General features: G+C 36.3%; 1 long non-coding RNA gene across 1 annotated transcript; it reads left to right on the top strand.

Annotated features, from left to right (window-relative positions):
- Positions 1-37,629: 37,629 nt before the first annotated feature.
- Positions 37,630-42,410, top strand: LOC134481479 (uncharacterized). Its single transcript, XR_010056980.1, has 2 exons — positions 37,630-38,578; positions 40,507-42,410. It is a non-coding gene; the product is annotated as an uncharacterized LOC134481479 (long non-coding RNA).
- Positions 42,411-72,089: the final 29,679 nt, after the last annotated feature.

The raw sequence follows: 72,089 nt of genomic DNA, 5'->3' as shown, positions 1-72,089 counted from the left end.
GTTCTTATGAGTGGTGCAAAGGAAAACTATATTTTTGCTTTGTTTTAAGGAGAAACTGTTCTTATTCATCATTTAAAGAGTATAAATGTGCTTCTGGTTACCTGGAGATGACCCTGTGCCACAGTTCTCTGAGACCATATGCTGCCCAGAGAAAGCTAGACTCCTGGCAGTGTGACATGCACAGTTAAGACCACCACTTCTTCTCAGAGGCACATACCTGGAGTCCACAGGATATAGGAACTTTGGAGCATTCTGGTGTAGGATCCTACCAGTTTACATGTGTACCATAGCTAAACCTGTGCCACATCTCTCTGAATTCAAACTCCCATGGAAGAGAGATGGTCTCCCAGGAGTACTGACACGTAGGCCCATAGGAGGGACAAGTTACAGTAAGAGGCATCAGGAACAAATAACATAACAGATAACCAGATGGTGAGAGGCAAATTTAAGAACCTAAGCAACAGAAAACAAGGCAACTTGCCATCATCTGGACACAGTTCTCAATCTATAGCAAGTCCTGGATACACCAACAAACTGGAAAAGAAAGAGGTGGATTTAAAAACACATCTCATGATAATGATAGAAGACTTTAAAAAGGCTATAAATAACTCATTTAAAGAAATACAGGACAACATAGGTAAAGAGGTAGAAGCCCTTTAAGTGGAAACAAAAAACAAAACAAAACAAAACAAAACCTTTAAAGAGAGACTGGAAAAGAGAAACAAACAGGAGAATGATTTGAACAAAACAATCAAATATCTAAAATGGAAAATAGAAACAATAAAGAAATCACAAAGAGAGACAACCCTAGAGATTAGAAAAGCTAGGAAAGAGATCAGGAGCAATAGATGCAAGAATTACCAACAAAATACAAGAGATAGAAGAGAAAATCTCAAGGACAGAAGATACTATAGAAAACATTGTCACAACTCTCAAAGAACTGCAAACACAAAATGATCCTAACCCCAAATTTCCAAGAAATTTAGGACACAAAGAGAAGATCAAACTTAATGATAAAAGTTATAGAAGAGAGTCAAGATTCTTACCTCAAAAGGCCATTAAATATATTAAAAAAATTACAGAAGAAAATGTCCCTAACCTAAAGAAAGAGATGTCCAGGGGTTGGGGATTTAGTTCAGTGGTAGAGCGCTTGCCTAGCAAGCACAAGGTCCTGGGTTTGGTCCCCAGCTCCGAAAAAAAGAAAAGAAAAAAAAAAGAAAGAAAGAAAGAGATGTCCATAAACATACCAGATTCCTAGAGAACTCCAAATAGATTGGACCAAAAAAGAAATTTCTTCTGTCACATAATAATCAAAACACCAAATGTACAAAATAAAGAAAGAATATTAAAAGCAATAATGGACAACGTTCAAGTAACATACAAAGACAGACCTATCAGTATTATATCATACTTTTCAGCAAAAATATGAAATCTAGAATATCCTGAATAGATGTCAGACAGACCCATTTGTGTTCTCTTAACACAAATGCCAGCCAAGGTTACTATATCCAGAAAAACTCTCAATAACCATACATGGAGTAGTCAAGATTTTCCATGACAAAACCAAATTAAACAATGTCTTTCCACAAATGCTGCCAAACAAATAATAATAGTTGGAAAACTCCAATACAAAATGAGAAACTACATTCTAGAAAAAGCAAGAAAGTCATCTTCTTTGATCTACTCGAAAAGAAAATTTTCACACAAACATAATTCCAGCTCTAACAACAAAATAATAAGATACAACAATAATTTTCCCTAATATCGCTCAGTATTACTGGACTCAATCTCCCAATAAAAAGACATTGACTAACGAACTCTATACAGAAACTGGATCCAATATTTCACTGAATACTGCAAATATACCACAGTAGCAAAGACAGGCAGTTCCTGAGGGTAAAGGACAAGGAAAAGAGAAAGAGTCTAGAGTATGCATTTTAATATCAAATAAATTAACTCTTAGCCAAAATTTCTCAAAATAGATATTGAAGGACACTACATACTCATCGAAGGAAAAAATCCAATTAGATGAACTCACAATTGTGAATATCTATGCTCCAAATGAAAACACGCCCACAGTCATAACAAAAACTTTACTAAAGCTGAAAGACCCCATTGCACATCAAACAATAATAATGAGAAATTTCAACATGCCACTCTCATCAACCAACAGATCATGGAAACAGAAACTAAACAGAGACAGAAAAACTAACAGAAGCTATGAACCAAATGTATTTAACCAATATTTATAGAACATTTTATTCTAAAACAAAGGAAAATAACTTCTACTCAGCACCTCATGGTACCTTCTCAAAAGTTGACCATATAAACAGTCAACACAGGCCTTAATAGATACAAGAATATAGCAATAATCACATGTATCCTACCAGATCACCACAAACTAAGGCTGGTCTTCAATAAAAACAAAAATAACAGAAAGGCCACATTCACATGTAATTTGAACAACACTGTAGTCAATGATAACTTGACCAAGAAAGAAATAAAGGAAGAAACTAAAGAATTTTTAGAATTTAATGAAAATGAAGACATGGCACACTCATGAGACACAATGAAATCAGTGCTAAGAGGAAAAATCATAGCTCTGAGTGCCTTCAAAAAGAAACTTGAGAGAGCATAAAATAGCAGCTTGACAACACATCTAAAAGATATAAATCGACAGAAGTAAATACACCCAAGAAGATGGCAGAAAATAATCATACTCAGGGCAGAAATCAACCAAGTAGAAACAAAAAGGACTATACAAAGAATCAACAAAACCATGAGATGGTTTTCTGAGATAATCAACGAGATAGATAGACCCTTAGGCAGACTAAGAAAGGGTAAAGGGACAGTATCCAAATCAACAAAGACAGGGGCTGGGGATTTAGCTCAGTGGTAGAGCGCTTACCTAGAAAGCGCAAGGCCCTGGGTTCGGTCCCCAGCTCCGAAAAAAAAAAAAAAAAAAAAAAAGACAGAAATGAAAAGGGAGGAAAAAAACAGAAATTGAGGAAATTCAGAAAATCATCAGCTCCTACTACAAGAGCCTATATTCAATAAAACTGGAAAACCTGGATGAAATGGACAATTTCCTAGACACATACCAGGTACCAAAGTTAAATCAGGATCAGATAAACCATCTAAACAGTCCTATAACTCCTAAAGAAACAGAAGCAGTCAATAAAATATCCTAATCAAGAAAAGCCCAGGATCAGATGGGTTTCCTTTACAGAAGACCTAATACCAATACTCTCCAAATTCTTCTACCAAATAGAAAAAGAAGGAACAATACCAAATTTGTTCTATGAAGCTACAATTACACTTATACCTAAACCACAAAAAGGCACAATAACAAAATAAATCTTCAGCCAAATATCCATATGAATATCAATGCTAATTATTCAATAATATACTCACGAACCAAATCCAAGAAAATAAACACACACACACACACACACACACACACACACACACAAACACACACACACACACCCCAAAAAAGATCATTCATAATGAGGAAGTAGGCTTCGTGACAGGAATACAGGGAAGGTTCAAAATATAGCAATCCACCAAAGTTATTCACTATATAAACAATTTCAAAAAAATTCACATGATAATCTTATTAGATGTTGAGATGGTTTTGACAAAATTTAATAACCCTTCATGTCAGAAGCCTTGGAAAAATTAGGAATTCAAGACCTATACATAAATATAATAAAAGCATTTTACAACAAACCTGTAGCTAACATCAAACTAAGTGGAGAGAAACTTGAAGCAAACTGATGAAAATCTGGGACTCGACAAGGCTTTCCACTCTCTCCCTACCTTTTCAATATAGTCCTAGAAGTCATACTCTGAGCAATTAGACAACCAAAGGATGTGAAAGTGATTCAAATAGGAAAGGAATAAATCAAAATAACACCATTTGTAGATGATATGATGTATGCATAAGCGACCCCCAAAATTCTGCCACAGAACTCCTACAGCAGATAAAGTTTCAGCAAAGTGGCTGGTTATAAAATTAACTAAAGCAAATCAGTAGCCTTCCTCTACTCAAAGGATAAACAGGCTAAGAAAGAAGTTAGGTAACAACACCCTTCAGAATAATCACAAATAGTATAAAATACTTGGTGTGATTCTAACCAGTCAAGTAAAAATCTGTATAACAAGAAATTCAAGTCTCTGAAGAAAGAAATTAAAGAAGATCTCAAAATATGGAAATATCTCCTGTGCTCATGGATTAGCAAGATTAATATAGTAAAAATGTCCATCTTGCCAAAGCAATATATAGATTCAATGCAATCACAATCAAAATTCCAATTCAATTCTTCACAGAGTTAGAAGAAACAATTTGCATACTAATTTGGAAAAACAAAAAACAAAGTCTAGCAAAACCCATCTTCAACAATTTAATAACTTCTGGGGGAATTAGCATCCCTGACCTCAAGCTGTATTACAAAGCAAAGTGAAAGAAGCTGCATGGTATTGATACAGACCTAGGCATGTTGATCAATGGATTCCAAATGAAGATCCATAAATAAAACCCACAAACCTATGACCATATGATCTTTGACAAAGTAGCTAAAACCATCCAGTGGAAAATAGACAGCATTTTCAACAAATTGTGCTGGTTCAACTTGAGATCAATACTTAGAAAAATGCAAATAGATTCATTCTTATCTCCATGCAAAAAACTCAAGTCCAAATGGACGAACAACCTCCTCATAAAACCAGATACACTGAAGCTAATAGGAGAGGAAGTGGAGAAGTGTATCCAACACATGGCCAGAGTGTAAATTTTCCTGAACAGAACAGCAATTGCTTACACTCTAAGATCAAAAATCAATAAATGGGACCTCATGAAATAGCAAAATATTTGTAAGGCAAAGGACAATGTTATTAGGACAAAATGGCAACCAAAAAATTGGAAAAAAAATTTTAACAATCCTACATGTGATAGTTGGCTACTATCCAATATATACAAAGAACTCAAGAAGTTAAACTACTTAGAATCAAATAATCTTAGGAAAATTGAGTACAGAGCTAAACAAAGTATTTTAAATGTGGAATCTCAAATGGCCAAGTAGTACCTAAAGAAATGCTCAACTTTCTTAGTAATCAGTAAAATGCCAAACAAAACAATTATGAGCTTCCACCTCACACTAGTCAGAATGTATAAGAACAAAAACTCAGGTCACAGCAGATGCTGGCAAGGAAATTCAGAAGGAGGAACACTTCTCAATTGTTGGTGAGATTGCTAGCTGGTGCAACCACTCTGGAAAGCTGTCTGGTGGTTCCTCAGAAAGTTAGACATAACACTACTTGAGGACCCAGTTACACCACTCCTGGGCACATACCCAAAAGATGATCCATTATATTCATAGTAGACTTATTTACAATAACCAGAAGCTGGAAAGAACGCAGATATCCCTCAACAGAGGAATTTTTACACAGAAAATCAGGTACATTTACACAATGAAATACTGAGTAAAAGCTGAGTAGCCTTTGAAAACAGTGACTTGAAATTCATAGGTAAATGGATAGAATTAGAAAATATCATCCTGTGTGAGGTAAACCAATCACAAAAGAAGACACATTGTATGCACTCACTGTTAAGTGGATATTAGCCCAAAACCTTGGATTACCTAAGATAAAATTCACAGACCACATGAAGCTGAAAAAGAAGGAAGACCAGTGTATGGATGTTTCAGATCTTCTTAGAAGGGAAACAAAAATACTCATAGAGAAAATATCGAGACAACATGTAGAGCAGAGACTGAAGGAAGGGCTCTCCAGACACTGCCCTACCTGCAGATCCATCCCATATACACCCACTACAACTAGGCAATATGGTGTATGCCAAGAATTGCATACTAACAGGAGCCTGAAAGACTTTGCCTGAGCTTAACAAATACAGATGATTATGCTTTCAGCTAAGAATTTAACTGAGAAAAGGATGTCCAATGGGGGAGTTAGTAAAACGACTGAAGAATCTCAAGGGGTTTGCAACCCCATAAAAGGAAGAACAATATCAAACATGCGAACCCATCAGAGCTCCCAGGACTAAAGCACCATTTCCAAAATACACAGGGAGGGACCTATGGCTCCAGCCACAAATGTTGCAGAGGATTGACTTGTCAGGTGACAGTGGTGGAGATGCCAGAGGTCCTGTCAAGGCTCAATGTCTCTGTGTAGGGGAATGCTAGGGCCTGGAGGTAGGTGGGAGAATATGATATTGTGTATGTGATTACCTGTATTAATAAACAATAATCAGTGTGTGTATGTGCAGAAGTCATATTAGATTAATATTCGAATATATTCCACAATCATATCCCTACCTTAGCTTGTGAGAAAAAAGAGTCATTTAATGAATCTGAAGCTCACCAATTTTCTAGCATAGATGATCATGGATCTGTCCTAAACTCCTCCACCACTTTCTCCTCTAGTCTCCATACACCCAGGTGCCAGCATTAGCAATATACATGATTACATTTCTATACATGTATACATGTAGTTCTGTACATGACTACATTTATGTAGAGTCTGGGTAATATGATTTTAGCTACTGCAACTTGCATACTAAGCACAGTCACAGTGACTAATTAATTTATTTAACTAATCAGAACTATTATTTGTCTGTAACATCATTAGTGCCTTAAAAATATAAAGACATATTTTGAATAAATATTTTGTACAGAAACAGTTTGAATAAAGTACTACTAAAAATATCATTAGAAACATGTTCGACTATACCAAAGGTTTAATACAAGTGTTTCCCAATTATAAAATAATTTTCTAGGCAATACTGTAAGTATGAAGTCTCTGTCTACTCCCACATTTGATTGCATGTAATTTTAATTAAAATTTAAATAAAACCAATTCCTTGGACAACAAGGAGCAAGCACAAAATTAAGTTTATAATCATTATTATCTTCACTATTCAACATTATGTACCAAATTTCTTGTTATTTTTATGACTTAATTCTAATATATGACCAATGCAATCATTTTAAACTGACAGCCATAATTTTATTCACTGGTTATAATTTTTAAAGTTATCTATACACAATAAGAATTCATTTCTATTTCTGATATAAATTTGCAATAGCCACAACATCCTGCATTGTTACATTGACTTTTAAATGCCTTAAATAGGTATCTTCTCATTTCTTCATTATTCGATTAATATTTAATATTTAATTAATAAATTTTTACTTAATATTTCTTAACTTAAATCTATATGATCTTCTAGCGCTATCCATGTCGAAGGCTATAGTTTCACCAATGCAATCAAATACTTCATAATGTTCTGCCATACCATTTTTTGATAATGTTCTTGACAATGTGATAAATTTTCAACATGTGTAATATTAGATATTCTGAATAAGCAGAAATGAATGTTCTGAGCACACTGCTATAGAGCATCTCTTACCTAGTATACTTTTTTGTCCAACTGCAATATTCAGTCTATATATTTAGAGAGTGATTGAACTGATCTAGTTCCAAAATAGATCATGTATTTGGTCAGAAAGGAAGCTTTGACACACAAAAGATGACTGAAATAAGATATTATATCTTATGAGATTGCCATGGATTGAAGCTAAGCTTCAACAACAAAAGAAACCACAGAAAGATGAGAAATTCATGGAAAATGAACAACTTTGTACTCAATGACCACAAAAAAAAATCAAAGAATTTCTAGAATTCAATGAAAATGAAAGATCAATGTAAACAAATTTATAAGACAGGATGAAATTTATGTTAAGAGAAAAGTCCCTAGCATTAACTACCTTCATAAAGAAATTTCAAAGACCGCATATTACCAAATTTACAGCACAACTGAAAGCTCTAGAAAAAAAGAAGAAAAATGAAAAACACACCCAATGAAAGTTGCAGGAAATAACCAAACCCAAGAATGAAATTAATTAGAAGCAAACAGAACAATACAAAAATGAACAGATAAAATTTGGTTCCTTGAAAAAAATCTAAACCAACAAATACTTAGCCAAACTAAAAAACAGAGAGAAATGTCAAAATTAGCAAAATCAGTAATGAAAAAGGGAACATATAACAGATACTCAGGAAATTCAAAGAATCATTAGGTTTTACTTCAAAAATGTGTATTCCAGAAATTTGAAAAACTGTATGTAATGAATGATGTTTCTTGTAAATTCCACGTACCAAAAATAAATCAACACCAGGTAGACAATCTAAATAATTGTATAACACCTAAGTAAATAGAAGCAGTGATAGAATCATGAACAGTCTCCCCCCACCAGACACACAAAACAAAAAGGGTAGAAAGAGGTTATTTTGTAGCAGAATTAGTACAGACTTGAGAAAAGCTGATACCAATACTCCCTAAACAAGGCCACAAAATAGAAGCAGAACAGATATGACTCATTCTATGAGACCTTAGTCACCTTAATACATAAAATACACGAAGACTGAAGAAAAAAAAGAATTTCAAAGCAATTTTTCTGAACATTTATGCAAAAGTACGCAAAATAATACTGGTAAACTGAACAAAAGAACATAGCAAAACATCATCCATCATGATCAAGTAGGTTTCATTCTAAGAATACAGGGATGGTTCAATATGTGAAAATCCATGAATGTAATCCACCACATAAACAAACTGAAGTAAAAACCGGATAATTAGACACTGAAAAAAATCCAACACCAGTTCATGTTAAGTCTTACAGCTATCAGGGAAACAGAGGACATGCCTAAACTATAATAAAAAACAGCATCCAGTAATCCAATACCAATATCAAATTAAGTGGATAAAATCTTAATGCAATTCCACTAAAATCAGAGACAGAACAAGACTTTCTACTTTCTTTCTATCTCTTTAATAATGTGTTTGAAATCCTACGTATAGCAATAAGACAACTGCGGCAGATCAGGTGATTACAAATTGGAAAGGAAGACATCAAAGAATCAATTTCCACAGATGACATGAGAGTGTACATATGTGACTATAAAATTTCTACCAGGGAACTTTTCGAGTTGAAAAACACCTTCAACAAAATGGCTGGATAAAAAAAAAAACAACAACTGAAAGAAATCCTGAACCCTCCTTTATAAAAATTTTATACAGGCTAAGAAAGAAATAGGTGAATAATACCCTTCCGAATAGCCAAAAATGCTATAAAATACCTTGGTGTGACTATAGCCAAGTAGGTCAGCAATCTGTAAGATAAGAACTTCAAGTGTCTGAAGCAGAAATTTGAGCAAGGTGTCAGAAGATGAAAAGATCCCCCATGCTTGTAGATTAGTAGAATTAACATAATAAAAATGGTCACCTTACCAGTAGCATTCTACAGATTCAATGCAATTCCCACCAAAATACTAACATAATTATTTACAGACATTGAAAGAAAAATTTTCAACATAATGTGGAAAAACTAAAATCCCAGCATAGTTAAAGCAACACTGTATTAAAGTTATTACTGGAGGTATCACCATCCCTGATTTAGGTTGTACTACAGAGCAATAGTAGTAAACACTGCATGGTCATGTCATAAAAATAGACCAGATGATCAATGGAATAAAATTGAAGACTCAGAAATTAACTGAAAGATGTCTGGATTCTTCATATTTAACAAAGAATTCAAAACTATAAAATGGAAAAATGAAAGCATCTTCGAATGCTGGAGTTACTGCATATCAGCATGAAAAATAAATGAAAATACGTCCAATTTATAATCACCCTGCAAAAAACACAAATTCCAGTGGATTAAAAACCTCAACATAAAAAAAAAGTTGCATTTAATTGATTGGAAAGTGTGTAATAGCTTGAAAGCATTGGTTCAAGAGAAAAGAGAAAAGTAAACCAATAGTTCATGCATTAAAATAAACAATTAATACATGGAACCTCATGAACTTGAAAATGTTGTATAAGGCAAAGAACACTAAAGTAGAAAAAAAAAGCATAGCCTACAGAATGGGAAACTGTTTTCATCAATCCTACATCCAACAGTGCACTAATATCCAAATATGAGGAAAATAGGTACCAACAGACAAATAATCAAGTATTTAATAATGAGGTACTAAAATAAACAGTTATCAAGAGAGGCATCTCTATTGGCTGAGAACTAATTTAAAATGTCTGCAATGTCCTTAGTCATCACGTTAATGTAAATTGAATCAACTCTGAGATTCTAACTACACCCATCAGAATAGATAAGATAAAAAACAAAAAACAAAAAACAAACAAACAAACAAACAAAAAATAAAACTCAAAGACAGAAAACGTTGATAAGCATGTACAGCAATGGAAATACTTCTACATTGCTGGTGGGAGTGCAAATTTTTACAATGACTCTGGAAATCAATTTCTCTTTTCTCAGGAAATTAGGACATGAAGATCCATCTATATCAATCCTGGACATATACTCAAAAATATTTCACCATACAGCAAGTATACTTGCTTCACTCCAATCATAGCATCTTTATTTGTAATAGCCAGAAACTGAAAACAACTCAGATTTTATCTTGTAAACCGGGAATGTATAAAGAAAACATGATTCCTTCCCACAGTGGAAATGTCGTAATATTACTCAAATATTTCAGAAAACGACATAGTGGAATATGAAGGTAAATAGGTAGAACTAGAAAATTTCATCCTGAGTGATACCACTGAGACTCAAAATGACATACATGGTATACACTCACTTAGAAATAGATACTAGCCATAAAGTACATGATGCCCCCACCACAAGCCACGTACACAAAGAAGCTAAATAATGAGAAAAATTCAAAGGAGGGTACTTGAAACTCATTCAGAAAGGGAAAAGGCAGTCAGAAGTGAATTAAAGGGGATGACTGGGTGAACGAGAAGGTGGGAAGGGGAATAGAATGGGACTGGAATCAGGTTTAAGGAGAGGTAGTGAGAGAGGCCAGGGAATTGTTTAATATTGGAGGTAAAGGGATATACTACTAAAGGCCTTTTAAATTCTTATTCTTAACCTTAGCTCAACTTTCACCCCTCATCTGAAAACATACTTTATACAGAGATTTAACTTCTCTGATTGCAGAGAATAAGCGAGTCTCTGGCAGGTTCAATAATTTATAGTATTGCTTTCCATGGAGATAAATAGAAATATAGTGACTAATATCAACTATACTCAATACTCTTTGGGGATTGCATTATTATTTTCAGTGATTTCAATGTAAAACTACCTCATATATATAAATATGATTTATCATTTTGTGTATTTGAGTACACTTTTACTTTCTTCAGACACACCATAAGATGGTATCATATCCCATTTCAGATGGTTACAATCTATCATGTAGTGGCTGGGAATTGAACTCAGGATGTCTGGAAGAGCAGTTAGTGTTCTTAACCACTGAGCCATCACTCTAATAAGAAGATATCTTTCTCAACAAAGTCCTTTCATTGAAGACAGTGGTTCTCTAAACAGTATATTTGAAAGAGTGTGACAATTTTATTGCTAAGAATATACTTTATAAAAGGTGTCGTTTATAAATCCAAATTAGAAATACTAATGTAAGTTAATATAATAGTGAATTAGATTATTTATCTTAATTTTTTTCCTTTCATAAATCTTGGTTTGGATTCACAAATGCCATATTAAGTATTTTGTTCTGTAGGCCTTATCTCTTTCTGTAGAAGTAATAAACGTGACAGTATTCATGTTAGCAAAGTAGTTTTTTAATATATGAAGTAAATTCTTGGAGATGTTGAAAAGAGCAAAGCATAGAGTAATCACAAAATGCAGAGAAGGAAAATTACTTGCCTAGAAGTTTTCAAAGCAATTTTGTAAATGGAAAATCACCACAACTTCAAAAACAGTTTTACCATAATTTTTATAGTTTTAACCTGATAAATGACTAAACAATAAAGTAGGAAAATTTACAAAAATATTAATTGTATGCCAATATTTTTCAGAAGTGATTTGGTGAAGATATCGCCACTTTGTTAGAGCCTAAATATTCCTTGGGAACAATGTTAAATATTGCCTGTTTTGTCTATTATTCCAGAGAATAACATTTTTCTAGTTAAATTTTACTGCTTTTTGTATTTATATTTTTCAAGTACATTTTGAGGATAAATATAATTCATAGAAGAGGGTATAAGCTGTTAGTCAATAGAGAATTATAAAAACTATTCTCAAGAATTAGTGTTGGCAACCATGCTATCATATATTAACAATACTTCAGTGGAGCATTAGATAGGCTTCTATTGTTTTAATATGACTTCATCTACTCTTTGAGCATGGATCGTTAGATATTTATTCTGTTTACTAAACTTCATATCTGATGAAATACTCTGAAAATTCAGACTTCGTTCTAAATTCTTTTCATGAAGTTTAAACTGAACATGTGACTGCCTTTCAACACTTACTGGAATGATAAAGAATTAAGCTGAAGCACTAAGAAGGAAAGAAAAAGTTGTAGAAGTCAGGAAAACCATGTCAATTAATCATGTATTTCTATGATAGTTGATTTTCTTGGTGACAGTAAATTACTTGATTCAATGACATCCAGATAATAATTATCACTCTAATTTGAAAAATTTAAATGCCTCCAATTGCTCTTCATCTTTCAGGATTACTAAGCTTAACATTAAAGTGAAAATGAGAAAATATGATGAAGAATAACTGACCACTTTTAATGTAACTTAAGTAAATTTTCTAAATAGTTTTTTGAAAAAATAAAATGAAACATGTAAAAAACTATCTAAAAATGTCACATGTCAACATCCTCACCTTTTATTTTACAATAATGCATTGTAAAGAAAGAAAATGAAACATTTAAAAAACTACATGAAGTAAAAAATTTAGACAATCACATGTAAATATCATCATCACATTTTATTTTCTTCACATTTTAATTTTCTAAATTATTTCATGTAATTTAGGAATAGACTACATGACGGTACGTTACTGCAAACACACTTAATTTTCCTTAGAGGACATTTCCAGTGATAGTATATTTAATGTAACATAGTTTTCAATATTTCTCTAGAATCACCTAAAACTCCAGAGAAACCATTTTCTTTATGGATCCCATAAATGGTGTCATTTTTAAGAGCAACGTTTCAAAAGTCATATGTGCCGATATAGTGATATAATAACACCTGTCTAGGATTTTCAAACAGATACCTAAATCTCTAAGGGGATGCATAGAGGTCAACATTTATACAACATTTATAACAAAAATACGTAGAAATATCTTTTCACTATCACATTTCACAAACATCACTAGGTTATCCACCATTAGGCTGACACATTTATTGGCAGAGGCATTACGGCTTCAGCATCAAATTAGGAATTAAAGTTTTTCGGATTTTTTTTCTCATTTTATTATTCCTTGTCTCCAGAGGGAAGATGATAGTCTGGCTAAACAGAGAATATACTAGAAAGACTATCATACATTCAGGGTTGTTTCAAGTTAGATGTTTTCTTCATAGACTAATAAATGTTCAGTTGATGTAAGTTAGATATTTTCTTCATAGATAATAAATGTTCAGTTGATGTAAGAGAATTTTCTAAAAAACAGTTTCTGCATTTTTGAATTGGTGTACAAATTTTTTCCATAGAATAAATTTTTTCCTTACAAATGATTTGAAATTATATAGTATGGTGCTTTTTTATTGATTTTTTGGCAAATATAGAAAATTCTACTGATATTATCTAAAATTTTATTTACAGGACTAGAAATTAGCTAATTAGCATGATCTCATTTTAAGGCATTAATATCACTTAAACCATTTTACAGCATTTTATCACTTAGATACACAGGAAAGTTCTCTCCAAAGATTGAGATTCATCTTATGTGTGTGTATGTGTTTGTGTGTTTTTGTGTGTGGGGGGCTGGAATGTGCACACATAGTTTAGTAATACCATAGACTTTTAATAACCAAAAGATGTGTTTTAAACTTAACTTTGTCAAGTTTCTTTCCCAATGTTCTGATGAAGAATATGTAATCATATACATATTTTATTCTTGTCATCCATACTAAGCATTTTACTGAAAATAATTTGAAACTGTTGTCTTACATTAAATTTGATATAAAGGAGTAAACTATTTTCAATTGTTAATGAAATTATTTAATATTTTAAATATCTAAACATGAAAAACTACATTTTGTGGCAATTAGAAAATTGAATAAATTACCTCAATTACTTTATCATGATAAAAGAATTTAGGAGATAAAACATTTAAAATCAATAACTGAAGAGAAATTGGCATAGAAATGTACATTCTTTCGGGATCTGGTATGTCTTAAAACATTAAAGATGACTTATAGGTAACTTTGATGTAAGATCTAAGGAAATGAATGGTCATGTGTGCACACTTAACTTTCCAAAAAGTCTTATTCTGTATTATAGACAATGGCACAAAAAATTATGATCCTCTTCAATGCCTCAAAATGGAAGAGAAATACATGAGGACATTGATCTCTAAACATAGCAACCAGAAGCCTGCTACATTACATAAAGCTGGTAAAATTAATATTAGATTAAACAGAAAAATGTAGGAATCATCCTAAGGAATAGAGTTTCCAAATGTCATACCCAGAAAACAAAAATGAAAAAAAATAGTTAACTTAAAAATGTTGTAATTGCATTTACTGTTATCTTTGTGACTCAGCCATTTCTAATGCAATCATTTCTGAGAAATGTACACAAACACACACACACACACACAAATACACACAAACACACATTAAACTTACTTGAGCAACTCTAGTTGTTATTACAAAAGATTAATGAACATATTTAGAATGATTAGAATTTTCTTTTTTCAACTTCAACTTTTTTCAAATTCAAAGTCCTGTAATTAATTTATTTAAGACTAAAATAAAATCCTCGCTGATCCCGGCCCACAGCTCACTGCACCCAAACACCTTGAGAGAGAGAACTCACCGCCTGGACAGGTGGGCACTCCTGAGACTGCAGAGTGGGAGAACCACAAATATTGCCCACCCCTGCCCATCCCTGGCCCAAGAGGAAACTGTATAGGGCCTCTGGGAACCAGAAGATAGGGGCATTCAAGCGGCAGGTCCCCTGAAGTTCAAACACCACCCAGTTCTGAAGCAAGCCAGTCAACAGTTCTCAGCAACCAAATCCAATGGAAGGGAGAGCTAAACATGCAGAGGGGCAGACACACCTGGGAAGCCAGAAGAGACAACACACTGCACACATTTCTGACTCCAGAGGAAAACAATTAACACCATCTGGGAACCCGGTGCATGGGGTCTCCAAGAAAAGGCTGCACAGGCCCTCCTGGTTGCCAGCCTCATGGACAGCTCAAAAGAAGCCCCCCATGAACAATTTGAGCCATGGGACCACAGATAAGACCAACATTTCTGCTCCAAGTGACCTGCCAGGTGGACTAAGGACACAGGTCCACAGGAACAGCCATAGACAGGAAAGACTACAGGCTCGAAAGCAGAACACTCTGTTCATATAACTCGCTGAAGAAAACAGGAAAACAGGTCTACAGCACTCCTGACACACAGGCCTATAAGACGGTCAAGCCACTGTAAGAAATAGCAGTACAAGGTAACACCAGAGACAACCTGATGGCAAGAGGCAAGCACAGGAACCCAAGCAACAAAAACCAAGACTACATGGCATCATCGGAGCCCAATTCTCCCACCAAAGCAAACACTGAATATTCAAACACCCCTGAAAAGAAAGATATAGATTTAAAATCACATTTGATTATGATGCTGGAGGACTTCAAGAAAGACATGAAGAACTCCCTTAGAGAGACGCAGGAAAACATAAGTAAACAAGTAGAAGCCTATTCAGAGGAATCACAAAAATCCATGAAAGAATTCTAGGAAAACACAATCAAACAGGTGAAGGAATTAAAAATGGAAATAGAAGCAATAAAGAAAGCACAAAATGGGGCTGGAGAAATGGCTCAGCGGTTAAGAGCACCCAACTGCTCTTCCAGAGGTCAGGGGTTCAATTCCCAGCAACCACATGTTGGCTCACAACCATCTGTAAAGATATCCGATGCCCTCTTCTGGTGTATCTGAAGACAGCTGCAGTGTACTTATATATAATAAATAAATAAATGTTAAAAAAAGCACAAAAGGAAATAACCCTGGATATAGAAAACACAAGGAACCGTAGATACAAACATTACTAGCAGAATACAAGAGGTAAAAGAGAGAATCTCAGGAGCAGAGGATTTCATAGAAATCATCAACACAACTGTCAAAGACAATGGAAAATGGAAAAAAAAAATTACTGGCCCAAAATATACAGGAAATCCAGGACACAATGAGAATATCAAACCAAAGTATAATAAGTATAGAAAAGAGTGAAGACTCCCAACTCCAAGGAAAAGTAAATAACTTCAACAAAACCATAGAAGAAAACTTCCATAACCTGAAGAAAGAGATCCCCATAAACATACAAGAAGTCTTCAGAACTCCGAATAGATTGGACCAGAAAAGAAACTCCTCCTATCACATAATACTAAAAATACCAAATGCACAAAACAAAGAAAGAATATTAAAAGCAGTAAGGGGAAAAGGTCAAATAACATATTGGTCAAGCAGACCGATAAGAATCACACCAGACTTCTCACCAGAGAATATGAAAGACAGAAGATCCTGGACAGATGTCATACAGAACCTCAAAGAACATAAAAGTTCTAGAACAAAAAGAAGCAAATACACCTAGGAGGAGTAAAAAACAGGAAATAATCAAACTCAGAGCTGAAATCAACCAAGTAGAAACAAAAAGGACAAAAGAAAAAACCAACAGAACCAAAAGTTGGTTCTTTGCGAAAATCAACAAGATAGATAAACCCTTAGCCAGACTAATGAGAGAATACAGAGAGTGTGTCCAAATTAACAAAATCAGAAATGAAAAGGGAGACATAACTAGAGAATCAGAGGAAATTCAAAATTCATCAGATACTACTACAAAAGCCTATATTCAACACAACTTGAAAATATGCAGGAAATGGACAATTTCCTAGACAGATATCAGGTATCCAAGTTAAATCAGGAACACATAAACCATTTAAACAACCCCACAACTCCTAACGAAATAGAAACAGTCATTAAAGGTCTCCCAACCAAAAAGAGCCCAGGTCCAGAAAGGTTCAGTGCAGAATTCTATCCGACGTTCATAGAAGACCTCATAACAATACTATCCAAACTATTCCATGGAATTGAAACAGATGGAGCACTACCAAATTCCTTCTATGAAGCCACAATTACTTTTATACCTAAAACACAAAGACCCAACAAAGAAATAGAACTTCAGACCAATTTCCCTTATGAATAGCGACGCAATAATACTCAATAAAATTCTGGCAAACCGAATCCAAGAGCACATCAAAACAATCATCCACCATGATCAAGTAGTCTGCATTCCAGGCATGCAGGGAGGGTTTAATATACAGAAAAGCCATCAATGTAGTCTACTATATAAAAAAACTGAAAGATAAAAACCACATGATCATTTCATTAGATGCTGAGAAAGCATTGGATAAAATTCAACACCCCTTCATGATAAAAGTCCTGGAAAGAATAGGAAATCAAGGCCCATAACTACACATAGTAAAAGCAATATACAAATCCATTAGCTAACATTAAACTAAATGGAGAGAAACTTACACCAATACCACTAAAGTAAGAGACTAGACAAGGCTGCCCACTCTCTCCTTACTCATTCAATATAGTTCTTGAAGTTCTAGCAAGAGAAATCAGACAACAAAAGGAGATCAAGGGGATACAGATTGGAAAAGAAGAAGTAAAAATATCACTATTTGCAGATGATATGATAGTATGTTTAGGTGATCCAAAAAGTTCCACCAGAGAACTACTAAACCTGATAAACATCTTCAGCAAAGTGGCTGGATATAAAATTAACTCAAATAACTCAGTAGCCTTCCTCTACACATAAAAGAAAAAAGCCGAGAAAAAATTAGGGAAACGACACCCTTCATAATAGTCTCAAATAATATAAAAAAACCTCAGTGTGACTTTAACCAAATGAAAAAAGATCTGTATGAAAAGAACTTCAAGCCTCTGAAGGAAGAAATTAAAGAAGACCTCAGAAGATGGAAAGATCTCCCATGCTCATGGAATGGCAGGATAAATATAGGAAAAATGGCCATTTTACCAAAAGCGGTCTACATACTAAATGCAATCTCCAACAAATACCAATCCAATTTTTCAGAGAGTTAGACAGAACAATTTGTAAATTCATCTGGAATACAAAATACCCAGGATAGCTAAAACTATCCTCAACAATAAAAGGACGTCAGGGGGAATCACTTTCCCTGAACTCAAGCAGTATTACAGAGCAATAGTGATAAAACCTGCATGGCATTGGTAAAGAGACAGACAGATAGACCAATGGAATAGAATTGAAGACCCAGAAATGAAGCCACACACCTATTATCACTTGTTTTTTTCAAATATGATCAAAAAACCATCCAATGGAAAAAAGATAGCATTTTCAGCAAATGGTGCTGGGTCAACTGGAGGTCAGTATGTAGAAGAATGCATATTGATGCATGCTTATCACCCTGTACAAAGCTTAAATCCAAGTGGATCAAGGACCTCCACATCAAATCAGATAAACTCAAACTATTAGAAGAAAAGTGGGAAAGATTCTCAAACACATAGGCACTGGAGAAAATTTCCTGAATAAAACACCAATGGCTTATGTTCTACGGTCAAGAGTCAACAAATGGATTCTCATAAAACTGCAAAACTTCTGTAAGGCAAAGGACACTGTTCTAAGGACAAAACGACAACCAACAGATTCGGAAAACATCTGTACCAATTCTACAACAGATAGAGGGCTCATATCCAAAATATACAAAGAACTCAAGAAGTCATTCCACAGGGAGACAAATAACCGTATTAAAAAATGGGGTTCAGAGCTAAACAAAGTATTCACAGCTGAGGAATGCCAAATGGCTGAGAAACACCTAAAGAAATGTTCAACATCTTTAGTCATAATGGAAATGCAAATCAAAACAACCCTGAGATTTCACCTCACACCAGTGAGAATGGCTAAGACCAAAAATTCAGGTGACAACAAATGCTCCCCTATTGTTGGTGGGATTGCAGACTGGTACAACCATTCTGGAAATCAGTCTGGAGGTTCCTCAGAAGATTGGACATTGACCTACCTAAAGACCCAGCTATACCTCTCTTGGGCATATACCCACAAGATGCCCCAACATATAAAAAAGACATGTGCTCCACTATGTTCATAGCAGCCTTATTTATAATAGCTAGAAGCTGGAAAGAACCCAGATGCCCTTCAACAGAGGAATGGATATAGAAAATGTGGTACATCTACACAATAGAATATTACTCAGCTATCAAAAACAATGACTTTATGAAATTTATAGGCAAATGGATGGAAGTGGAAAATATCATCCTAAGTGAGGTAACCCAATCACAGAAAAACACACATGGTATGTACTTATTGATAAATGACTATTAGCCCAAATGCTTGAATTACCCTAGATTCACAGATCACATGAAACGCAAGAGGGATGATCAAAATGCAAATGCTTCACTCCTCTTTAAAAGGGAAACAAGAATACCCTGGGCAGGAAATAGGGAGGCAAAGTTGAGAACAGAGGCAGAAGGAACACCCATTCAGAGCCTGACCCACATGTGGCTCATACATATACAGCCACCAAACTAGATAAGATTGGTGAAGCAAAGAAGTGCAGGCCGACAGGAGCCAGATGTAGATGGCTCCTGAGAGACACAGCCAGAATACAGCAAATACAGAGGTGAATGTCAGCAGCAAACCACTGAACTGAGAATGCGACCCCTGTTGAAGGAATCAGGGAAAGGACTGGAAGAGCTTGAAGGGGCCTGAGACCCAAATGAACAACAATGTCAAGCAACCTTAGCTTCCAGGAACTAAGCCACTACCCAAAGACTATACATGGAATGACCCTGGGCTCCAACCTCCTAGGTAGCACTCAATAGCCTAGTAAGAGCACCAGCGGAAGGGGAAGCCCTTGGTCCTGCCAAGACTGAACACCCAGTGAATGTGAACCCAGGGGGAGGGTGGTAATGGGGGAAGGATGTTGAGGGGAAGCCCATATAGAAGGGGAGGGGGAGTGGTTATGGGAATGTTGGCCTGGAAACTGGGAAAGGAAATAGCAACTGAAATGTAAATAAGAAGTACTCAAGTTAATAAAGGTAAAAAAAGAAAAAATAAAATCATAGCATTAATAAATATTATCTTAGACAATTTTCTAGAAAAATGATGATTATAGAATTGAACTTGTCAAATTTTATTCAAATGGCCTGAATGGGTCCTTTGATAAAAATAAATGACTGTGCTGAGCTTACAGTCAACTACACAACATAGTATAAAATAAATTGCAAACCATACTTATATAGATCTATATATATATGAGGTGGGGGGCAGGCGGATTTGACTCTACCCTCATGGTTCAAACAATTGTTTAAAATGTTATATTTAAGATATGTGCTTCTACCTATAATCCCAGATCTGCACTTTACTCTCTGGGACAAAGCACACTTTTATATATGCCTGTTGTCACTCAAGTCAACAGGAAGCCTGCTACATTCTAGAAGTCTGCCACCACCAGATACTACCAAACCAGCCCAAACTAGAAACAACCAGATGGCTAAAGGCCAGTGCAAGATCAGAATCAACAAAAGTCAGGGTATTTTTGCTAAGTCAGAACCCAGTCCTCCTACAATAGCCAGCCCTAGATGTACTAATATACTAAAGAACAAAACAATAGCTTTAAATCACATGAGAGAAGATGATTGAGTCCTTTAAAGAGAAAATAAAAATCCCTTAAAGAAATGCATGGAAATACAAATGAACAGAGCCCTTTAAATAGAAAATGAATAAATATATATAAATACAGAAAAATACAAATATGTAGATTGAATTAATAGAACTATTTAAGTCCTAAAAACAGAAATAGATGAAATAAGGACAACACAAATAGAGACAAACCTGGAGATGGAAAACTTACAGATAAGAAGAGGAACTGTAAATGAAAACATCCGCAACAGAGTATAATAAAATAAATTGACAAATAGGTCAAAAAAACATACAAAGTCTAAAATCTATAAAATAAAACATCCAGAATACATGGGACACTATAATAAGACCAAACACAAGAATAAGTGTAAATGACTGGTGTTGGGAGGCACCTGGAAGAGAATGGGGGGCAAGAGACAAGAAGAAGGATGCCAAGACAAGAGTATGATCAAGGCGACAATTTTATTTTTCCCCAAGGCTGAATTTGTAACATAACATGGGTAACAGAGGGAGGGGGCAAGTAAGAAACATTTACACAGGTCAAGGACACAATTTTCGTGTGGTCAGGGAATAGGCTGATGATGACAGGTTGTCAGAAAGGTCACAGGTTTGTCATATCCATTAGCAGGATGTTAGTTTTTCAGAAAGGTTACAGATCATCATATTCTTGATATCAAATGTATTTCTCAGCAAGGTCACAGCTTTATCATATTTTTATTTATTTTGACCACAATATTTGTCTTAGTCTTCTGCAACTGGCTGGGGATTTTCCAAGAACCCAGTCATACTTAGTTCTAACCATAATAATAACATTAGTAATGGAGGACTTCAAGGGCATCACTCATAAGAAATAAGAAGAATAGAATAAGAAGAAGATGTACAGATTAAAGGTCTAGAAAGTATCTTCAGCAAAAATCATTAAAGAAAATTTCTGTAAACTAAAAAAAAAAAAAAAAACTTCCAAATAAATATATGAGGAGCTTAAAGAGCACCAATTAGATTAGATAAGAAAAGAAAAACAAAACACTAAATGAACAGAACAAATAAAGGATGTTATAAGTTGCAAGGGTTAAAAAGCTAAGTAATATATAAAGGTAAACCTAAAAGCATTATATCTGATTTCTCAAGAGGGACTCTGAAAGCAAGAAGGGCATGGACTATGTATTTCAGTCTATAGGAGACCAAAGTTATCAGCCCAGACTACTGTATCCAGCCAAATTTCAATCACCATAGATGGAGATAACAAGAAATTTCATGAAAAATACTTAAACAATATCTTTATATTAATCTTGTCCTACAGATAAGAAAAACTCCAAAACAATGAGGGTGAATCAGCCCAAGAAGAAATATTTTCACAGCAGGAAAAGGAAAAGAAGAGAGTCACATACAAAAACACATATACACTAATACCCCCATTAATATCTCTCAACATCAGAGAACCAATAAAAAGACACAGGCTAACAGAGTAGATATACAAACAAAATCTATCATTCTGCTGAACACAAGAAACATACCTCAGCTTCAAGGATATACTACCTCACAGTAATGGGCAGGAAAAATTTTCCAAGCAAATCTACCCAAGAAACAAGCTGGAGTAGCCATTCTAATATCTAATAAAATAGACTTTCAACCAGTAGTAATTAAAAAGATGGGGAAGGATACTTCATACTCATCAATGGAAAAATCCAACAACATGATGTCTCAATTATGAACATTTATGCACCAGATGGAAGGGCAAATATATTCATAAAAAAAACCTTCCTAAAGCTAAAATCACACACTAAGACCCAAATATTAATAGTGAGAGGCTCCTATGCCCCACTGTCACCAAGGCATAGGTCATCAAAACAGAAACTAAACAGAGGCTTTGAGTCAAATGGAGCTAGCAGATATCACCAGAATATTTCATCTAAAACTATATGTGTGTGTGTGTGTGTGTATTTGCATCTCGGCACCCTCATAAAACCTTCTCCTAAACTGACCATTTACTCCATTGCAAAGCAAACCTCAACAGATTAAAGAAGTTTCAAATAAACCATGATTCTTATTAAATAACAATGGATTAAATTTGGATTTAATAATCATCATCATCAACAACAAACAGAATGCCTACCATTATATGGAAGCTGAATAACTCTACTCAATGACCACTGGGTAAAAAAAGTAATAAAGAAAGAAATTTAAGATTTTCAATGAAAATGAAGGCATACTATACCCAAACTAGGAAACAGTGAAGCAATGCTAATAGGAAAGCTCAGTGAAAGTTCAGCTCACTAAGTGCCTTCATAAAGAAATTCAAGAATTCTCATACTAAGAATTTAAACATACACCTGAAAGCTGTAGAAAATAAATGAAGCAAGAAAAGTAGATAACAGAAATTAAACTTATAGGTGAAATCAATCAATTATAAACAAGAGAACAATAGACTAAACAAAACCAAAAACTGGTTTGTTGAAAAAATTAACAAGATAAGCCAATTCTTAGCCAAAATATGTAAAAGTCAGAAAAACTGTATCCAAATTAACAAAATCTGAAATGAAAAGGGAGGCCATAACAAGAGACAGAAAAAATAAAATTAAAAAATCATAAAAAAAAATCATTAGGTTTACCTCAAAGCCTATATGTACTTCCACAAAATGGTAAGATCTAAATTAAATGGGTAATTTTTAAGACGGATTGAAAGTTAAATCAATATCAAATAAGTTATGTAAATTGTCTTATAACCCACTATACAGTAGAAGTAGTCATTGAAAGCCTCCCAACCAAAAAAAAAATAAAAAAATAAAAATAAAAATAAAAGATAAAAATAAAAATCCTCAGGGGTCAGATGGTTTTGGTTCAGAATTCTAGCAGACTTTAAGTGAAAAGCTAATACCAATACCCCTCAAAGTTTTTCACAAAACAGAAAGAGAAAGAATATTGACAAACTCATTCCATGAAACCACAGTGCACCCAAATACCAAAAGCACACAGAGACTCAAAAACGAAAGAGGATGTTGGAACACTATCCCTTTGAACAATGATGGAAAAATAATAAAATAATGGCAAGCTGAATCCAAGAACACATCAAAAACACCAAGATCCAGTAGGCTTCATCCTACTAGGAATGCAGGGGGAGTTCAGTATATGAAAATCCATTACTATAATCCACAATAGAAATAACTTCACAGAAAAAAAACCCTTCATTAGATTCTGAAAATGCTGTCACAAAATTCAACACCTTTTCATGATAAGTGTCTTGAACATATCAGGGATACAACGCACATACCTTAACACAATAAAGGAAATAAACACTAAGCAAATACCAAAGATCAAATTAAATGAAGAGAAACTTAAAGCAATTCCAGTATAATCAGGAAGCCAAGACTGTCCACTCTCCCCATATCTATCAACAATTAAAGGAGGTCAATGGGATATAAATTAGAAAGGAAGAAGTCAAAGTATCACTATTCTCAGATGGCATGATACTTTATATAACTCTATAACTTTATATATAACTTTATATAAAACTCTATAAAAGAACTCCTGTGAATTGTGCAAGTTGTACAAGTCAAACGTACAAAAACTCTACAGAATTTGTATGAGTTCAAGTGATAAACACATTGAGGTTAGTGACTGGATACATAATTAACTAAAAAACAGTATACTTAGTCTATACAAAGAAAAAAGGGTCTGAAAAAGAAATCAGGGGAAAATTTCATTCACAATAGGCACAAATGCTTTAAAATATCTTGATATAACTCTAAGCAAGCAATTGAAATACTTATTTGACTAGCACTTTGTGACAATGAAGAAAAAACTTGGAGAATATATCAGAAAATGGAAAGATTTCTGATAGTGCTCATGGATCTATTTGATTAACATAATAAAAATTGCCATTTTACCGAAAACAATCTACAGATTCAATGTATTTCCCAGGAAAATTTGAACACAATTTTTTACTAAACTTCATGGGGAAAACAACAACAGCAACAGCGAAGCCAGGATAGATTTTAAAATGTCCTGCACAATAAAAGAACTCCTGGAACATCACCATCTCTGATTTCAAGCTGTACTGCACAGCCATGGTTTTGGTATAGAAACAGACAGGTTGATCAATGAAACCAAATCAAAAAGCCAGGAATAAACCCAAACACCCACGAACACTTGAATTTTCCAAAGGAATCCAAAAATGAAAAAGGGAAAGCATCTTCATCAAATGATACTGGTCCAACTGGATGTCCGCATATAGAAGAATACAAATAGATCTATATTCATCATCATGCACAAAACTCAAATCAAAGTGGATCAAAGACCTCAATATAAAATCAGTTTCTAAATCATTAGTAAACAAAAGGTGAAATAAACTTGAACTCATTAGTACAGGAGACAACTTCCTGAACATAACACCAGGCTCAGGCTTAAAAAGGCTGAAGTGTCTCCATAATACAAAGAACACGGTCAATAGTACAAACTTCTAACATATTGGGAAAACAAAAACTCGAAATGTGACAGTGGCCTTATAAGCTAAATATATAAAGAAGTCAAGGAGTTAAACACAAACAAAATGAATGTTCCAGTCTAAAATGACATACAAAACTAAACAGAATCCTCAACAAAGTAATCTCAAATGGGTAAAAAGAAACAGGGGAAATGTTCAATATCTTTAGTTACCATATAAATGAACACAAAATGATACTGAGATTCCATCTTATACCCATCAGTATGACTAGGACCAAAAATTCTAGAGTTAGCACATGCTGGAAAGCATATGGAGTAAGGAAAACACTCCTCAACTGCCGGTAGGAGTGCAAATTTGTATAATCACTCTGGAATTTGGTGATTTCTCAGAAAATTGGGAATAATTCTATCTTAAGTCTCCAATATAAGCCAAAGGTGCTATACCTTATTACAAAGACATCTATACTCCTATATTCAAGGCATCTTTATTCCTAATAGCTAGAAATTGGAAGTAACCCAGATGAATCTCAACAGAAAAATAGATAATGAAAATGTGGCGGAATACTACTCAGCTATTAAAATATAAATATCATCAAATTTCCAGGAAAAGGAATGGAATTACAAAATATACTAACTCAGGTAACCCAGATCCAAAATGATAAACATCTATGCACTCACTTACAAATAGACATTAGTTCAAATGCAGGATATCCAGGCTACAATTCACAGACCTAAAAATGTTAATAAGAAGGAAGATCCAAACTATTATGTTAGAATCTAGCTTAGGAGGAAAAAACAAAATAGTCATGGGAGATAAGTGAAGGGAAGGATCTGGTGGGAGGAGGGATGAGGAAGGGAATAGGGTCATTGTGGATAAAATGTGGTGAAAGAAAGGTGAAAGAGCCAGGGGAGTGGATGGAAATCAATGGATGACAGGGGTAGGAGTGGGGAGCCATCTCGAAGAATGCCAGAGACCAGGAATGGAGGAGGAGGCTCCCAGCAGTCTATGGGGTTGATTTTAGCTGAAACTCCTAACAGAGGGGATAACATAACCTAATGTAGACCCCTTCTGTTTTCATCCAGGAACTCCCAGTGGAGTGAAAAGTATAGCAACCCCCAAAACCCTTCACCAAAATTTGTTCTGTATAAAAGAAAAGCAGGGACATTAATGGACCAGATACTGAGAGAAAGACTAATAAATAAGCACCCATCTTGAGACCAATTCCAAGGACAAATACCAATCTGTGACACTGTTAATGATACTCTGCTATGCTTGCAGAGGGGGAGCCTTGTAAAACTGTTCTCTGAGAGGCTTCACCCATAAGCTGGCTGAAACAGATACAGAGACCCAGAGCAAAATGTTGGACAGAGTCTAATGGAGGAGGTAGGGGAAGGATCCAGGGCCTTGAAGGGGGTGAGAACTCTACAGACAAAAACAAAAGAATAAACTAACCTGACCCTTGAAGGATGTCAGATACTGAATCATGAACAACAAGAACAAGAACAACAAGAGCAACAACAACAACAACAACAACAACAACAACAGCAACAGCAACAACGAAAGCACAACAAAAAAACCTAGGTCCCTAGCACAATTGTAGCAGATATGCAGCTCAGACTTCATCTAGTGTACCCAACAACTGGAAAGGAGGCTGTCCCTAAAGCTGTTGCCTGTCTGTGGATTCAGTTCCCCTATCTCAGCTGTTTCTAGCCTCAGTGGTAGAGGATGCATGTAGCCTTAGAGAGACTTGATGTGCTAAGGTGAAAGGATACCCAAGTTTTCTTCCACCCTATCACAGCAGACAGGGTGTGGGAGGAGGGACTTTGTGAGGGAGGGGCAGGGAGAAAAGGAACATCGATAGAAGTGTAAAGTGAATAGATAAATTAATGGGTTAAAAAAGGGGGAAATGCTATGTGCCTCTATACCCGTTGTTATTGTATATCTTGCATATGTGTTTTATAGCACATGTGTATTTTATAATATTTATACTAATGTTTAAATGAAAAATATATTCTATGTAATTACACACACACACACACACACACACACACACACACACACACACACACACTGTCTTAGTTACGATTTTACTACTATTAACAGACAACATGGCCAAGGCAAGCCTTATAAAGAACAATATATATTTGGCTCTCGCTTAAAGGTTCAGAGTTTCAGTCCAATATCTTCAAGGTGGGAGTATGGCAGCTTCTAGGCAGGCATGGTGCAGGCAGAGCTAAGAGTTCTACATGTTTATTTGAAAGCAGCTAGTGGAAGACTGGTTTCCAGGCAGCTAAGAGTAGGGTCTTAAAGCCCAAGCCTTTTGTGGATTGCACTACTGCTGTTTGTATTTTGATGCTAATTATGCTTCCCTCGGAGGGGCTGCTTCAAAGGAGTGAATCACATATTCTGGTGACTTCATGTGAATCTCCATTTAAACTGGTAAAATAAAATCTAAAGCCTGTGTTGGGGTAGTAGAAGGAAAGGCAGTTATGAAAGTTTAAGAAGGGAAAGAGAAGACAGGGAGAGGGAAACAGAGGAAGAGGGAGAGATGGGAGGGAGATGGGGAAGGGAGAAGAAGAGAGAGATGGGGAAGGGGGGAAGGAGGATGGTAGAGAAGATGGAATCAGGAGAAGAAACCAGAGCTGACCCAAATGATATGGAAAAGCTGCAAGTAGCTTTCATAGATGGTCAATAAAATAATGTAGGGTAAATTTGTCCAATCTCGGTGTTTAGCTTGTATTTACATTAATTGAATTTTGTGTTCTTTGTGTGTGCATTTTTGGTTGAAGATTTACTTTGTCTGGGACTGTGTGTACAAGCAATGCAACTGGGCCACTGCTGCCCATTTGCCTCCCAGGCATTGCACACAACTTAAGTGTGCCATGGTCTGTTATTTATGGTGTGATCACCCTGGAGGGCATCACTGTCCTGCTGGGGCTATTTAATGTTTAGTTTATTTGCTGAGGCTACTTCCTCCAAGCAACGACCTTCTCCAGGCCCCTGAGGTGTTCAGGAAAGTCAAAGATAGCTGTTCAGTCCACAGACCACGTCCTGATACCTGCACCTGGAGTAGGTCCCTAACCTCATGTTTCTGGGATGAAGAATTTGTACAGTGGCTAATTAAAGGGGAGTGGGAGTCCTTGTCACCCTGGGCACTGTGCCCTGGGGAGAGGGTTTAAATTATTGACCTTGTACAGTCTGCTTGTTGGTTCTGAATGCTGGGGTAGTGGACAGAGTCTCAAGCCCTTAATTTATTTACCAGCTGTGTTTCTGTGACCCTTATTTGAGTAGGCTTCTGGGGTGGGGTTATATAAGTTCAAAAGTTTAAGCTGTCTGGAGATAATAATTTTATACAGTTATTTCAATTAAATGTTTTGAGATTTTACATATGTGTGTGTGTGTGTGTGTGTGTGTGTGTGTGTGTGTGTTTGTGTATGTTTCTTGGTACATTACAAATCTTTTGTGTTACCTTTTTGTGGTGGTAAGGGAATCTGACCGACTTATAGCTGACTTTTTGCAGGCTATCCATGGGGTGGATGGCCTGGGAAGTGTGAGTGACTTGACAGCAACATAGCTGCGGAAACCATAGGTGTATGGAGGCTGGCAAGACCTCCCCATACCAGTCCTTTACTGTTTTAACCTGGTTTGAGTCTTAAAACTATATGCAACACACACCCACAATGACACACCTACTCAAACAAGGACAAATATACTCCAACAAGATCACAGCTCCAAATAGTGCCACTCTCTGGAGCAAGCAGCTACAAACTAATTACACATACACATTATCCATATTCATATACATATGCATATATATATATATGTATACACACACACAAATATTTTTCTAGTCTTCTGTTGACCAGATCATTTGCATTTTCAAAAGACGTAAGTGATTCAGAGGTCTTCCATAAGTGTCAGGTATAAATGTCTAATTCAACAAATAAATTACTTGTTCATATCAATGTTCTATGAGCATTATGGTTGATTTAACTGACTTTCCTTCCAAATATTCTTGATAATATTCCTTGTTACTGTGCAAGCTAGGTGGAACACCAGATTCCAGAAAAATTTACCTAAGTCAAAGGCTTACTTTGTAATTTTAACCTATTAATTCTTTTTAAACCATTTTCTGAATTCTGGTTTAAAAACAGATATAATACCTTCTCATATTGCATCTCTAAAGGAATGTGTCTAGTTCATTTTTAGATTTTATGCTTTCAATATGGTGAAATTATATTCAATTCTACCTACAAAGTAGCTGAGGAAATAATCCCAAAATGTAAAATTCTGATAACTGCATAATGTCTAAAAGTGCCTGTAACCAAAGCATTATTTCCATTATCTCAAAAGAGCAAATCTTTAATGTGCTTATGTAGAGATCCAACTGCACATGATTTTATGAGGAATATGTACAACATCACATCCACAGTTGTATTAGGTTTATGATTTGTTCCACAGTTCTTTTCTACATGTAGGAATCTGGCTACTGCAGTAAATAGTTGATAGTTTCTAATATACCACTTTGGTTTAAATGTGCTTGGCTTCTTCATTATCAATTTTAGAGTTTATATACCATTCTTGGATATTTGGAACACAGAAATATTCTTCTAGCATGGGGCTCAGGAGATAGTCAAGATAAGAAAAGATAGTCTTGGTAAAGTCTGGAAAATTAGATGTTAAAGTTTTATTATGAATGAAGCAAAGATAGATATTGGAATCCTTTCTTTATATGATACAGTGACTTGATACTTCAATTTGACTACATGAACTTGATTCTCTAGAACCCAGAACCAACATGATCTTTCTTTAATCCCCAAAATACTGTAAGGAAAAGTTAATGACAAATAAATTAACTGGTACAGAGAAAATAGGATTAAACCAATTTTCATACCATTAAAATTAGCAATCATGGTGACCCCATTTGACAGGTGAGTGAAAACTTCTATAGCAAGGATCCTAGGGTACACCATTGATCATTAGTCATAATATTGCTTATATTGCTTAGGAAAGGCTACTTATTGCCTATTTTTATTTAAGCTTGCTAGTACAAGCGTAGCATAATCATATGTGACATTCGAAACACTGAATAAGCATTTTCCTAGCCTCATCAGAAAGCCACTAATGTGTCCATATGCCTTTCTGGCTTTATGTATACCTTGATAGCCATACTCTGGGAGAGCAGCATATGGCCCTTTGATGGAATATGGTAGGAATTGACAGGCAGTTTTAAGATGCTCTATCAACAGTTCATGAATAATAAAGTGCAGTCGCATGAATAATCAGTATCATTTATGTTTGCAGTGTTGTGAGAGACAACAGCAGCATGCAGAGGAACCAGTGATCTGTTTTCATACTTTTAATGAAATTTTTATTTCAAATATAATTCTTAATTATTTATTTTACTTGGATTCAAGGTTATTAATTAATTAATTTTCACTCTTAAGAAAATTAAAAAAAGAGCAATGTCTCAATAGCTGAAGTTAAATAGTGCAAATACCTGGTTATAAATATCAGAAATAAAATATATATCAAAATATAGATCTATTTTAAGTTTTTAAAGATTAAATAAAAAGATATGTTAAGGGGTTTTATTCTACTACTCATTTCAGAACGAAGTCTTTGGTTTTTGTGACTGTTATAATGCTGAGTATGATGCTTTGTTTTACACTTAGATTAAACTTGACAGAAACTACTATATTTGCTTTAATTTTCTAATTAAGCATATTTCCCACTGACTGATTTCACGAAACATTTTTATGACTTTGTTCAAATTAGTGTGATGTAATTTCTAAATGAATACTTATGAGACACTTTAACATGAAGATATAGTTAATGAGTAATGAATTCTCCTTTTACAAAAATATTTTTAAAATGTTCTGAGATATAAGATAATTACATCATTTCTACCTCCCTTTTCTTGTAACAATCCCATCCTTGTTATTCTACAATGTTACTTTTATATGTTCTAATTGTACTTGTATGCATATTTCCAGGTCTGACCCTTTGTTTTTGCATAAGCAGTTGGTAAGTTCTTTTGTGGGGAAGAAAATTTCTCTTACTCTTGGTATTCCTAAGTTTCTTGTAGGTTTTTACCTATAGGTGAGGAATCATCTTCAAGAAAACTTTGTGTACACAGGATGTAGATTGTTACAAAAAAAAGTTCAAGGAGCCAAAACACAAAACAATGAAACACAGTCCCAGCTGTTATATTTACATTATAGCCCTTGTAGGAAATTTTGCAGAAGAAGGGAAGGAACCATTGTGTAAGCTAAAAAAATAAGATGCGATTGTAGAGTGATGACTTATGGAAATAGAATCTACACCTATGCTGTCTTACCAACTGAGTTCTACTTATAAAGTGACATAGATTAGTATGGCACAGCATGTTGGTAAAATTATTTTGTACCACTTGTGTCTTTAGTCCTTAATATACACATACTAAAAATGATGAAAATTGCTGCACTTTGCATATGCTTATTGTCTGAACATAAACATAAAAATTTGTATTTTGTGGGGAATTATATAATCTGTACATTTAATTATTCCTTAAAATACCCATTGTACTGAAATACATAGTTCACTTCCTAATTCCTCCAAGACTCAACAGATGTAATATAGTAAATATTAACTAAATATAATTAAATTTTAAGGTTGAATTTTGACAATAGTTGAACAGTATCAGACTCTTTATAATATGTACAACTAAGCTGGATAATCTCTTTCTTTCATTAAATTTCTTTCCATCTTTCTTTTTAATTAAGACAAATTTTGAAAAATTAATATATCATACTTACTTTGACTAAGTGATGTATTTTAGCAAACAAATATATTGAATAAAATACACAACAACATAGTGAAAATTAATCAGTTTTGTGGAGCAACACTTCTTTTGCATTTTTGTTGTTTTTTTTAAATGAGCTTCTCCTCTAAATCTGATATTAATATTACTACATAATTGCAGTTGTACTTACATATAAATATGCTATTCTCAGATAAATGAAATTCACTTTAATTATCAAAGATTCCCTCAAAATCCAAACAAATAAAACCACAACAGCTCTGTATGACAAGAACTTCAAGTCTGCGAAGAAAGAAATTGAAGAAGATCTCAGAAGATGGAAAGACCTCCCATGGTCATGGATTGTCAGGATTAATATAGTAAAAATGGCCGTTTGGCCCAAAGCAATCTACATATTCATTGCCATCCCCATCAAAATTCTAGGTCAATTCTTCACAGAGTTAGAAGGAGGATATTGCAAATTTATTTGGATTAACAGAAAACCCAGGATAGCAAAACCTATACTCAATAATAAAAGAAATTCTGGGGGAATCATCATCCCTGACCTCAAGCAGTATTACAGATCAATAGTTACAAAAACTGTATGATATTGACAGGTATATAAGTGGTTTATAATTGAAGACCCAGAAATGAACTCACAGACCTATGGTCACTTGATCTTTGACAAAGGAGTTAAAACCATCCAATGGAAAAAAGATAGCATTTTCTACAAATGGTACTGGTTCAACTACAGGTCAGCATATAGAAGAACACAAATCAATCCCTTTTATCACCCTGTACAACGCTTAATTCCAAGTGGATCAAGAAACTCCATATCAAATCAGATACACTCAAACTAATAGAAGAAAAAGTGGGAAAGAGTCTTGATCACATGGGCACTGGGGAAATTTTCCTGAACAAAACACCAGTGACTTATGCTCTAAGATCAAGAATCGACAAATGGGACCTCACAAAACTACAAAGCTTCTGTAAGGCTTATGACCCTGTCTTTAGGACAAAACAGCAACCAACAGATTGGGAAAAGATCTTTACCAATCCTACATCTGACAGAGGGTTAATATGTAAAATATACAAAGAACTCAAGAAGTTTGACTCCAGAGAGCCAAATAACCCTATTAAAAATGGGGTACAAAGCTAAACAAAACATTCTCAGGTGAGGACTATCGAATGGCCAAAAAGCACCTAAAGAAATGATCAAAGTCCTTAGTCATCAAGGAAATGCAAATGAAAACAACCCTGAGATTCTACCTCACACCTGTCTGAATTGCTAAAATAAAAAACTCAGATGACAACAGATGCTAATTAGGATGTGGAGAAAGAGGAACACTCCTCCATTGTTGGTGGGATTGCAAACTGGTACAACCACTCTAGAATTCAGCCTGGAGGTTCCTCAGAAAATTGGACATTCCACTACATGAGGACCCTGCTATAACTCTTCTGGGCATATACCCAAAAGATGCTCCAACATACAACAAAGACACATACTCTACTATGCTCATAACAGTCATATTTATAATAGCCAGTAGCTGGAAAAAAAACCCAGATGCCCTTCAACAGAAGAATCAATACAGAAAATGTGATATATCTACACAATGGAATATTACTCAGCTATCAAAAACAATGACTTCACGAAATTCATAGGCAAATGGATTGAACTAGAAAATATCATCCTGAGTTAGGTAACCCAATCACTGAAAAACACACTTGGTATGCCCTCACTGTTAAGTGGGTATTAGTCCAAAAGCTCAAATTACCCAATATACAGTCCACAGATCACATGAAGCTCAAGAAGAAGGATTACCAAAGTTCTGATGCTTCAGGCCTTCTTTAAAGGGAGAACAAAAATATTCATAGGAGGGGTAATGAAGGCGAAATTTGGAGCTGAGACTGAAGGAACAGCCATTCAGAGCCTAACACACATGTGATATACCCACACACACACACACAAACACACACACACACACACACACAAACACGCACACATGCACACATGCACACACACACACACACACACACACACACACACACACACACACACACACGTATAGCCTCCAAGACTAGTTAAAATGAATGCAGGAAAGAAGTGCATGCTGACAGAAACCGGATATAAATGTCTCCTGGGAGACACAGTCAGAGTATGTCAAATACAGAGGAGAATGCTAGCAGCAAACTACTGAACTGAGAATGGGACCCCGGTTGGAGGAATTAGAGGAAGGATTGAAAGAGCCGAAGGTGCTAGCAACACTATAAGAACAACAATGCCAGCCAAGATCTCCCAGAAACTAAACCACTACCCAAAGACTATACATGGACTGATCCATGCATATGTAGCAAAGGAATGCTACCCACAGAATGAGAAGCCCTTGGTCCTGTCAAGGTTTGATCCCCAGTGTAGGGGAATGTTGGGGTGGCTAGAAGTGGGGTGGATATAGAGAGGATACCCTTATGAAAAAAGGGAGGGCAGTGGGATAAGGGTCTTATGTCTATGAAACTGGGAAAGTGAATAACATTTGAAATGTAAATTTTAAAAAATCCAATTAAAAAATAACAATACCATCAAGAAACAAAATTCTCTTCTGTAATATTTTCAGTGACTAACTTTTTTTGGGGGGGCAATGTGCTTCTAAGATAAAATCTAAACTTCTCTAACCTTTTCATTTGAATGAAATAGTATTTAAAAAAATTAATTTTTTGAGTCCTGTAGTTGACTCCTATATATTCACAGATATAGGTTCCCTAGTAGATATGGTAAAACAATTTCATATTTATTATACTCATAGTCTCTGAGAAGTACAATTATTTTTGTTTTAGACAAGGTAAAACAGTGTTTCTACCAATACAGTCACATTTCCATTCTCAAAAATTCTGAACAATATTCCCCTTTCAAGAAAATTTGCATATAAAATTAAATTAAATGGATAAAAGTTTACTAGATCCTAATATTATTTAAAGTTTGTCATAACTGTAAGTCAAGAGGATCCATTAGGTAAGGTATGTTAGTGCTAGCCTCAAAGGTTCTAGTGATGTATGCATAATCTAAGAAATGTATCACCAAAAGCCTACAAAATTCAAAAATCACAGTTACTCTAGAGATTCTAGAATTAACACAGATTGCTGATACCATGACTATTTTCATATCATTCAGAACAGACCTCTAATTTATAGAATGGTAGAGATTTATTTTAGTGATTCAAGCTATGACATTTATGGAAGTTCATTACCACATAATAGAAAACAAAGTGTTCCTCTACAGTTTCAAATAAATCTAAAATTTATTAATTTATAGGCTATATGATTTAATACAAGTGACTTAATATTTAATAAAATTTAATAGTTTGGTCCATATTAGAATTCATTTTAGATGCAAGCATGATAAAGCCAAATTAGCAATCAGTTTTGCTATATCACATTTTACTCAAATGACATTTTTATTTTTTCTCATAAATACATACAGTATTCAAACTCAGTTTATCCAAAGTTGCTAAATATACCTTTGCATTTATGAGTGTTTTTTACATTCCCTTTGCCATTTTACAGCTAAGTTAGTAGCAATAAATAAATGATTGTGTTCTCCTTGGACTGGTAACTCAGACTGGAATTATCACATACTAGGGTAATACATAATATATTAAAATTGGTTAGTTAAATTAAACCATTAATTTTTGATTCATGATTTAGAGCAGGAAATGTTGACATGTTTCAGTCCTAATACTTGAAAGGCTGAGGGAGGTAGGTCACTATCAGTTCTAGGCTAGGCTGGTCTAAACAGCTAAAGACTAGCAATATTACATAGTGAAAACCTATCTCCAAAAGCAATAAAAATATGTTTGGACCTAAGTAAAAGACATTACTAATATCTTTAAACAGTAAGTTATTTCCTTGCAATGAATAAAGTTAATTTTATCTCTTCCTGCCTTACTTTTCTTATACTTAAATAAGAATCTTGAATTGGTCCTCTCTAAATGAAACTGGGGCAATGAGTAGCAGAGACTGAAGAAAAACCCATCCAGAGACTGCCCCACTTAGGGATTCATCCCATATACAGATATCAAACCCAGACACTATTGCTGATGATAAAAATTGCTTGCCTACAGGAACCTGGTACAGCTGTCTCCTGGAGGATCTGCCAGAGCCTGATCAATATAAATGCCAATGCATGCACATAACCAATCACTGGACTGAGCATGGGAAGCCAACGGAGGAGTTAGGGGAAGGACAGGTTTAACAACTCCATAGTAAGAACAACAATATCAGTCAACCAGAAACCTCAGAGCTACCAGGGACTAACAACCAACCAAAGAGTACACATGGCTCCAGCAGCATATGTAGCAGAGGACTGTCTTATCTGGCATCAATGGTAGGGGGATCCTTGATCTTATGGAGGCTCCTTGATGCTCTAGTATGGATAAATAAAAGGGCAGTGAGGAGGAATTGGGTGGGTGTGTGGGTGGGAAGAACCTTCACAGAAGCAGGGGTAGTGGGGATCACATAGAAGGTTTGAAGCAAAATAGCCTGGAAGAGAGATAACATTTGAAATGTAAATGAATAAAATAACCAATAAAAATTTTTAAATAAATCTTGCTTTAAATGATCTTTTTTTCAAAATTATTTTTTTCTTTCTTACATTTTTAATTTATTTTTTCTACATTCCAGACTTATTCCCTTCCTGGTTTACCCTTTCTGTTCTACATCTTATACCTCCTCACTGCCCCTCCCCAACACCAGTCTCCACTAGGAAGGCCCCATACCACCAGACTTCTAATCTTCCTGGTGTGTTCGTTCTCTTGAGGATAAGGTGCATCTTCCCAGACTCATCAGTCCTCTGCTGTATATGTGTAGTGGGCCACATATCAGCTGGTTAGTAGTCCAGTGTCTGAGAGTTCTCTGGGGTCGAGGTTAATTCAGACTGCTTGTGCTCCTACAGGGTTGTCTTTCACATCTTCTTCCAGCTTTTCCTTAATTCAACCATAGGGGTCAGCAGCTGCTGTTCATTGGTTGGGTGCAAATATTTGCATCTCTTTCAGCTGCTTGTTGCATCTTTTGGAGGGCAGTCATGACAGGTCCCTTTTTGTGAGTACTCTATAATCTCAGTAATAGGGCTTGGGGCCTCCCATTGAGCTAGATCCCACTTTGGGCCTATTGCTGCAGTTCTTTTCCTCAGTCTGTTCCCCAGTTTTCAGAGTTCTTTTCCCCAGTTGTTTCAGAGGGGAAAAAATGTAGGTCAGAGTTTTGACTGTGGAATAGCAACCCCATCCCTCACCTGATGCCTTATCTTTTGCTAGAGGTGGTATCTACAAGTTTCCTCTCCCCACTGCATAGAATTTCATTCAGCCCCCTCCCAGCCCCCATCAAGAGCTGAGAGCTGTGAGTTCTCACCTCCCAGGTCTCAGGTACATTCTGGAGTGTCCTCTTAACCTCCTACTTCCTGAGGTTGCCTGTTTCCATTCTTTCTGTTGCACTATGGGCTCAAGTCCTTTTTCTCCACCCTATACCAGATCCCGTTACCATCTTTCCAACCACTGCCCACTTTTCTTCCCAGGCCCCTCCCTCCCTGCTTTGTAGTTCCTCACTTGAAGCCTTCAGCTTGTTGATTTTTTTTTTTTGAGATATGTGGAGTATATCTTAGGTATTCTGTACTTTGTTCTTTGGCTAATATCCACTTACCTCACTCAGGATGATATTTTTCTAGTTCCATCTATTTGTCTGCCAAACTCATGATGTCCTTGTTCTTAAGAGATAAATAAGAATTCCATTGTGTAAATGAAGAACATTTTCTGTATCCATTCATCTGTCATGGGACATCTGGGATGTTTTCAGCTTCTTGCTACCACAGATAAGGATACTATGGACATAGTGGAACATGTGCCCCTGAGGCATGGTGGGGCATCTTTTGGGTATATTACCAAGAGTGGTTTTGCTGGGTCTTCACGTAGATGTACTTCCAAATTTTTGAGGAACCTCCAAATTGGTTGGTTACTAGAGTGGTTGTAGCAATTTGCAATCCCACCAGCAAAAGAGGAGTGCTCCTCTTTATCAACATCCTCGCCAACAGGTGTTGTGAGGAGCTGTCCGAGGAGCTGTCCTCACAGAGATGTGAGGAGCTGTCTGAGGAGCTCTCCTCACATATGTGAGGAGCTGTCCTCACAAACTCCATTACAAGATGGCACCGGCATCCGGCAGAACGCACCTAGTAAAAAGGGCAATACGCAGGCGCCTGGTAACGTCCCTACTCAAAGGGACACGTACGTTTTGGTACGTCATCTGGCATAATTGGCAGCGACCAGTCAGAGAGTGACACGTCCTAGGCGAGGATAGTTTCCTATATAAGGGACGGTTATTCCTCACTCTCCGTCTCCGCATTGTAAGCTTATGCTCTCCCTCTCAAGACGCATTAAAGCTTTTCTGTAGTAGGATCCTGTGTGTGCCGCGTCGTTCCTGCTGGCGAGACGAAGCGCGGGACATCTGGTGCCAAAAACCCGGGAAAGACCTCACCATCGTCAGCACCTTCGGAGATCCCTTGGCGACAAGGAGGATTCAGAACTGCAGGTAGATACGTTCGGAGAGGCAGCCCTCTCTTGGACTTTGGTCTGGGGTTGTCACCGCCTTGGGAAGGATTTGTTGAGGCTATAGTATTTGTCCTGGGAGCCACACTATTCTTTATGTTCTGTTTTCACCGTTTTCGCTGTTAAAAGGACGATCACAGCAGCTGAAGGCGCGTCTCAGTCTCTCGTATATAAGTGAGCTTCGCGCAGCTCCCTTTTACCTTCGATTTTGACTGTTGAGGAACAAGGACGCGATAAGGCCGACGTAGATAAGCGGCACCGTCCGGGGAGGCGCGTGTAAGACTCCCGTACATAAGAGAGCAGCGTGTCCGTCTCTACCCTTTCACCTCACGCCTTGTCAGACGGACGTAGATAAGCCGCCGGCGTTCCTGGCCCATCATGGGATCCTCACAGTCTGTGGTCACGGCCTTGGAAACAGTGTTAAAGCAGAGGAACATCAAAATTGGAGGAGGAACACTTAAAAACTTTGTGAAGGAGGTGGAGAGGGTGGCGCCTTGGTTTGCCTGTTCAGGCTCGTTTACGATTGCCTCATGGAACAAACTTGGAAAAGACCTTGACAGAAAATTGGCGGAAGATGATCTGCGCCTAGGGACCAAAGCTATATGGAAGCTGGTTAAGAATTGTTTAAAGGATGAAACGTGTAAGGCAGCAGTAGTAGAAGGACAGGCCACTCTCGAGGTAGTCCGGGAAAGTCTGTCAGAAACCGAACGTAGTGAGAGGTTGGGCGCGCGCAAGAAAAAAGACGTCCAAAGAAAGAAAAGGTGCCCTCCCGGTAAGTCCAAAGACAAGGGAGTGTTGAAATTTTCAGATTCCAGCACTTCCTCCTCTACACATAAACCAGGAGGGGGAGCCAGCCTATACCCTGTGAAAGAGCTAGAAGCGCTGAACCTCGACAGTTCTGAAAGGTCTGAAAATAAAACCTTAGACTCAGAGGAGGAGGCCGAGCTAGTGCTGTTAGTATTCTTGAAACCGCCGGTATAATTAAAACCACTAGTAAGGTGGCAGATATTTTCCGAAAAATCCAAATTATCCTATTAAATAGAAGATTCCCTGTATACATTACTCATATACGGGCCCATTCTGGACTCCCTGGCCCAATGAGTTCACAGAATGATTTGGCTGACAAAGCCACAAAAATGATAGCTGTGGCCCTGGCCTCTCCTTTAGAGGCCGCTAAAGCCTTTCATGGCAATTTCCATGTCACCTCAGAAACTTTACGCCACCGCTTCTCTATAACTAGAAAAGAGGCACGTGATATAGTCACCCAATGCCAACAGTGCTGCCAGTTCCTCCCAGTTCCTCACATCGGGGTCAACCCAAGAGGAATACAGCCATTGCAAATCTGGCAAATGGATGTTACTCATAATTCTACTTTTGGAAAATTTCAGTATGTGCATGTATCTATAGACACATGTTCTGGCATTCTACATGCCACCCCACTTACAGGAGAAAAAACAACACATGTCATTCAGCACTGCCTTGAAGCATGGAGTGCTTGGGGAAAGCCAAAATGTGTAAAAACTGACAATGGCCCCGCCTACACATCTCAAAAATTCCGTCAGTTTTGTGCTCAGATGCAGGTTACCCACCTGACGGGCCTGCCCTACAACCCTCAAGGACAGGGAATCATAGAGCGTGCTCATCGGACGCTCAAATCATATTTAATAAAACAAAGGAGGGGAATTATGATAGAACTCCCCCCCAACACCCCGAGTGGCCACTGCTCTGGCCCTTTTTACCTTAAATTTTTTAAATCTTGATGAAGCTGGACAAACAGCGGCTGAGCGACATTGCTCAGAGCCCAAGAGGACAAAAGAATTAGTCAAATGGAAGGATGTATTAACAAATGAATGGAAAGGCCCGGATCCTGTTTTAATAAGATCCAGGGGAACTGTCTGTGTTTTTCCACAGGACAATGAAAATCCCATATGGATCCCAGGACGACTTACTAGGAGCATCACAGCAAGTGATCAAGAAGGGACTGGGACTCCTGCACCTCCTCACTCTTCTTCCATGGATGCCAGCAACGGTGCAGGGCGAGCTACGATGGGGAATAATGTCAACCTTTCCACTCCTGATGCCGGTGATGTACCACTATAATCAATCTTCTGCTTGGTTAAGGGAGGCCACATGGGGAACTGGTGAGGAGGACATTGTGGCTAACGCCACAGTTCTCTATGGTGGTGGCCTTACATTGGGTTAATGGTAGCTGCACTGATCTTACGCCCATAGCGATACTACTTGGAGGAAAGGGCGAAAAGGGACGGTTGTCATTTTCCTGGACGGGGAACATCAAACCTGCTGCCTCTGTCTGGACAGCTACTCATATAAAATATCGCAGTAGTTACCCGCATGCCTCGCTTTATCCCGATCCCTGTTGATGCCCCGGGGACCATGACCTTATTTAGAGGAAAAAGAGATTTTGGTACTTCTGCAATTATTGCTGGCATTATTGCTACGACAGCAGTCGCTCCCTCGGTTACTGCCTCGGCATTGGCCTTGTCAAATTCAGTACAGACAACCCAAACTATCAACGATTTATCGGCCACCATCTCTGTGGCTCGGGACAGACAGGCCTCAGCCAACACTCAGATATAGGGAGGCCTTATGCTTGTCAACCAACGTATAGATCTGGTCCGAGAGCAATTAGACATTCTATGGCAACTGGCCCAGCTTGGCTGTGAGCAAAAACTCCCAGGCCTTTGTGTCACCTCCATATAATATGACAAATTTACCCGAGCTGCTAATCTGTCTAAGAGTCTTTCACAGCATCTGTTACAGAATTGGACCTCGGAGTTTGAACAGACACTTCGGGAGCTGAGAGCGACCATCATTCAAATAAATTCTACCCGACTGGACCTGTCTTTGACGGAGGGATTGTCGTCCTGGATCACCTCAGCAGTCTCTTATTTCAAGGAATGGGTGGGAGTGGGACTTTTTGGAGTGATCCTCTGCTGTGGATTAGTGTTACTCCTCTGGTTGTTTTGCAAATTGAGATCTCAAACAAGAAAGGACAAAGTAGTGATCGCCCAGGCACTTGTAGCCCTTGAACAAGGAGCGTCAGCCGATATCTGGTTGACCATGCTCAAGCAACAGGTCGCCGGCTGGACAGCTCTTGCACTCCTAGAACCTCGGTTCATTGCACAGGATTAGAGTGTCCGGCTTGAGCAGCCCATGAGGGGTGACGAGCTTAGCATCGCACAGGGAAGTTCTACCAAATATGCTCCCTGGAAGGCATGTCATATTACATGAGGGTTTCTGCCCCAGTTTTCCCTCCCTCGAAAAATGGCAGTGCGACGGGTCGGGAGTGCCCTGGGTCCCAACAACAGCCTAAGGGTATCTCTCTTGTACAGGTTCGCCAACTTCGTACGAGGATATGACCTCTGTCTTCACCCTCCTATATCTGGGTGTCCTGTTTGCTTAAAAAAAAAAAAAAAAAAAAACAGAAAGGGGGGAGATGTGAGGAGCTGTCCGAGGAGCTGTCCTCACAGAGATGTGAGGAGCTGTCCGAGGAGCTGTCCTCACATATGTGAGGAGCTGTCCTCACAAACTCCATTACAAGATGGCACCGGCATCCGGCAGAACGCACCTAGTAAAAAGGGCAATACGCAGGCGCCTGGTAACGTCCCTACTCAAAGGGACACATACGTTTTGGTACGTCATCTGGCATAATTGGCAGCGACCAGTCAGAGAGTGACACGTCCTAGGCGAGGATAGTTTCCTATATAAGGGACGGTTATTCCTCACTCTCCGTCTCCGCATTGTAAGCTTATGCTCTCCCTCTCAAGACGCATTAAAGCTTTTCTGTAGTAGGATCCTGTGTGTGCCGCGTCGTTCCTGCTGGCGAGACGAAGCGCGGGACAAGGTGTTGTCACCTGAGGTTTTGTACTTAGACATTCTGATTGTTGTGAGGTGGCAATTCAAGGTCATTTTGATTTGATTTTTTTTGATCACAAAAGACTTTGAACATTTCTTTAGGTGCTTTTCAGCCTTTTGAGATTCCTCTGTTGTGAATTCTCGGTTTAGTTCTATAACCCTTTTTGTTGTTGTTGTTGTTGTTGTTGTTGTTGTTGTTGTTGTTGTTGTTGTTTTGATTGGGTTGTTTTGTGTTTTGGTGGTAAGCTTATTGAGTTCTTCATATATTTTGGATATTAGCCCGCTATCAGATGTGGGGTTAGTGAAGATTTTTTTTTCTCCAATCTGTAGGATTCTGCTTTGTCTTATTGACCCTGTCCTTTGACTTACAGAAGGTTTCCAATTTCATGAGGTTATATTTATCAAGTTCTGATTTTAGAGCATGAGCAACAGGAGTTCTGTTCAGGAAATCTCCCCGGTGCCAGTATGCTGGAGGCTCTTTTCCACTGTCTCTTCTATTAGATTGAGTGTCTCTGGTTTTATGTTGAGGTCTTTGATCCACTTGGACTTGAGCTCTGTGCATGGTGACAAATACGGGTCTATTTTCATTTTTCAGCGAGCCAGTTAGACCTGCACCAGTTTTTTGAAGATGGTTTCTTTTTCCATTACATATTTTTTGGCTTCTTTGTTAAAGATTAAATGTCTATAATTGTGTGGTTTTATTTCTGTGTCTTTAATTCTATTATATTGATCAAACTATCTGTCTTTGTATAAATACCATGCAGTTTTTATCACTATTGCTCTGCAGTAGAGCTAAGGTCAGGGACAATGATTCCCTCAGCTGTTCTTTTCTTGTTAAGAATTGTTTTCATTATTATGGTTTTTTATTTGTTTGTTTTTGTTGTTTTTGTTGTTGTTGTTGTTGTTTTGCCTTTCCAGATGAATTTGAGACTTGCTTTTTTCCCTGTCTTTGAAGAATTGTGTTGGGATTTTGATGGGAATGGCATTCAAAAAATTGCCTTTGGTAAGATGGTCATTTTTATCGTTATTTCTCCCATTCTATGAGCATGGGAGAGTTCTACATTTTCTGAGACCGTGTTTGATTTCTTTCTTGTGAGACTTGAAGTTATTGTCATACAGATCTTTCACTTGTTTGGTTAGAATTACCCCAAGATATTTCACTTATTTGTGGCTATTATGAATGAGTTTTTTTCCTAATTCTTTCTCAGTCTGTTTATCAGTTGTATAAAGGGAAGCTATTAATTTATTTGAGTTAGTTTTATATCCAACAACTTTGCTGAAGTTGTTTAACAGCTGGAGAAGTTCTCTGGCAGTAATATGGGGGTTGCCTATCAAATCATCTGCAAATAGTGATACCTTTATTTCTTCTTTGCCAATTTGAATACCCTTGATCTCTTCTTGTTGTCTTATTGTTGTAAGTAGCACTTTGAGTACTATATTGACTAAATACAGAGTGGACATCCTTGTCTTGTCCCCAATTTTAATGGAATTGCTTTCAAATAGTAATGTAATTTGATATAGGTGGTTGGTTTAAATTATATACATATTTTTACTGTGTTTAGTTAATTTTAATGTAAAGGGGGGTTGTATTTTATCAAATTATATTCTGCTTTTTTTTCTTTTTTTTTTTTTTTTTTTTTTGTATGACAGGTCCCAGAGTACACTGGGCTCCCAGGGACAGCTGTGGGACTTTGGGAAGGTTCTTACCAAATGCTCTGAGTACAGCAGATCTGGAATGCTTCAGGGCCTTCTGTTGAGTGGACTAGATTATAGTCTGTCCCAAAAGAAGGGATGGGGCAGAAAGGGAGTGGTATTCAGCAAGCAGGGGTTTTGGTGTGTGATACTTCCCCAAGTCCACTGACCTCCCAGCAGCAGATGTGGAACTTTGGAAATATTCTTACCAAATGCTCTGAGTGCAGAGGATCTTCTGGTGTGCCTCAGAATCTAGCAGTCTGTCCCAGTAGAAATTACAGGGTGGCAATGGTAGAAGACCTTGGTCCTGCCAAGGTTGGACCACCAGTGCAAGGGAATGTTGAGAGGGGTTGGTAAGGGGGGTAGATGGGGAAGGTAACACCCTTGTAGAAGAAGAGGAGGTGGAGGGGATAGTGGGCTTATGAAGAGGAAACCGAGAAAGGGGATAACATTTGAAATGTAAATGAAGAATTATACAATTTGAAAAGAAAAAAAGAAAAAAGAAATGACTGGGCGGAAGGAGCTTTAAATGATGTTTAATCAAGATGAAAATTAAATTTTATCTTCCATTTTCTCTCACATCATGTTATTTAGAGTCATACAAAGGAATCTATAGCTGCTTACCTTGTGCTTATTTATGGTAATATCGTTTGCAAAAAATATCTCTTGCCTTTGAATTGAATGAACTTTGAGAGAATTTGCTATCAAGCTAGTAATTTGCCTTTCTACTATTTACAGAAGTAGTAATCTGCTATCCTATGGTATTATATTTGAACCCCATTACATTGTTGTCAAATGTTAATGTTACCAACCCTACTATGTCTTGTATTTCCCAACTAATAAACTTTTAGAATTGCAACTGATACATAGCTTTAATTCTCTACTCTTCCATGCCCACAAAAGTATGTTCATGTTCCTGTGCATGCCTGCCTGCGTGCGTGCATGCGTGCATGTGTGTGTTGTGGTAATCATTTGCTGAAAATGGCAAAAAAGGTAAAACCAATATATATTCCATAAATTTTGAAAGGAATATTACAAAAACCTGTGGATTCATTCCTTGAAATCAGTATGGTAGCTAATTCTCATGTAATATTCTGTTGAAAGTTACCAGAGAAGAGAATTCCTTATTTCTTCTGCATACCATATTTCTATACTGTTTAATAAATACAGATTAAAACCACATATTAGAAAAAGTGAGAAAACAAAAACTGAGAAGATATGATGGTTCAAGTTTGGCCTTACTATTGCTTTAAATTACCCCCAAAGAAAGTATTTTTTTAAAATTTTTCATAATTAATTCATAGATTGCCTATCATTTTGTGAATTCATTTTATAAAGTAGTAGATATACCTGTTTATAAAAACAGGTCTTCAGAACTCTTGTACCTTTACCGAAGAAGTTTGCACAGTGAATAAGTTTTTTATGAAAAAAATTCCATTGATAACCATACAATGTGTGACAGAAGTCAAAGTGTATATCCATCCTTTCATAGTAGTGAATAACTTATAGTGACTCAGATTTAATAGAAAATTGTTTATTATTATACTTAAGTATATCCAGATAACTTGTGAATAACTTAAATTGTTAGTATTTAGAACTGAAGAAGATCATCTGCTACTTTTGCTTAAGAATAATGGAGACAAATTTAACAGTTATTTGACATGTAGAGCAGTGCTTTAGAAACATTTTCTTTACTATTGAGGTACAAATTTTTGAATTCAAGCCCAGAGCTAGAATACCTGCCAAGAAATATAAAAACTTGATAACTTATGATTAAGAACTTATTTTAAAATTTAATCCCAGAATGATGAAGGATATAAAAGAAAATGAAAATATTGTGCAAACTATCATCAAGTTGTGCCAACTAGAAAATCTATTACAGTGCCTAAAGCAGGATTTCTACCACTATCCTTTCTGTAAGGATTTTCATGTTTCTATCACTGACATTTAATTTTCATACACATGTTGTAGCACCTAGGAATGCTTTGAAAAATGCTTTAAATTTTACCAAAAACAACCTAGATTAACTACATATTATACACATCATGCAGACCCAATTAAGAAAAACACTAGAATCACCTTGATGAAGTCTTCTAGGTCCTAATTTTGTAGACATTTTAATCATTGGTAGTAAAAACTAGTCCTTGAATTATTGCATTAATATATTATTGAATTTTCAGAATGTTTTTACATTACTTCATATAACTGAATGCTAATACCATCTTATATAGTGAATCTTGTTAAAAATTGGATATATAGAGCAGTATAATTTTATGCATATAGTTGTATATATAACACATTCATAATTTTTTTGTAGATACTCTTCTATTTCTTGGTTACTGTTATAATGCTAATTTACTCTTTGTTTTATTTACATTTAATTGAGACGTTAGCTTACTTTGTTTTATTTTTAAGAAATATTCAAGAAATTATCTACTCAGTTTTCTCAATTTGTGATGAAATTCTACCCAATTTTTAGTACATCTGTGAGTATTTCATATATCTAATTTTTGGTCAGTGAATAGTACAATGAGTAAATTGAAGGATTTTTGTGGTGGTGGTGGTTTACATTAAAAAGTAATCAATCTCTGTAGTTCATTTAGTTTTCCTGGAAGATAGCTTATCTTAGTTCAAGTACCTAATATATCATATTAATATGAAATAAATATATAAACACATATATATGACATATATACAATCAGTAATTATGTATTAGAAAATTATGTATGCTACATGATATTTATCATATATAGTTCAATGATATGTACACATGGAGAATGTAATGGAATTTGGGTTTAATTTACACAAAAACACCAATGTTAATTTCATATTTTGACATTTTTAACCAAAGATACAAATCAGTGTACTTTGATGTCATAACAGCATCAAAGTATAAAATATCTCTGTCAGTGTAGAAAGTGTTATTTTTGTCTACAAAATTAAGTTTGAATGTAAAATTTGAATGTTGTCTATTTTCGAGTATGATGTTTTTATTTACTTTCAATATTTTTAATAGAAACAGTTATAAAATGTATTCTAAAATACTTGAAATTAATAAAGTTTTGCACTCTACATTCTGTCAACTTCACCCAACTAAGCCTTAAAAAAGTGAAATTGCTGCCACAAGTAATTTTATTTTGAATTTGGAATATTAAGGAAACACACATAAATACACAGACACACAAGTTCCCACACACACATGCATGCATCCAAATATATAACCATGCCTTTTTTGGGTTCTTCTCATGAATGTCTTGAAAATTCATCTGTGTCACATCATGTTACAGTAGACTGGATCTATTGATTTGTGAATTTTATTTATCCTTCTAAACTTTTCCAATTTTAGTTAAATATTTGTCATATTATATTTGTAATGTGCAGGAATAGAGTTGTTCATTTATCTGCTATATACATATAGAAAAATTGTGTCTGTGTGCATTGTTGTTGTTGTTTAGGCAACTATGTTGATGATAATTTATTAGTGTAGTAAATTTAACAGTTCTCGAAATATTCTGTTACTCTTGACTATTAAGAACTTTTTTTCTTTTTTCCTCTTATCCCCAAGCCTCAAATGGAGGAGGTGTTTCACAGATCTAGTACTACATCATGGGTAATATTCTTTCATTTGATCTGTGCATTTTGTTCAGCTATGGTTTTCTGTTATGATATTCATCTGGTGCTGCTAGACATTGCTTTGTAGAGGAGTGAACCATATACATATCAATGAATATAGAATAAATATTTAGATTATCTTTAGGAGTTGGAATGGTTTAATGTAAGCAATATGTATTTCTAAAGGAGCCATTACCTCAACAGCTACAGATAATTGTTTTTCCCCAGCACAAAGCATGATTTGTAAGTCCTTCATGTTGATCAAGCCTTAGATTTAATCAGAAACTTGTTAGTTACCTTTATGACATGTATATCATTAACTACATTTAGGGGTATTGCATTGTGCCAGTCATTGTTTATTTTAAAGGCATAATTCTAGGTATGATTTTGATTTATTCTATGCCTAAGAGACTGCATGATACCCTTTAGTTGCAGGCTCCTCTTTAGTCCCATGGAATCTGGTCTTCAAAAAAGGAGCTCTCATTTCAGTAATGGATCTCTGCAGTCAACAAAAAACAAAGCTTAAGATATTACTGTCCTAAACATATATAAACAAAAATATGATATACCCAAATTTATGAAAATCTATTACTGAAATTAAAGATTCAGTATAACCTAAACCCATTAATAAGATAATTTAAATACCTCAATTTCTTCAATAGAGTTACATTCTTGACCAAATATAAAGAGAAATTTTTCAGAAATAAATATCATCCACCACATGGATTCAATTGGTTTAAAAGCACTTTGTTAAACACAAAGGATTGTGTATTATAATTAACATCACAAAAAAACTTTACAAAATATAGTATATCCTGGGACACAAAACACATATTGACAAATTCAGAAGGAGTAACCCTATAATAACCATGATTATCTTCTTTGAGAATAATGGAACAACAGAAAATAAACTAGTAACACATCTCAAATAGGTACAAAATTCACAAAGATTAAATGACTCAATACTTAATAAGTCAAAGAAAAACATAAACTGAAAAGACAGAAAATTTTCCTGGAACTAAACTGAAATAAAAGAAAACACAGTAAAATCTCTGGAAAATACTGAAATAAATCCTATAAAGGAAATGTGTATTTTATGCAAATTTGCACGTTAAAAAATCTATATTAAAGACTAGAAAACGTACAAATAAATTTCTTTTTTTTATTTTTTTTATTAACTTGAGTATTTCTTATTTACATTTCGAATGTTATTTCCTTTCCCGGTTTCCCGCCAACATCCCCCTAATCCCTCCCCCTCCCCTTCTTTATGGGTGTTCAACTTCCCACACAACCCCCATTGCCCCACTCCACCCAACAATCACGTTCACTGGGGGTTCAGTCTTAGCAGGATCAAGGGCTTCACATTCCACTGGTGAACTTACTAGGATATTCATTGCTACCTATGAGGTTGGAGCCCAGGGTCCGTCGATGTATAGTCTTTAGGGAGTGGCTTAGTCCCTGGAAGCTCTACTTGCTTGGCATTGTTGTTCATAAGGGATCTCAAGCCCCTTCAAGCTCTTCCAGTTCTTTCTCTGATTCCATCAATTGAGGTCCTATTCTCAGTTCAGTGATTTACTGCTGGCATTCGCCTCTCTACTTGCTGTATTCTGGCTGTGTCTCTCAGGAGAGATCTACATCCAGTTCCTTTCAGCCAGCCCTTCTTTGCTTCATCCATCTTGTCTAATTGGGTGGCTGTATATGTATGGGCCACGTGTGGGGCAGGTTCTGAATGAGTGTTCCTTCTGTCTCTATTTTAATCTTTTCCTCTCTATTCCCTGCCAAGGGTATTCTTATTCCCCCTTTTAAAGAAGGAGTGAAGAATTCACATTTTGATCATCCATCTTCAGTTTCATGTGTTCTATGCATCTAGGGTAATTCAAGCATTTGGGGTAATAGCCACTTATCAATGACTCCATACCATGTGTGTTTTTCTGTGATTGGGTTACCTCACTCAGGATGATAATTTCCAGTTCCAACCATTTATCTATGAATTTCATAAAGGCATTGTTTTTGATAGCTGAGGAATATTCCACTGTGTAGATGTATCCATTCCTCTGTTGAAGGGCATCTGGGTTCTTTCCAGCATCTGGCTATTATAAATAAGGCTGCTATGAACATAGTAGAGCACGTGTCTTTTTTATGTGTTGGGGCATCTTGTGTGTATATGCCCAAGAGAGGTATAGCTGGATCCTCAGGTAGTTCAATGTCCAATTTTCTGAGGAACCTCCATACTGATTTCCAGAATGGTTTTAACAGTGTGCAATCCCAGCAACAATGGAGGAGTGTTCCTCTTTCTCCACATCCTCGCCAGCATTTGTTGTCACCTGAGTTTTTGATCTTAACTATTCTCACTGGTGTGAGGTGAATTCTCAGGGTTGTTTTGATTTGCATTTCCCTTATGACTAAAGATGTTGAACATTTCTTTAGGTGTTTCTCAGCCATTCGGCATTCCTTTGAATTCTTTGTTTAGTTCTGAACCCCATTTTTAATAGGGTTATTTGTCTCCCTGTGGTCTAACTTCTTGAGTTCTTTGTATATTTTGAATATAAGGCCTCTATCTGTTGTAGGATTGGTAAAGATCTTTTCCCAATCTGTTGGTTGCCATTTTGTCCTAACCACAGGGTCCTTTGCCTTACAGAAGCTTTGCAGTTTTATGAGATCCCATTTGACGATTCTTGATCTTAGAGCATAAGCCATTGGTGTTTTGTTCAGGAAATTTTTTCCAGTGCCCCTGTGTTCGAGATGCTGCCCTTTTCTTCTATTAGTTTGAGTGTATCTGATTTGATGTGGAGGTCCTTGATACACTTGGACTTAAGCTTTGTACAGGGTGATAAGCATGGATCGATTTGCATTCTTCTACATGTTGACCTCCAGTTGAACCAGCACCATTTGCTGAAAATGCTATCTTTTTTCCATTGGATGGTTTTGGCTCCTTTGTCAAAAATCAGGTGCCCATAGGTGTGTGGGTTCATTTCTGGGTCTTCAGTTCTGTTCCAGTGGTCTATCTGTCTGTCTCTATACCAATACCATGTAGTTTTTAATCACTATTGCTCTGTAATATTGCTTGAGTTCAGGGATAGTGATTCCCCCTGAAGTCCTTTTATTGTTGAGAATAGTTTTAGCTATCCCAGGATTTTTGTTATTCCAGATGAATTTGCAAGTTGTTCTAACTCTTTGAAGAATTGGATTGGTATGTTGATGGGGATTGTATTGAATCTGTGGATCGCTTTTGGTAAAATGGCCATTTTTACTATATTAATCCTGCCAATCCATGAGCATGGGAGATCCTTCCATCTTCTGAGGTCTTCTTCAATTTCTTTCTTCAGAGTCTTGAACTTCTTATTGTACAGAACTTTTACTTGCTTGGTTAAAGTCACACCGAGGTGTTTTATATTATTTGGGTCTATTATGAAGGGTGTCATTTCCCTTATTTCTTTCTCGGCTTGTTTCTCTTTTGTGTAGAGGAAGGCTACTGATTTGTTTGAGTTAATTATATATCCCAGCCACTTTGCTGAAGTTGTTTATCAGCTTTAGTAGTTCTCTGGTGGAACTTTTGGGATCACTTAAATATACTAACATATCATCTGCAAATAGTGATATTTTGACTTCTTTACCAGTCTGAATCCCCATGATTTCCTTTTGTTGTCTGATTGCTCTGGCTAGAACTTCAAGAACTATATTCAATAAATAGGGAGAGAGTGGTTAGCCTAGTTTAGTCCCTGATTTTAGTGAGATTGCTTCAAGTTTCTCTCCATTTAGTTTAATGTTAGCAACTGGTTTGCTGTATATGGCTTTTACTATGTTTAGGTATGGGCCTTGAATTCCAATTCTTTCCAGGACTTTTATCATGAAGGGGTGTTGAATTTTGTCAAATGCTTTCTCAGCGTCTAATGAAATGATCATGTGGTTTTGTTCTTTCAGTTCATTTATATAATGGATCACGTTGATGGTTTTCCATATATTAAACCATCCCTGCATGCCTGGGATGAAGCCTACTTGATCATGGTAGATGATTGTTTTGATGTGCTCTTGGATTCGGTTTGCCAGAATTTTATTGAGTATTTTTTCATCGATTTTCATAAGGGAAATTGGTCTGAAGTTCTCTTTCTTTGTTGGTTCTTTGTGTGGTTTAGTTATAAGAGTCATTGTGGCTTCATAGAAGGAATTCGGTAGTGCTCCATATGTTTAAATTTTGTCGAATAGTTTGGATAATATTGGTATGAGGTCTTCTATGAAGGTCTGATAGAATTCTGCACTAAACCTGTCTGGACCTGGGCTCTTTTTGGTTGGGAGACCTTTAATGACTGCTTCAATTTCCATAGGAGTTATGGGTTTTTTAACTGGTTTATCTGTTCCTGATTTAACTTGGGTACCTGGTATCTGTCTAGGAAATTGTCCATTTCCTGCAGATTTTCAAGTTTTGTTGAATATAGGCTTCTATAGTAAGATCTGAAGATTTTTTTTTTTGAATTTCCTCTGAATCTGTAGTTATGTCTCCCTTTTCATTTCTGATTTTGTTTATTTGGAAACACTCTCTATGTCCTCCCTTTAGTCTGGCTAAGGGTTTATCTATCTTGTTGATTTTCTCAAAGAACCAACTTTTGATTTTATTGATTCTTTCTATGCTCCTTTTTGGTTCTACTTGGTTGATTTCAGCTCTGAGTTTGATTATTTCCTGTCTTCTATTCCTGGGTATATTTGCTTCTTTTTGTTCTAGAGCTTTTAAGTGTGCTTTCAAGCTGCTGACATATGCTCTCTCCTGTTTCTTTCTGCAGACACTAAGAGCTATGAGTTTTCCTCTTAGCACAATTTTCATTGTGTCCCATAAGTATGGGTAGGTTGTACCTTCATTTTCTAAGAAGTCTTTAATTTCTTTCATTATTTCTTCCTTGACCAGGATATCCTTAAGTCCAAGTGGACCAAGGACCTCCACATCAAACCAGGTAAACTCAAACTAATAAAAGAAAAACTAGGGAAGCATCTGGAACACATGGGCACTGGAAAAAATTTCCTGAACAAAACACCAATGGCTTATGCTCTAAGATCAAGAATCGACAAATGGGATCTCATAAAACTGCAAAGCTTCTGTAAGGCAAAGGACACTGTGGTTAGGACAAAACGGCAACCAACAGATTGGGAAAAGATCTTTACCAATCCTACAACAGATAGAGGCCTTATATCCAAAATATACAAAGAACTCAAGAAGTTAGACTGCAGGGAGACAAATAACCCTATTAAAAAATGGGGTTCAGGGCTGAACAAAGAAATCACAGCTGAGGAATGCCAAATGGCTGAGAAACACCTAAAGAAATGTTCAACATCTTTAGTCATAAGGGAAATGCAAATCAAAACAAGCCTGAGATTTCACCTCACACCCGTGAGAATGGCTAAGATCAAAAACTCAGGTGACAACAAATGTTGGCGAGGATGTAGAGAAAGAGGAACACTCTTCCATTGTTGGTGGAATTGCAGACGGGAAAAACCATTCTGGAAATCAGTCTGGAGGTTCCTCAGAAAATTGGACATTGAACTGCCTGAGGATCCAGCTATACCTCTCTTGGGCATATACCCACAAGATGCCCCAACATATAAAAAAGACACGTGCTCCACTATGTTCATAGCAGCCTTATTTATAATAGCCAGAAGCTGGAAAGAACCCAGATGCCCTTCAACAGAGGAATGGATACAGAAAATGTGGTACATCTAAACAAAGGAATATTACTCAGCTATCAAAAACAACGACTTTATGAAATTCATAGGCAAATGGTTGGAACTGGAAATTATCATCCTGAGTGAGGTAACCCAATCACAAAAAAACACACATGGTATGGACTCATTGATAAGTGGCTATTACCCCAAATGCTTGAATTACCCTAGATGCTTAGAACAAATGAAAGTCAAGACAGATGATCAAAATGTGAATTCTTCACTCCTTATTTAAAAGGGGAACAAGAATACCCTTAGCAGGGAATAGATAGGCAAAGATTAAAACAGACACAGAAGGAAAACCCATTCAGAGCCTGCCCCACATGTGGCCATACATATACAGCCATCCAATTAGACTAGATGGATGAAGCAAAGAAGTGCAGGCCAACAGGAGCCGGATGTAGATCTCTCCTGAGAAACATAGCCAGAATACAGCAAACACAGAGGCGAATGCCAGTAGCAAACCACTGAACTGAGAATAGTATCCCCGTTGAAGGAATCAGAGAAAGAACTGGAAGAGCTTGAAGGGGCTCGAGACCCCATATGTACAACAATGCCAAGCAACCAGAGCTTCCAGGGACTAAGCCACTACCTAAAGACTATACATGGACTGACCCTGGACTCTGACCTCATAGGTAGCAATGAATATCCTATTAAGAGCACCAGTGGAAGGGGAAGCCCTGGGTCCTGCTATGACTGTACCCCCAGTGAACTAGATTGTTGGGGGGAGGGCGGCAATGGGGAGAGGATGGGGAGGGAAGGGGGGAGGGGGGATGTTTGCCCGGAAACCGGGAAAGGGAATAACACTCAAAATGTATATAAGAAATACTCAAGTTAATAAAAAATTAAAAAAAAAATAAAAAGGAAAGCCTTTTAACTAAAAAGTCTAAACCTATGTGACTATACAGTAGAATATTATCAGGCATTCCACAGAAGATTTTCAGTCAAATTATCTTAAAAATACTAAAAACTTATAAAATTTAAGACCTAAGCCACGAGAGAATCTTCACTTGACATTGTTAACATTTTCCTACATTTTCAGATAGGAACATAACATAAATGTCCTCTGAGAGGCTTCACCCAGCAGTTTACGGAGGCAGATGCAGAGACTCACAGCCTAACAGTTGAGGTTTAGGAAATCTTGTGGAAAAGAAGGAGGTAGGATTAAAAGAAACAGGTAAATCAAATACATCACAAGACACATGGAGTCAGTTAACTTTGGAGCCTAGGGGCTCACAAAGACTTAATGCCCAACCACAGACTGTACAGGACAGATTTAAACTCTCCTACAAGTATGGAATAGATCTGCAGCTTGTTCTTTCCATGGGACACCTAAAAATAATAAGTCTCTGACTTTGTTACTTGACTCTAGGCCCATTTCCTCTAACTGGGCTTCCTGTCTAGGTTCATTAGAATATGTGACTAGTCAGATTCAAACTTTGATATGATAAAGCATGTTAATATCTGTGAGAGGCCTCCCCTTTTCCTCAGAAAAAGAGAGATTAATCAGGGGAGAAGTTAGAGGAAGAGATTGAGAGGAAGGAAGGAAACATGATTGGCATGGTAAATAAATAAATTGATAAAAGTCATTTAAGTCTTTCAATTTTTTTTAAAAACATTTGTATTGGTTTCTTTATTTATTTACATTTCAAAAGGCATCCCCCATCCTGGTTTCACCTCCACAAAATCCTTATCTCATTCCCTTCCCCCTGTTTTTATGAGCGTGCTCCTGAAACCTTACCCACACCACCCCTGGCCTCACCTACCTAGCATTCCCCTAATCTGGGACATCAAGCCTTCATAAAAACAAGAAACTCCCCTCCCATTGATGCCAAATAGCATAATCCTCTTATATGTATTCAGCTGGAGCCACAGGTGCCTCCATGAGTATTCTTTCAGTGGAAATCAGTATGTAGAAGAATGCAAATTAACCCATTCTTATTTCTTTCATCCATGTGAATCAAAGTCCTCCACATAAAATCAGATACACTGAATCTATTAAAGAAGAAATTGGGAAAGATCCTTGAACACATCAGCACAAAGGAAAATTTAATGAACAGAATATTAATGGCTCAGACTCTACAATGAACTATAAATGGGATCTAGTAAAATTGCAAAGCTTCTGTAAGGCAGTGGACACTGTCATCTGGACCAAACGGCAAACTACAGATTAGGAAAAGATCGTTACGAATCTTTACATCTGATAAATATCCGATATATACAAAGAACTCAAGATGTTCGCCTCCAGAAAACCAAATAACACTATTTAAAAATGGGATACAGAGCCAAACAAAGAATTCTCAATTGAGCATTATTGAATGGCTGAGAGTCACCGAAAGAAATATTCAACATCCTTAGTTATCAGATATATGCACCTCAAAATAAACCTGAGATTCCACCTCACACTAGTCAGATTGACTAAGATAAAAAGCTCAGGTGACTACAGATTGTTGCAAAAATTCAGAGAAAGAGGAACACTACTCCACTGCATGTGTGACTGCAAGCTGGTACAACCACTTTGGAAGTCAGATTGTTGGTTTCTCAGAAAACTGAACTGAGTGCTATTTGAGGACCTGGCAATATCAGTTCTGAGCATATAACCAAAAGGTGCTCCAACACATAACAAGGACACATGCTCCCCTATGTTCATAGCAGCCTTATTTATAATAGCCAGAAGCTGGAAATAACATAGATGTCCCTCAGCAGAGGATCAAAATTGAGCCTAATTTTTAATGTTGGTTCTTAAATGCTTTAACCTTTCTTGTAACCCACCACCCACCAGAGGTAGTGAAAAAGAAAGGATATGCGGAAGTGGACATGTTCAGAAAGGTTCTTTGAAGCAACTCCCATCTGTCTTGTCTGAAAGATAGCAGTTCAGTTCACAGGTTAGCAGCAGCAGCTCAATCCACTGGCAAACACTTCACAGATACACCAGCAGTCCAGTTCAGTAGAGTGACGATTACACACACATTTCAGCAGTGATGCCACTACCTAGCACAGACAGCCAGGTCTCATCCTAGGCTCGAGTCAGCAGGAAGGACCAAGAGCAATGCCAGTAGAGGTTCTTTGCTTTGCCTCATTCAGAGAATTGAAGATCAGCGAAGATTGGAGACCCACAAGCATTGCACAGCTTGCTGTAGCAGCAAGCCTAGCTCAGACTCCATCAGTGCCCATTGAGTCCTAGTTATATCCACCGAGCATCATGTGTCCCCCATGGCTCTTGCCTCAACATGCCCATCTGTCACAGCTGAAATCAGACAAAAACCCATAGTCTGTGGAAGAAGTTTCTTTAAACTGCAGCACATCACCAAAAGTATTTTATCGTATTTCTATGAAGGCAGACAAATACATGTGTGTCAATAGCAACAATTCCTTTTATCTCCTGTCCTTTCGTGCACTTGCTTTAGCAAAGTATTCTCTCTCCTGTGTATGTTTCAGTGAAACATTCCTGCATGGGTCTGTGTTAGTGTTTTATCTGTGTCCACTTCAGCTAAACACTTGTTTATGTTTTTGCTGACGAAAACACCATCCAACCCACTTTTCAAAGAACCCTTAAGTTTCCACTTCAGTGTATGTACCACACTTTTATTATCCCATCATCAGAAGACGGGGAACTTAGGCTCTTTCCATTTCTTAGATACTGTAAATAAAGCAGCAATGAAGATGGCAGAGCAAGGACCTATAGAGTAGGATCTTGTGTCCCTTGGACATATGTGAAAGCATACTATAGCTAGATCATATTGCCACAGGACTATTTGCAAGTTCCAAATTCTCCATACTGATTTCCACAGTGACTGTATGAGTTTGCAATACCACTGACAGTGATCAAGGATTCCTTTTTGTTAAATGTCTTCCCTGAGATTATTTTATGTTGTTTTGGTAATCTTTTCCTTTTATACTGGGGTTACATGAAACTTCCCAGTTGTTTTGATTTTGATTTCCCTAACAATTTTATGAGATACTTCCTATTGCTTGTCTGTTTATTTATTCATTAATCTTTTGCTAACTCTCTGTACACTTTCCATGCTCCATATTTTAACTATTCCTTTGCTTGCATTTTTGTTCTTTTTTATCTTCTCCTCATTATTGTCTTTAAATTCTTTATAAATTGTGCATATGCATTCTTTATGAGATGTATAGCTTACAAAGGTTATCTTATATTTTGTGGATTTCCTCTATATGTGGTTGATTATTTTAAGCTGTTCAAAAGCTTGTATGAAATTCCATTTCTCACTTGCTGGCCTTAATTCCTAGGCAAAGGAAGTACTACCCTGAAAGTCTTTTACTTCACCTACTTCATGTTGGGAATGGCCGTCGTTCTTCTGAGCAGTTTTAGTGTTATAGGTTCAATGTTTAAGTACTTGGTCCATTTGGATATAATTTTTATTGTAGGTGATAGATACCACTTTAATTGTATTCTTCTGCATGTGGAAATTCAGGTGTGAAAGCATTATTTTTTGAAGACAATCTTTATCCCCAGTTTATGTTTTTCGAATCGTTTTCAAATATTAGTTGAATTTTCATGTACTTATGTTTGGTTCTTTCATTTCATTTCACTGGACAGGAAGTTGTGTTGATAGATGTAGATGATACATTCTTTGATCTGGTTTCCAAATATTTTAATTGAATATATTTGCACTAATGTTCCCAAGTGACTTTCATCTGACCATTTTTCTCTGTTGAGATTTTGTGTGGCTTAGAGTTCAGTGTGATTGGAAAATTAAGTTGACAGTGTTAATCCAGTTTCTTACGTCTGGAATAATTTAAGAAGTATGGGTATTAGTAATTCTTTGAAAGTTTCAGATATCTCTGCACTAAAACCATATGGTTCTGGGGATTTTTTTTCCTTATTTGTTTTTTAGTTTGATTGGGAGAAAAGTAATGGCTCCTTCAATTTCCAAAAGAGATTATAGAATTATTTAAATTTTATACTTGATTTTATTACGGTAAGTGGTATCTATTAAATAAATAGTCCATTTCATTTAGATTTTCCAATTTTGTAGAATACAGGTTTCTGAAGTAAGATATAAAGATCTTTTGATTACATACATGTCTGCTGTTATGTGTCCCCCTTCATTTATAACACCAATTTGAAATTTTCTCTCTATCTTTCAGGTTGTTTGGGTACGGGCTGGTTGATTTTTCTCAAAGAACCAAATCTAGATTTTGTTTATTTGTTTGTTTGGTTGGGTTTTTTTTATTATTCTTTTGTTTCTAATTTGCTGATTTCATTCATGATTTTGATTGTTTTCTACCATCTACTCCTCTTGGGCTTCAAAACTTCTTTTAATTCTAGAGATTGCAGGTATGCTGTAAAGTTGCTAGAATGATATCTCATTACTTTCTTTATGAAGACACTTAGAGTTATGAACTTTCCTTTTAGTACTATTTTCATTGTTTCCCACATAGTTGGTTGTGTTGTACATTAATTTTCATTGAATACTTGAATGTCTTTAGCTTATTTCATTATTTTATTCATCACCCAGTGCTCATTGAGGAGGCACTTGTTCAGTTTCTATAAGTTTGTGTGTATTCTGCTGTTTCTGTTGTTTATAAGCTTTAATCCATGGTGGTCTGATAAGATGCAGGGGGTTATTTCAGTTTTCTTGTTTCTGTTGAGACATACTTTATGTCCTAGCATATGATCAATTTTTGAGAAAGTTATGTGATGTACTGAGGGAAAGGTATATATATTTTTTTTGTTTGGGTGAAATCTTCTGAAGGTATATGTTAGTTCTATTTGATTCTTAACATCCTTTAATTTCATAATATGTCTACTTACTGTTTCAATTATTTGTTCATTGGTGAGAGTTGGATATTGAAGTCTCCAATTATTATTGTGTACAGTTCAATCTGTAATTTAACATTTCCTGATGCTTCTTATACAATTGTGTTACATTTATGTTTAGGCCATAGATATTGAGAATTGAGATGTCCTCCTGGTGATTTTTTTGATGGGTATGAAGTGATTTTTAAAGGCTATTTTAATAGATATGAGAATGGCTACTTCAGTTTACCTTCTGTCTTTGTTTGCTTGAAAAATCTCTTTCCAGTCTATTAGTTTCACTCAATATCTACATTTTTTGCTTAAATGAGTTTTGTGTATGTTGCCGAACTTATAGATCCTATAAAATGACCAAACTAATGATGGTTAATTCCTATTATTTTGGTGGTGGTGGTGGTAGTGTGTGTGTGTGTGTGTGTGTGTGTGTGTGTGTGTATGTGTGTGTGTGTATGTGAGTGTGTGTTTGTGTGTGTGTGTGTGTGTGTGTGTGTGTGTCTGCTATCCTGTTTTTTCTGGAATTAAATTATTTATTTTCTATGTTTTTCTTAGTCCATGTGTTCTTTGCTTTAGTTAGCCTCCTTGGGTTGGAGTATTCTTTCTACTATATTCTATAGGTTGATTTTTATGTAGATATTGGTTCTGTATTGTAAAATATTTTTCTTCATCTATGATGATTGAAAATTTTGCTGGGTATTCTAGTCTAGATTGGCATTTGTGGTCTCTTGAGAAAACTATGACAGCTATTTTAGAGTCCCTATTGTGCAGACTGATATAAATCCGATAATTTTGCTTTTATATGTTACTTGAACTTTTTTACTTGTAGTTTTTAATATATATTATTTTTTCTGTACGTTGAACCTTTTGATTATTATGTGGAAGGAGGATATTCTTTTCTGGTTTAATGTATTTGTTGTTCTTTAATGTTCTTGAATATTTGCAGACATCTTTTTGTTTGGGTTAGGGAAATTTTCTTCTATGAATCTGTTGAAAATATTGTGTGAACCGTTGTGCAGGATATCTTCTCCTCCCTCTATTTTTAGGATTGGTCTTTTCATAGTGTCCTAAATTTCCTGGATATTTGTTTCAGGATTATTTTAGATTTTACATATTTTGACCTATGTATCGATTTCTTTTATCATTTCTACCCTTAAGATTCTATTTTCCTTCTCTTGTGTTTTGTTAGTTATGCTTTTATCGGTGCATCCTGGTCTCTTGTCTAGGTTTTCTATCTCAAAGATTCCCTCAGTTGTGTTTTCTTCATTGCTTGTGTCTCTCTTTTCAGGTTTTTAATAGGTGCATCCATATCCTTAGCCTGTTAGCCTACATTTCCTGTATTTTTTAAGGGATTTATTGATTTCCTTTTCAAGGGTTTCTACTATCTTCATAACATTGCCTTTAAGATTATTTTATTGGGTTTTCCCTATGTCAGGATATGTAGAGCTTCCTGCAGTAGAATTGCTTGGATCTGGTGGTACCATATTGCCCTGGATGTTATTGATTGTGTTTTTACACTGGCTTGTAGGTGTTTGGATTGTGTAATTACTTTAGGTTTAGATGCTTATTTCTGAGTTTGTCTTTGTTACATGGGTGTTTGGGGATATTTTCTTTTTGGTTTCTGTTTCTTCTCTGTCTAATGGCCTGAGTGGCATGTTGTTTGGGAGACTCCCTAATATTTAGGTCCAGTAGATTATCTATCATATAGTTTTGTTTATGGTATCTGAGGCCTCTGGACTTTTGAGTGCTAACCTTGCATCAGGAGTACTTAATACCAGCTTGCTCAGAAATCTCTTGTGAGGGCTGTTCTCCAGGTCTAATGGTAAAGCTGTATGCTGGAAAATGGAGGAGAAGGGATTGTATGCAGTTTAAGCAAGAGCTTATGGTTTAGGGGAATATGGCTGGAAAAGATTTGTGTTAGGGTCATACATTGTTGTACTTGGTGTCAACAGGTCTACAGAGATGCAGAGTCGTGGGGCAGAAAATAGAGCACAGAAAACACAGTACAATCTACCACAAGGTACTTGGGATAATGGTTGGGAAGATGGGCTTATCTTATGTCTCTGGCATGGACAGGTTTGCAGAAAGGAAACAAAATTGGCAGGTAGGAAAAGGGGAACAGGGTATGGTTTATAATTTACTGTTGCTAGGAGTACATGGAGGAAAGTAGTAAGGCTGTGGCTTAGGTTGAGGTGAGGCTTACCCGATGTCCCCAATGCTGGCTGGGCTCCTAGAAATCAAGCATAGGAATAGATTGAAAACTGAAACACAGGATATGAGAAGTTGTTTATGGCTTTTGAATGTGCTTTCACAGGAGTTGTCAGGTAAGATCTTGGAGCAAGGGGAGCTTACCTGTTTTTCTTAGTGTGGGCAGGCTCCTGGTAATGCAGAAAACGTGGTAAGATGGATTTGAGGATATGGAGTATATGGATTCACATTTAGGGGAATTGGTGGGCAAGGTGTTTGGAAAGGGGTTTGGAACTTGCATGGGATTCCTGATACAGGCAGGCCTCCAGTAAAGCAGATAGAGTGTTGGCCCTGGAAATGGAACAAAGGGTATGAGGTATAGTTCACTACTGTTGGATCTTAAAGGCAAGCTCTTTTACTATTTTCATAAATAGTTTAAGAAAGATGGACTGTGGAAGTGTTCATCTTTGAATGTTTGACATACCTATGTTTTAGATCCATCTGGCTCTGAAATTATTTTAATTGGAAATCTTTTATTACAACTTCAATTTCATTAATTATTTACAAAGTTTTGATGTTGTTGAATTCTTGGTTTAACTTTGGAGGTTAGGCAAAATTTTGAAATTCATTAATTTATTTTACACATTCCAGATTTAAAGTGTGCAGATTTTAAGTATTCCCTTACCATATTGCAAATTTATTGGGTTTCTGTTGTGACTTTTTACATTTTACGATTCTGTGGCCTTTATTTCATATTTGTATTCTTTCCTCCATTTATATTTCATTGATTCCTCTCTGGATTTTTTCTTCTTCTTGCCACAGATAGGGTTTGGCTTGATCTTGGTTACTCAATTTTTAGACAATATATGTCTTTTTAATATTTTTTTCTGATTATTTTTCATCCAGGAATTTAGAGCTATAAATTTAACTTTTAGGGATAGTTTCAATGTATCCCCAAAGCATTGTGTTGTGATTTGATTTTAATGCCACCCAATTTTTTTATTTTTCCTGATTTGTTTATTGATCATTCTTTATTCAGTAATATGTCTTTAATCCATATGAGTGTATTTACTAGGGATATGTCCCCCATCAATTTTAATTTTATACTCTTGTGGTCACCTAGAATAAAAGAATGATATTAATATTTTTAATTCAAAAGAAAAGTTCTATTTCTCAAGATATAGTCTATTTTAGGAAATCATTACTATACTTTTTAGCGTAGAATGTATCCTTCAGTATTTTGGTAGAATAAACTGCATATATCTGTTTGTCCCATTTGATATATACTGCCAATTAAACCTGAGGCTTATCTCTTTGTTGTCTGTCTAACCTTTGTGTATGAGAAAGTGTGATATTGAAATCAGCTATTAATATGTGTTTAGTCTTACGCCAGATTTGATGCATATTTTGTCGAGAATGGTAATGCCAATTTGGTGACCTGACCACTCGATTAGAAAGCTGTATTCCTCTTAAATCTTCTGATTAGTCTTAGATTAAATATAGTGTGACAAAAATTAAAATAGTGAAGTCTGCTTGCTTCCTTAATCCACTTATTGGACAAGTTGCATTTTCTTACAGATAAAGTACAGATAAATTTTATTTCCTGATCCCTTCAGACTCCTTGTTCATTTCATGGGATGATTGAGTATATTTCCATTTTAAATTATTATCGAAATTTGATTAATTGTGGCCATGCTTTTTTTGGGTTTAAGTGTATTTTGTTGTGGTTGTTGTTCTTGTTGTTGTTCTTGTTGTTGTATTTAGTACATTAATAATTATACCCTCATGTATCTTACCCCTCTCTCACTGCTATACTCATTCTTTCCAGAGTTCAAATAATGTTTTCTGTATGCTCCTTAGATTCAGTTTGATGAATAAATTTCTTAGGCTATATATCTGATTGAAAGTTTTTGTTTCTTCTACAGTGATGAAACATATTTTGGGAGAATAATGATGTAGATTTGGTGTTCTTGTTGCTTTTATTCTTGTTATATTGTTTTTGTTTGTTTGTTTGTTTGTTTCATAATCTCTTAGGACATGGAATATATTGTATTAGGCTTTCCTGGCTCAAAGTTTCCATTACAAATGCAACTTTCACTCCAGTGGATTTTCATTTACATGTGACATGTATTTTTCCTACTTTAGCTTTCAATTCATTTTCTTTGTTATATAAATTTAGTGTTTTACCTATGATATGCACTAAGGTTTTTGTTTGTTGAATTTGCCTATTTTCCATTCTCTGTGTTTCTTATTTTATTTGGTTGTGCTTTCCTAGGATAGTCTGTATTTTGATTCATTCATGGTACTTGTACTTTGCTTTAAGTCTAGTAAGGGTTTTCATTTTTCATTATTATAATTTCATCTTCCTTTCATCCTGAGGTCTCTTCAATTTTTCAATATCCTTATTGAGTTCTGTTCTCAAATCTTGGATTATATTTATAATTTCCTTTAACCTCATCACCTATTTGATTTGTTTGTGTGTTTCTTTGTTGGTTATTGTCATAGACATCAACCAGAATTTTATTTGCCTTAACCTCTTTCTCTTTTATTACATTTAAATGTTTCTTTGTGTCTTTGATAAGTTTCTTAAATTCTTTGGTGACGTTTTTGACTATCATTTTAACCTCTTGTATTTTATCTACCCAATTTTTCTTAGCAAACATTTCTCTGTTTCTCTATTGATTTTTGTAAAAGAAAATACTGGCTTAATCTTTCATATTATTTTATTTTTTGCGATGACATCTGTATATGTGGCCATCTTTTCTTAGTTCTGAGTCATTATGGATACAGAAGTATGGGGTAGACAAAAAATATGTGGTCAGATTAGACCTACATGAGACCTATAGCATAGAATCGGCTTCTGGTATGGAATAATGCCAGGTGGACAGCAGTAACTAAGCTCCTGTACAGGATGTGCTTCTTGGTCCATACAACCCTAGAGTGTCTCGCAGATCAGTATGAATGGAAATGTTGGACATTACGTTGGCATGTCCTGTTTGATGGTTAGAGTATTTGGGGAGTGCAGATAAGACTAGCCAGGAACACTGCTGGTAAGATCTATTGGCTTGCAGAATGTCGTGGATTAAGGGGTGGTGCTAGTGAAATTAATGGGGCTAGACACTAGTGGAACACATGAAAAATCTTAGTACCAAGTGAAACTCTTAATTATTTTTGCTATTTCTATAGATTAATGAATCTCTGAAGCATGCTTGTAAAGACCTCATTTGTTCAAGTAAATGATGATTAATATAGAAATCCACAACTGCTCAAGATACAAACATCAAGAGACTGTTTAATGTCCAAACATAAATGGCATATCTATAATATATTCTGTTCTGGCCTTCTTTATTTCAACCTGACACAAGCTAGAGTCATCAGAAAAGGGAACTTGAATTTAAAAAAAGTCTCCATAATATTGGACTACAAGAAGGCTTTACAGCATTTCCTAATCATAGAATTATATGTTGGATCATCCCCAGACTAGTAATCCTGGGTTCTGTAGGAAAATAGACTGTGTTCTTGGAAATGTTTTCCTCCTAGTTGGTCGCCCTTTCCAGCCTTGATAGGAGTATTTGTACTTACACTTCTTAAAACATGTTGTACTGTGTTTACTTGATATCCCTGTGAACCCTACTCTTTTCTCATTGGAAACAAAGGAAAATGGATCTAGAGAGGAGAGGTATATCAGGATACATGGAGTTGTAGAGTTAGGAGAAGTTACACTCAGGATGTAAATTATGAAAAAAGACCAAATAATAGATGATAGATAGAGAAATAGACAGACAGACAAACATAAATAAATGCAAGCTGAGCAACTCATAAGAATCAAGCGAATAAGTAATATTCCTCCATGTTCTCTGTATCGGCTGCTGCCTTCAGGTTCCTGCCATATGTGAATTCATGTCTTCACTGTTTTTGATGATAAACTATTATAATAAACTGTGAATAAGCACTTTTCTTCCCAAGTTGCCTTTAATCAGGATATTACCTTACATTGCATTACAGCAAGAGTAACCATAATTAATATATTCTCCTTGTTTCCATGGATCAGAAATAATTGGAGAAGATGAAGCTGAACAATTTTAAAAACAGAGGTAATGGGTGGGTGCCTACAAGTATTCCTGACATATCAGGGCAGATTCACATGTAAATTCAAAGAATGACATGTAGCACTCATGAGATGAATACAGTCAAGCCAAGTAAATCTCAGAAGAGAATGGTGAGATAAGCAATAAAATGAATTTCACACCTATCTAAGGAGCTTTTAAAAATTGATAGCTGTTAGACGAGGACACTATCAGTTATCTTTATGGGTGTTGTCTCATCTAAGTTGACCATGCTTCAATGGAAGGTTACACATTTAAGACCATATGGATAGAAGCAGCAAAATGTGATGGATTTCAATAAAATAAGAATACAAAATTGGGCATGTAGTTAGGGTACTGAATCTTGGAGAAGTTGGGAGATAGTGAGTATGATCAAATACATTGCATAACATAATCATACAAATAATAAAAACTAAAAATTACCAATGAAAGCAATTTATCCAGAAAATCAACTGTTGTACAAACTGAGACCAAAGAAAATGAAGCTACAGAGCTTGAAGTCATCAAAACTGAATTGATAGAAACTGATGTCCTAGAAACTCACAACATAAAGTACAAAGCTGAGACATAGTAACTAAGGTAAATGAAAATTCAAGCATTGATCTATCCATTGATGTCATAGTACCATCTGACTGCACTGTTGAGTGCTAAAAACTGAGCATGAAGAAAATGATACCACATAAAATAAAGTTATAGACAATGAACTTGTACAAAAATGAAGATGTAAAAACTAACATTGAAGGACCCTGGGGACTTTTGCCAGCCTAACACACACTGCCTCAGGTCAGGATTAGGGCAAGTACCAGCTTCCCATCGTGGGTCAAGAATAGGCTAAGTTCCATTCTCCACCCATAATTCTCAGGAGGAGAGGAGGAGCAGGGACATTTTTGAAAAACCACAGAATGTACTGACTGATAGTCACCTGACCCTCTGGTCCTGAATAGAGTTCAAATGCATGTAATGTGCTTGCTCGTCAATAGATTCAATGGTCAGTATGCTTAGCCAATAACTTCAAACTATAACCTTGGTGATAGGTGATATAACCTGTACCCCTAAAGAGTATAAAAACTTCTTATTATAGCCAATCAGGGTCACCTTCTAGTCATTTGTCATGAGGGGCTGATTGAGGTTGAACCCTGATGCACCTGAAAAATAACTCTCTTGCATTTGCATCAAACTCAACTCTCATGTCTCACTTGGGGGTCAGGGATTATCTCTCAGTAGTTAAGACTCACTTAGAGCCTTACAACATAATGGAATCTGAGTCCTAGAAACAAAGACCCTAGAATAAAAACCTGTTGGAGACATGCCACATTAAGTTCAGATACCTTGGACTCCTGATGATAAGGGAAAAAATCCTGCTTTGGTACTAAGTTTCTAAGCATTAGGCTATGGCCATTATGAGTACTGAGAGCTCTCACAGCTTACTTCTTTTGTGGGAGTGCCTCTTCTTTGTATTTATCATTCTCCTTTTCTATTATCTGTTCCTTCTCTTCTTTCCTTTCTTAATTAAATCGGTGTTTGGTGACCAGACAATACCCGGTAGGAGCCAGCTTGATATCCAGGAATTAGATGTTACTGATAATATTAAAGTGAAAGCTGTTCATGAATTTAAGAGAAATGTATGTTACAGTCACTTGCTCGATGTGGAAATGAAAGTAAACTAGAGTCATGGGCAGAGATAAGTAAATCTGAAGCTGTTCCTCCAGTCTTAACCGCAATTCCATATAATAAAAATAGGACATTTTTATTATAAAAATGAAGATGGAATAACTTATAGATATTTTCCAGGAAGTCCGCAATGGACTCCTTGGGTTCAGGAACGATGGTGGCAGGGCCCTAGGAATTCTTCATACAGGTTAAACGAGGATGTTTTTATAGGCAGACGGATGGGTGCTTGAACATTTTACCTGGATTGTTCATTCAAAGACTTCAGCAGCATACCACTGAACTGAGAATAGAACCCCCATTGAAGGAATCAGAGAAAGAACTGGAAGACCTTGAAGGGGCTCGAGACCCCATATGTACAACAATGCCAAGCAACCAGAGCTTCCAGGGACTAAGCCACTAACTAAAGACTATACATGGACTGACCCTGGACTCTGACCTCATAGGTAGCAATGAATATCCTAGTAAGAGCACCAGTGGAAGGGGAAGCCCTGGGTCCTGCTAAGACTGAACCTCCAGTGAACTAGACTGGTGGGGGGAGGGCGGCAATGGGGGGAGGGTTGGGAGGGGAACACCCATAAGGAAGGGGAGGGGGGAGGGGGATGTTTGCCCGGATACCGGGAAAGGGAATAACACTCGAAATGTATATAAGAAATACTCAAGTTAATAAAAAAAAAAAGGAAAAAAAAAAAGACTTCAGGGTCAGCAGTGTGACATCATGTTTGCACTTTTATGAAACCACACTGTCTCACACATGTCTTAAAGACATTGACTTTGTAACCACAATACTGCTGCCCCCAAACTCACCAGAGACTGGTGGTTGAGAGATATAAAAAAATTGTGCTTGCTACAAAACTTTTATATTTACAGTTTTATAGTTCTTTTTTTTCTGTTTTAAATCTGTACTACTCTGTATCACAAGAAAATGTTTCCACAGGAAACGAGAGAAGCACTTAACCACCACCCTATGACCTTTGTAACCCAGCTTCCTTATATGATTTCACTAAAAGATTGGGGCTGAGTCAAGTGTACATTGACATTTTGAGTCCCGAGTTCAGAAAGCTCTCATGGAAATTAACAAGCCTGTCAGTTTTCTCAATTATTGTGTTTTTTATTCCCCTACCAGGTATCCTTAGTCCATGATGACCCCTGACTTGTGTCGAGGCTAGACCCTAGCACAAACCCATGCATGTTATGGAAATAAAATAATAGATAGAAGAAATGGATGTCAAACAATGTGAGTTGACAAAAATGAGATTATAAAATCTGAGAACACATTACCTGATATCACTTAAATATAATAGGCTGTGATACAGGGGTATGGAACCTGAAGAGGATCCTCCTGTACCCAGGAAGGAATCCCAGTCTAGCAATCTACCCAAAAAAACCTTTCTACTCCAAATTTAACTTGTCTATAAGAAATGCATGGATGGGGAATGAAGCAGAAACTGAGAGAATGACCACACAATAATCAGCCCAAGTTGAAGCCCACCCTACGGGAAGCACCAATACCTGACACTATTAATGATATTAGATTATGCTTATAGGGAGGATTCTAGCATGGCTGTCTTCTGAGAGGCTCCTCCCAGCAGCTGATACAGACATCCACTGGCAAATAGTGAATAGAACTTGAGGACTATTATGGGAGCAAGCATAGGGAGAAGGATTATGGGTAATGAAGGGGATAGGAACTCCACAGGAAGATCACCAGAATCAACTAACCTAAACCCTCAGGGCTCTTAGAGATTGAACCAAAGAGCATGCACAGGCTGAATGTAGGCCTTCCTTAGCATATGCAGCAGATGCGCAACTTGGTCCTCATGTGGGTCCTAAACAACTGGAGCAGGGGCTGTCAAAAAAGCTATTGTGTGCCTGTGGGATGTGTTCTTGCAGCTGAGTTGCCTTGTCTGCCCTCCGTGGGAGAGGATGCACCTATCCTTGCAGAGACATGGTATACCATAATGAGTACAACACCAACCACAGTGACTGTCACTCAGGAGAATAATAAAAAAGGATTAGGTGTGGAATGAGGTAGGGGGTGACAGGGAGGAGGGCAGTCAGAAGGATATAAACTGAGTAAATTAAAAAAAACATGAAATAACAGAAGTGAGGAGACAGATTAGTTAATAATGTACTTCCTGTGTTAAGATATACTGTGTTTAGTCTCCTTGAACCCCCTTACAAAAGAAAATTGCAGTTGTACACACAATATTTGCAAAAGTGTGGAGATGGAGACAGGAAGGTTCTGGGAACTTGTTAGCCAATTTGTCAAGCAAATGAGGTAACATCAAGTTTGCTGAAAGGCTTATTTCAGAACAGAAGGTAGATAGTAATTAATTAGATTATTCAAAGAGACAGAGGAATCAGTAAGGGAAGTTGTGAACTTTGAGTTCATAAACATTGAAAACAGAAAACTGATGATCATAAATACTGAGATCTAAATAATTAAAAACAGTATCTGATATAATAGAAACTGGATAACAAGAAATGAAGCTGCATATGTAGGTCACAGAAATTGAGAATACGTGAACTGAAGCAACAAAAACAAAGTATTTAGAAATCTGAGATAATAGAACATTGGATCCCAGGAAATGAGAGCATAGAATCTGGTTTGATTGAAAGTAAGTTGGTGTTTACAAAGATAGTAGACTGCAAATCACGTAGCCACAATGTGCATAGTCTGCATTCATAGAAACCAAGATACTAAAATGAGGCCAGAGAAAATGAACCCATAAAGACAGAAACGACAAATTTGAGATCACACAAAATTTTATAACAATTGTTGTTGCTGAAATTCAGGCCATATATATAAATGTGATATCAAAGGTGGTAGTAAAAGTTGATGTCAAAGAAAAAGAGATCACAAAAACCAATTACACACAAATGTAGGTCATAGATATGAAGGACACAGAACCTGTGACATATAAACTGATATAGAAAATAAAGCCATAGAACATGAATTCATATGGAACAGAAAAAAGAAACTGAAGACCTTGGCTACTCTCATCAAAAAGTAAGTCATATTCACTGACATAGTAGAATCTGAGGTTATAGAATAGGTGTCATAAAACCTGACAGCATGGAACAAAAGGGCAATGGAAGTAAGGTGATAAAACTGGATGGACTAGAATCTGTGTAGGAAGCAATTTGACCAGTGTAACTCATGTTTAAATAATATTAGAGCATCAACAGTCTCTCTATTTAACAATTACAATCATCAATAAGTTAGATGCTATTATTCTATTAGGAAGTACTGAAGATAATATGAACTGTAAGATATAACTGTAGTTTATGCCAATAAATACAAAAACAATAAAAATCAAAGTCTAGCCAACGAAGATATAAAAGTTTTCCTTTGGGTCCCTTGCTTTCAGTGTGGGATCCCTTGGATATAATCCTACTTTTCTCTGCTGCTCATTTGTTAAGACTCCCTGAGAACAAGTAACATTACCCTCTTCTAATTCTACAACATCTTCTCTGAATCTGTTTATGACATTTATTCTTACTTTGTGGTATGTATGCCTTTTTTGTTCTACTAAGTAAATCTTAAAGGACAGAGGGTAAGGTATCTGTCAAATATATAGGCATGAGTTTAAAGTTACAACTGACCATAAATTCTTTTTTAGAGATTTAGCATATGTATGTGTGCCTGAGTATGTATGTGCACCACGGATATGAAAAAGCTCATAGAAGTCAATAGAAGACACCAGATGAACCCAAGACACAACAGTAGGGTCTCCACATCAGAGGCTGACATTTTGCTACTCTTCCTCATTTTACAACTCCTCTTATTAGAAGCCATATGGCCCTGTACTCAGACTTTTTTTCTTCTATGGTTTCTTTAACCCCATGATAATCTGATTCAGTATCTTTATTTATGTATGTGCTTGTATGTTCAGTATCATCTGTGATGCTTGAAAGGTGAATATCTCAGCTGCTTTATTGTTAATTTTATCTTATGATTAAGTTTCTTATATTTAATATTTCTGAAGCAGAACTGATTTCTTCCACTGTACTTACCACATTTTGAATTCTGATAATAATAAATTTATTCTTCCAGTAACATATGTGTCATCATTATTTGTATCTGTCTTTATGTTTTAAATGATTTATCATCCTGGTTATCTTAAAATTGCACACCACATATGGCCTCTTCTTGCCAAGCTGTTGTTTCTTGCCTGGATTATTGTGTCAGCCTCTTTGCTAATTCCCTTTTTTCACGCTTAACTTTCTACAGCCTCTTCTTAACACAGCAGTTAAAGTGATGATGTAATTCTTCTGGTTAAAACTCAGGTTTAACCTCCTATCTCAAAACAAAAGCTTATTACAATGACCTAGCCCACCCTACGTAATCATCCAGCACCTTTCAACATGACACACTGAGCACGTTTTTTCCTATTTGGTGAATCCACTCTAGACTACACAAACCACCCTGCTATGCAAACATTGGAAGATCTCTTAGCCTTGAACTAGCTTGTCAATATTGGTATATTCCTTGAATCCTCTTCTATGTAGTTACTTGGCTGGATCTCCACTTTTCTCCAGCCTTTGATGTTTCCAGGACTTATCCATGTTTTATCATGGTAGATGCCAAATTTTGTCAAATAATTTCTCACCATCTAATGAAATGACCTTGTTCTTTTTTCCTTTGCATTTGTTTATATAGTGGATTGCACTGATGGATTTCCATATATTGAACCATCCCCACATCCCTAGGATGAAGCCTACTTGATCATGATGCATGAACCTTTTGATGTGTTCTTATATTTGGTTTGTGAGAAATTTATTGAGTATATTAAAATTGGTCTAAAATTCTCTTTCTATTTGGGTATTTGTGTGGTTTAGGTATAAGCATAATTGTTGCTACT

Source organism: Rattus norvegicus, chromosome 13 (assembly GCF_036323735.1).
Source record: "Rattus norvegicus strain BN/NHsdMcwi chromosome 13, GRCr8, whole genome shotgun sequence".
Lineage (NCBI taxonomy): Eukaryota > Metazoa > Chordata > Mammalia > Rodentia > Muridae > Rattus > Rattus norvegicus.
The sequence above is the reverse complement of the archived record's forward strand: the minus strand, read 5'-3'. Positions and strand labels throughout refer to the sequence as shown.